This window comes from Dendrobates tinctorius, unplaced genomic scaffold (assembly GCF_039654945.1).
Source record: "Dendrobates tinctorius isolate UK_male_01 unplaced genomic scaffold, ASM3965494v1 ptg000127l, whole genome shotgun sequence".
In the NCBI taxonomy this organism is placed as follows: Eukaryota; Metazoa; Chordata; class Amphibia; order Anura; family Dendrobatidae; genus Dendrobates; species Dendrobates tinctorius.
The window spans coordinates 16,311,725-16,370,124 of record NW_027361795.1 but is presented as its reverse complement, the minus strand read 5'-3'; the positions used below and the strand labels follow the sequence as shown (position 1 = coordinate 16,370,124).

The window sequence follows — 58,400 nt, the reverse complement described above, 5'->3', positions numbered from 1 at the left end:
TCTATTGCTTTGGGGTCTGCTCTGGGGCAGTTTAGATTTCCCCTTTCTTTCTTTAGGTTTATTTAGTTCTCCGGCTGTGAACGAGGTGTCTAGGACCACCGTAGGAACACCCCACGTCTACTGTTAGTTGTTGTGAATAGGATCAGGGGTCTGCAATCCGCTAGCTACCAACCTCTCCAGTTTTCTGGACTCAGCTTGTATTTTTGTTTCTTCCTCCTCCGGTGACTCATTCATAACAGCTCCCTCAGCAGACTGAAGCTGGCTGCTGCAACGCAGCTGTTAAATACTCTGGGCTGCCCATTGTGACACGTGATTCAATTGTTCCATTGGCCCATTGTGACACGTGATCCATTTGTTCCATTGGCCCATTGTGACACGTGATCCAATTGTTCCATTGGCCCATTGTGATGTGTCAAAGAGTTCCATGAATAGAATACATTCTATCACAGTGTTCCATGAATGGAACACATTCTATCTACTGCAGGCAGGCAGCGCATATAGCTGCTACAAGCCACTAGAATGCTCTCAGACAGGTGAATGTAGGCTGAACATTCATTTAACACGCCAGATAAATTGTTTCTTTTTTATTAAATTCATATAAATATACACAAATACATGTATATATATATATATATATATATATATATATTCAAAATTTAAAAGTAAATTTCAAGATTTTGAAGGTTGGCAGGCCCCAAGAGGGTGACAATATTTCAAAATAGCCATCATTGAGTCAGGAATGTGTTAGAAATTGAATAACTTAATTACACATGGGATACTTGAATTAAGGAGGGAAGTAATGAGGGCAAGGGGCTGCGGGCCTTGTAGCAGGTGGGTGTGCAGAAATGTATCTATCCAAAGTGAAACACATTACTGCAGCTTATCACACCTGTACCTACCAAGCAGCAAAGGCCGAGATAGATCATTATTTAAATTACAGATTGAATACAATACAATGCCTTCCATATAGAGGTGACTAATACTTGATGTAGCAGAGTTGGTCAAGTTAAATCAAGCCAAAGGAATTTGAAATGTGAAACGTGGACCAAGAAAAAACTAATGCAGAGCAACCAAAGTTGAGAAAAGCATTCAAATATTGCTTTGAAAAGACAACTTGTTTTGGTTTCAATTCAATTCAGTCTGTTTTTGGAAACCGGATTAGAGAGAGCGCACGATCACTAAAGATACTTTAACCCCTTCATGACCAAGCCTATTTTGACCTTAATGACCAGGCCATTTTTTGCAATTCTGACCAGTGTCCCTTTATGAGGTAATAACTCAGGAACGCTTCAATGGATCCTAGCGATTCTGAGATTGTTTTTTCGTGACATATTGGGCTTCATGTTAGTGGTAAATTTAGGTTGATAATTTTTGCGTTTATTTGTCAAAAAATCAGAAATTTGGTGAAAATTTAGAAAATTTTGCAATTTTCAAATTTTGAATTTTTATTCTGTTAAACCAGAGAGTTATGTGACACAAAATAGTTAATAAATAACATTTCCCATATGTCTACTTTACATCAGCACAATTTTGGAAACAAAATATTTTTTTGTTAGGAAGTTATAAGGGTTAAAAGTTGACCAGCGATTTCTCATTTTTACAATAAAATTTACAAAACCATTTTTTTAGGGACCACCTCACATTTGAAGTCACTTTGAGGGGTCTATATGGCAGAAAATACCCAAAAGTTACACCATTCTAAAAACTGCACCCCTCAAGCTACTCAAAACTACATTCAAGAAGATTATTAACCCTTCAGGTGTTTCACAGGAACTAAAGCAATGTGGAAAGAAAAAATGGACATTTTAATTTTTCCAATAAAAATTTTCTTTTAGCATCAATTTTTTCATTTTCACATGGGAAACAGGATAAAATGGATGCTAAAATTTGTTGGGCAATTTCTCCGGAGTACGATACCTCATATGTAGTCATAAACCACTGTTTGGGTGCACGGCACGGCTCAGAAGGGAAGGAGCGCCATTTGACTTTTTGAATGGAAAATATGCTGGAATATTTAGCGGTTGCCATGTCGTGTTTGGAGAGCCCCTGTGTGCATAAACATTGGAGCTCCTCCACAAGTGACCCCATTTTGGAAACTAGACCCCCCAAGGAACTTATCTAGATGCATAGTGATCACTTTGAACCCCCAGGTACTTCACAAATTGATCTGTAAAAAAAAACAAAACACTTTTTTTTCACAAAAATTTTCTTTTAGCCTCAGTTTTTTCATTTTCACATGGGCAACAGGATAAAATGGATCCTAAAATTTGTTGAGCAATTTCTCCTGAGTGCACAGATACCTCATATGAGGTCATAAACCACTGTTTGGGTGCACGGCATGGCCCGGAAGGCAAGGAGCACCATTTGACTTTTTGAATGGAAAATTAGCTCCAATCGTTATCGGACACCATGTCGCATTTGGAGAGCCCCTGTGCACCTAAACATTGGAGCTCCCCCACAAGTGACCCCATTTTGGAAACTAGACCCCCTAAGGAACTTATCTAGATGTGTAGGGAGCACTTTGAACCCCCAAGTGCTTCACAAAAGTTTATAACACAGAGCAGTGAAAATAAAAAATAATTTTTTTTCCTCAAAAATGATTTTTAGCACACTATTTTTAATTTTCACAAGGCTAACAGGAGAAATTGGACCATAAATCTTGTTGTCCAGTTTGTCCTGAGTACGCTGGTACCCCATATGTGGGGGGGAACCACTGTTTGGGCACATGGCAGGGCTCAGAAGGGAAGGAGCGCCATTTGACTTTTTAAAATGCAAATTACTTCCAATCGTTAGCGGACACCATGTTGTGTTTGGAGAGCCACTGTGTGCCTAAACATTGGAGCTCCCCCCACAAATGACCCCATTTTGGAAACTAGACCCCCTAAGGAACTTATCTAGATGTGTAGTGAGCACCTTGAACCCTCAAGTGCTTCACAAAAGTTTATGACGCAGAGCCGTGAAAATAAAAAAAAATTTTTTTCCCTCAAAAAATTATTTTTTAGTGCGCAATTTTTTATTTTCACAAGGGTACCAGGATAAATTAGACCCCAAAATTTGTTGTCCAGTTTGTCCTGAGTACGCTGGTACCCCACATGTGGGGGGGAACCACTGTTTGGGCACACGTTGGGGCTCGGAAGGGAAGTAGTGACATTTTGAAATGCTGACTTTGATGGAATGGTCTGCGGGTGTCATGTTACATTTGCAGAGCCCCTGATGTACCTAAACTGTGGAACCCCCCCACAAGTGACCCAATTTTGGAGACTAGACCCCCCAAGGAACTTATCTAGATGTGTGGTGAGCACCTTGAACCCCCAAGCGCTTCACAGAAGTTTATAACGCAGAGCCGTGAAAATAAAAAATATTTTTTTTTCCACAAAAAAAAATGATTTTTAGCCAGCAATTTTTTTTCACAGGGGTAGCAGGATAAATTGGCCCCAAAAGTTGTTGTCCAGTTTGTTCTGAGTACGCTGATACCTCATATGTGGGTGGGGACCACTGTTTGGGTACACGTCGGGGCTCGGAAGGGAAGTAGTGACATTATGAAATGCTGACTTTGATGGAATGGTCTGCGGGCATCATGTTACATTTGCAGAACCCCTGATGTACCTAAACTGTGGAACCCCCCACAAGTGACCCCATTTTGGAAACTAGACCCCCCAAGGAACTTATCTAGATGTGTGGTGAGCACCTTGAACCCCCAAGTGCTTCACAGAAGTTTATAACGCAGAGCAGTGAAAATAAAAAATATTTTTTTTTCCTCAAAAAAAATGATTTTTAGCTAGCAATTTTTTTTTTCACAAGGGTAGCAGGATAAATTGGACCCCAAAAGTTGTTTTCCAGTTTGTCCTGAGTACGCTGATACCCCATATGTGGGGGATGACCACTGTTTGGGTACACGTCGGGGCTCGGAAGGGAAGTAGTGACATTATGAAATGCTGACTTTGATGGAATGGTCTGCGGGCATCATGTTACATTTGCAGAACCCCTGATGTACCTAAACTGTGGAACCCCCCCACAAGTGACCCCATTTTGGAAACTAGACCCCCTAAGGAACTTATCTAGATGTGTGGTAAGCACCTTGAACCCCCAAGTGCTTCACAGAAGTTTAGAACGCAGAGACGTGAAAATAAAAAATATTTTTTTTTCCTCAAAAAAAATGATTTTTAGCCAGCAATTTTTTTTTTCACAAGGGTAGCAGGATAAATTGGACCCCAAAAGTTGTTGTACAGTTTGTCCTGAGTACGCTGGTGCCCCATATATGGGGGGGAACTATTGTTTGGGCACACGTAAGGGCTCGGAATGGAAGTAGTGGCATTTTGAAATGCAGACTTTGATGGAATGGTCTGCGGTCGTCATTACGTTTGCAGAGCCCCTGATGTGCCTAAACAATAGAAACCCCCCACAAGTGACCCCATTTTGGAAACTAGACCTCCCAAGTAACTTATCTAGATGCCTGGTGAGCACTTTGGACCCCCAAGTGCTTCACAGAAGTTTATAACGCAGAGACGTGAAAATTATAAAAAAAAATTTTTCCACAAAAATATTTTTTTAGCCCCCAAATTTTTATTTTCCCAAGGGTACCAGGAGAAATTAGACCCCCAAAGTTGTTGTGCAATTTTTCCTGAGTACGCTGATACCCCATATGTTGGGGTAAACCACTGTTTGGGCACACGTCGGGGCTTGGAAGGGAGGAAGCACCGTTTAACTTTTTGAACGCAAAATTGGCTGGAATCAATGGTTGCACCATGTCGCGTTTGGTGACCCCCTGATGTGCCTAAACAGTGGAAACCCCTCAATTCTAACTCCAGCCCTAACCCCAACACACCCCTAACCACAGCCCTAACCCCAACACATCCCTAACCCTAATTCCAACCCTAACCATAACCCTAACCCCAACAGACCCCAAACACTAATCCCAACCCTAGCCATAACCCTAACCACAAGCCTAACCCTAATTCCAACCCTAACCCTAATTCCAACCCTAACCCTAATTCCAACCCTAACCCTAATTCCAACCCTAACCCTAATTCCAACCCTAACCCTCTTTCCAACCCTAACCCTCTTTCCAACCCTAACCCTTTCCAACCCTAACCCTCTTTCCAACCCTAACCCTCTTTCCAACCCTAACCCTCTTTCCAATCCTAACCCTAACCCTCTTTCCAACCCTAACCCTCTTTCCAACCCTAACCCTCTTTTCAACCCTAACCCTCTTTTCAACCCTAACCCTAACCCTCTTTTCAACCCTAACCCTAACCCTAACCCTCTTTTCAACCCTAACCCTAACCCTATTGGAAAAAAAAAAAAAAAATATTATCTTTATTTTATTAGTTCTGCCTACCTATGGGGGTGATAATCGGGGGGTTTATTTACTTTTTCTTTCATTTTGATCACTGTGAGAGTGATCAAAATGAAAGAATGGAATCTGCAGCCGGCAGATTCGGGCGGGCGCACTGCGCATGCGCCCGCCATTTTCAAAGACGGCGGCGCCCATCATCCGGACCCGAGGGACACCGGGAGGGACGGGGGGACACCGAAGGTACCGGGGGGGTGAGGGGGGGATCGGAGGCTGGCGGGGAGCAGAGGGAATGGGAGGGGGGCAGATGATGACAGCGGCGGCAGATCGCCGCTGTCATTCAGTTGCGGGGGGGCGATCGCCGGTGGGGGGGGTGGAATCGGTGTCTCCAGCCATGTCCGATGCTACAGCAGCATCGGACATGGCTGGATTGTAATATTTCATCAATTTTCATTGATGAAATATTACTATCGCTCTGATTGGCTGTTTCACTTTTAACAGCCAATCAGAGCGATCGTAGCCACGTGGGGGCGAAGGCACACCCCCTGTGGTGAATTACAAAGCCCCCTGTATCTGCGGGTCGGGTGACCTTTCAGTGACCCCGGTCACCCGACCCGCAGGGGGGCTTTAAAGTCATGACGCCACATAGGCGTCACTGGTCAGATTTGAACCAGGTTTCATGACGCCTATGTGGCGTCATTGGTCGTGAAGCCCCAAGGGTGGTTTGCACGTTAATGACCAGGCCAATTTTTACAATTCTTACCACTGTCCCTTTATGAGGTAATAACTCTGAAACGCTTCCATGGATACTGGTAATTCTGACATTGTTTTCTCAAGACATATTGTACTTCATGTTAGTGGTAAAATTTCATTCAAATAACTTGCGTTTATTTGTGAAAAAAACTGAAATTTGGCGAAAATTTTGAAAATTTCGCAATTTTCCAACTTTGAATTTTTATGCCCTTAAATCACAGAGATATAGCATGCAAAAAACTGAATAAGTAACATTTCCCACATGTTTACTTTACATCAGCACAATTTTGAAACCAAAATTTTTTTTTGTTAGGAAGTTATAAGGGTTAAAAGTTGACCAGTGATTTCTCATTTTTGCAACACCATTTAATTTTTACGGACCACATCACATTTGAAGCCACTTTGAGGGTTCTATATGATAGAAAATACCCAAAAGTGACACCATTCTAAAAACTGCACCCCTTAAGGTGCTAAAAACCACATTCAAGAAGTTTATTAACCCTTTAGGTGCGTCACAGGAATTTTTTGAATATTTAAAAAAAAATGAACATTTAACTTTTTTTCACTAAAAAAATACTTCAGGTTCAATTTTTTTTAATTTACCAAGGGTAAGAGGAGAAATTGGACTGCAAAAGTTATTGTGCAAATTGTCCTGAGTACGCCGATACCTGATATGTGGGGGGGAACCACTGTTTTGGCGCATGGCAGACCTCAGCAGGGAAAGAGCGCCATTTGACTTTTTCAATGCAAAATTGGCTGGAATTCAGATCGGACGCCATGTCGTGTTTGGAGAGCCCCTGATGTACCTAAACAGTGGAAACCCCCCCAAGTGACCCCATTTTGGAAACTAGACCCCCCAAGGAACTTATCTAGATATGTGGTGAGAACTTTGAACCCACAAGGGCTTCACAGAAGTTTATAACGTTCAGCGGTACAATTAAAAAATCATATTTTTTCCACAAAAATGATCTTTTCACCCCCAATTTTTATTTTTCCAAGGGTAATAGGTCCCTAAAAGTTATTGTGCAATTTGTCCAGAGTACACTGATACCCCATATGTTGGTGTAAATGACTATTTGGGCGCATGGCAGAGCTCGGAAGGGAAGCAGCGCCATTTGACATTTTTGGCTGGAATTGAGATCGGACACCATGTCGTGTTTGGAAAGCCCCTGATGTACCAAAACAGTAGAAACCCCCACAAATGACACCATTTTGGAAACTAGACCCCCCAAGGAACAAGTGTGTGCAGAAATTCAAAATCTCCGTTATCCTCTAGTGACATTTTTCACACCTGCGACATCGAGCCTGTGACATAGCGCTGTGATATTCAGTGGGCCTCACACAATCCAAAAGTGTCCAGTGTCCACAAGTGTGTGCAGAAATTCAAAATCTCCGTTATCCTCTAGTGACATTTTTCACACCTGCGACATCGAGCCTGTGACATAGCGCTGTGATATTCAGTGGGCCTCACACAATCCAAAAGTGTCCAGTGTCCACAAGTGTGTGCAGAAATTCAATATCTCCGTTATCCTCTAGTGACATTTTTCACACCTGCGACATCGAGCCTGTGACATAGCGCTGTGATATTCAGTGGGCCTCACACAATCCAAAAGTGTCCAGTGTCCACTAGTGTGTGCAGAAATACAAAATCTCCGTTATCCTCTAGTGACATTTTTCACACCTGCGACATCGAGCCTGTCACATAGCGCTGTGATATTCAGTGGGCCTCACACAATCCAAAAGTGTCCAGTGTCCACAAGTTTGAGCAGAAATTCAAAATCTCCATTATCCTCTAGTGACATTTTTCACACCTGCGACATCGAGCCTGTGACATAGCGCTGTGATATCCAGTGGGCCACACACAATCCAAAAGTGTCCAGTGTCCACAAGTGTGTGCAGAAATTCAAAATCTCCGTTATCCTCTAGTGACAATTTTCACACCTGCGACATCGAGCCTGTGACATAGCACTGTGATATTCAGTGGGCCTCACACAATCCAAAAGTGTCCAGTGTCCACAAGTGTGTGCAGAAATTCAAAATCTCCCCTGTCCTATAGACACCTTGTACCTTGTTTTACATTACTATATAGTTTGTTGGATTTTGTCTACATTTCTACCAAAAATGAGGAAGGCTGGTGGAAGAGGCCGTGGAATTTCACGGGGGTTGGCAGCTGGTAATGATGGTGTTGGTGGTGGATCTGATGGTAGTGGCAAAAGCAAAATAGGACCGAATGCAGGAGGTGTTGAGCCTGCGTCATCGTCTGGCTCCACAAGGCATCGAAGGCTTAGTTTTCTAGGAGTTGGCAAACCGCTTTTAAAGCCAGAGCTTCAGGAAAAAGTTTTGTCTTACATTACTGACTCAGCCTCCAGCTCTATCGCCTCCTCTTCTGAAGTTGTAAAAAATAAAAGCACTGAGTCGTCATTGGAGGCTCATGTTCATGAACCACACCTTTCCTTGTGTCCTTCACCCCAACCAAGATTGAAGGATGACGCAAGCCATACTACTGATTACTCCAAGGAGCTGTTTTCACATACCATGCCTGGATTATCAAGTGAAATGGTGAATTACCCAGGCCAAGATGAATCTGACATGGAGTGCACTGATGCACAGCCACTGATAGATGATTCTGCTGGTACATTCACTCAGAGCACTACATTGTCCTCGCAGTGTACAGAGCCAGATTCTGACCCTGATGAGACTCAGGTGCCCCTTCCCGCACACTATACCACCATATACGGTGACAAAGAGGAAGGTGCACATGACATTGAAGAGGAGGTGATGGATGACCCAGTTGTTGACCCAGATTGGCATCCATTGGGGGAAGAGGGTGCTGCTTCCAATAGCTCAGATGAGGAGGAGGAGCATCCACAGCAGACATCGACATCGCAACAGCTGTTATCTGGCAGGCCCGGAGCACTCCAAAGACAGGTTCCAAAAATCAAAAGAGTTGCTGGACAGCTTGTCCAGAGGGTCAAAATATCACAGCATGCTAGGCCGCAAAATGTCTGCCAAAGTAGGAAGAGTGCAGTGTGGCACTTTTTTGAACAAAATCCTCATGATCAGGCCAAGGTTATCTGTAAGAAGTGCGCAAAGACCTTTAGCCGAGGGAAAAATCTGAAAAATTTGAATACCAGTTGCATGCTTAGACATTTAACCACCATGCACTTGCAAGCGTGGACACAACACCAAACCTCAAGTACCACATGTGCAACTGATCACAAAGAAGGTAGCCAGCAACGCTACATTGTTTCCCCCACTGTAAGCCCACCGGTTAGCACAGCAGCAAATGTTGAGGTGTCGTTGCAAGGCCACAGCAGCAAGGGAATCCCACTGTTATATTAACGAAAGACTGAATCTAGGCCATCAGAAAGAACACCAACTCCATCACCATCATCAACCCTCTCTCAGTCCGCCCTGTCCACCGCTACTTCCACCATATGCAGGTCTCAAGTCCAGCTCACCCTCCCAGACACTATGAGTAGGTCAAGAAAGTACTCAGTCTCTCATCCGCGTACACTGGGTTTGAACGTCCACATTGCCAAACTGATCTCGTTAGAGATGATGCCCCATCGGTTGGTGGAAAGCGCAGTACCATGCTTTGACCTACCTAGTCGCCACTTCTTCTATCGCAAAGCCATCCCAGCCCTCCACCATCATGTGAAAGACCGCATTGTCCATGCACTCAAGCAGTCAGTGAGTGGAAAGGTGCACCTCACAACTGATGCATGGTCCAGTCGGCATGGCCAGGGCCGCTATGTGTCCATCACTGCGCACTGGGTTATTGTGGTGGATGCAGGGTCCACAGGGGACAGCGGTGGTGGGACAGTGCTGCCTAGCCCACGGTATAGGAAACAGTTGGCTGTAGGCATTCGACCCTCCTCCTCCTCCTCCTCCAGAAGCGAAAGCTTGTCCACAGAGCGCAGTCGTACGAGCACTCCATCTGCAGCTGCCACTGTTGCACACAAGGTGTCCCCCTATCGAGCAGCTAGTGGAAAGCGTCAGCAGGCTGTGTTGCAGATGATGTGTTTGGGCAACAGACACACCGCCGAGGTGCTGGCCGAGTACTTGAAGCGACAAACTGAGTCATGGCTGGGCAGTGTACATCTTGAGGCAGGCAAGGTAGTTAGTGATAACGGCCGTAATTTTGTGGCAGCCGTAGCCCTTTCAAAACTCAGCCACATACCTTGCTTGGCTCACACCTTGAACCTGGTGGTGCAGTGCTTCCTCAATAATTATCCAGAGTTAACAGCCCTGCTCCAGAAGGTGCGAAGACTGTACACTCCATTTGTATGCAGAAGCTGCAGCGATTGCTCCACCTTCCCAACCACCGCCTCATTATCGACATTGCAACAAGGTGGAACTCCACCCTGCACATGGTTGAGCGGCTGTGCGAGCAGATGCAGGCCATAATGCATTTGTGGAAGGATACACGGCCAGGCACTTTGAGAGCAGACATGGAGTTGACTGGTGTGCAGTGGTCGAAGCTGAAAGACCCCTGTAAAGTCCTTCAGTGTTTTGAGGAATGCACACGGCTGGTAAGTGCAGACGACGCCATCCTAAGCATGAGCATCCCACTTATGCGTCTGCTCATGCAAACTTTGATGCACCTTAAGGAGCAGGCGTCTGCAGCCAATGTTGACGAGGAGGAAGAGGTGGAGGGAATCCTTGATGACATTCAGGCATTGTCTGCTCAGGGACCTCTCCTGGACGAGGTGGAGGAAGAAGAGGAGGAGGAGGATGATGATGGGGATGATTACTTAGGGGAGGAGGATGCATCTCGTGGGGCAAGTGAAAATGTTGGCGTGGCAAGGTCTGGTACAGGGTTTGTGCGTGACTGGAGGGATGTGGATTTGCCAGAAAGTGCTCCACCACCCAGCACTCGCAGTGCATCATTGACACCGGGAACATTGGCCCACATGTCAGATTATGCCTTGCAGATCCTAAAAAGGGACCCACGCATTGCCAAAATGATGAACGATGACCACTACTGGTTGGCCAGCATCCTGGATCCACGCTATAAAGGCAAATTACAAAACATCATGCCACAGGAGAACCTTGACCTAATATTGGCTACTAAACAAGCAACTCTGGTTAACCGGTTGGTTGAGGCATTCCCAGCACACAGCAGCGGTGATGGTTCTCACACGAGCCGTACGGGCCGGGGGCAGTTGGCAGAGGTGTTCGTGGTGCACACAGCAGAAGTGGCGTTGGAGACAGGGGTTTCATGACAATGTTGTGGACTGATTTTTCACGGACCGCTCACACAACTGGTAATACTGCATCGATGGAAAGTGACAGGAGACAGCAGTTGTCAACTATGGTTAACAACTACTTTTCCTCCCATATCGATGTTCTCCCGCACAGGTCATTCCACTTTGACTATTGGGCAGCTAAACTGGACACCTGGCCTGAATTGTCACAATATGCCTTACAGGAGCTCGCTTGCCCAGCTGCAAGTGTGCTATCGGAAAGAGTCTTCAGTGCAGCTGGATCAATCCTGACAGAAAAAAGGACCCGTCTGTCAACCCAAAATGTGGATGACCTAACCTTCATTAAAATGAACCATGCATGGGTTTCCAATGATTTTGTCCCACCTTCCCTTGATGACACATAGGTTGCCAGAAAAATGGCTTGCTGTGGTCCTCCTCCTATTCCGCGAACTTGACCTATTTCGCCTTTTGCAGCAGCTGAATGACCCACATCTACATATGCCACTTTGTAAACCTCCCTAAGTGGGCGCCCCCCCCCATGGCCGGGGTCACCACCTAGCGCACAAAACCGTGCGAGTGCCGTTGCCCTGGACAGGTGGGTAGGCCGACTCTTGGGCGCGGGCACTGGCATAGGGTCCCTCATAGTGCAATCAAGTGTCTCTGACAGTGGTGGTGCACACCCGCCGTCAGACACACCGCCGTACTATGAGGGGCCCAGTGCCAGTACCGACGCCCATGAGTGTGCCCCCTTGCTTGGGCAGGGCCCCAGCATTTGCAATGTTTACCGCTTCCTGCTCCTCCGCAGTGTAGTCAGGGCTGTCAAATCCTTCACTGGGACTGCCACTACAAATTGATTGAACTGAAAGATGATGGTTAAGATGTAGCTATGCCCTGTCCTGCTGGCCGGGCTCTAGCTCCAGATGATCAGTGGCTTCCATTTCTTATGGACGTCGACTCACAATTACATGCAGTGGTGGTTTATCATCAGCTTTCACAGTTTTCCTACTCACAAACGTGTGACATTCCGGCGCACATTTCAAAATGTGCCCTCTCATGCCAATCAAATAGAATCGCCTACGGCCTGTGGCTTCTGTCTTTTGCACTCCAAAGTTACGTGACAGATCATGATAGCCAGTGATCACCATGTTTACATCGCTCCCTGTGATAAAAATTGGATTGAGATAACAGTGATGGAATCAACGGAAGTGCGATACAGCAAGACTTTATTCACAAAAAAATGTTTTCACACACAAATTAATTGAGGGTCAGCATCGCCTATGAGAATTGTGATGGAAGTTTTTCTCGTGAATACCGTAGTAATTCCTAGATTTTTGCAATCACTAGCCTTTATGTCAGTAATTGTATGCATCTCATTTCCTATTGCGGAGAGGCTGGACTGTATTACTGAGACAGAAATATATATGAAGATTTAAAAATAACACCAAAAGTATATAGTTGTGTACGCCTCAAATGCATTTCCATTTTTCCACTTTTTAGATTGCTGTGTAATCCATACTGAGAACACGGAGATTTTACATGTTTAAACTATGCGATATATACCTGCTATCCAGTGATAAAGTACCTTTCTCAACTTTGTACAATCTGGTCAAATCCATACTGGGCCTGAGAACATCTGAGTCTGCCTCCTGATCTATAGACATATATTTTTAATGTGTAAACTAGGCTACATACATACATACATGTTATCCTGTGAAACTGTACCCTTTATCAACTTTCTATAATGTTGTTGAATCCATACTGGGCCTGAAAACGGCTGCCGAGCTCTTAAGCAAGCTACAGCACCTGTGGTTTGGACACGTAATTTTTTCAGGAATGACGGTTAGGCCTAACTCCGGAATTGCGGTTGACCTGAACTTACTGGGAAATCATCGTTCGCGGGGAATAATCTGAATCCCAGATCCCCATCACTAACGGAGTTCAGCAGGTTATCTGCACCTGTAAGCGACAAAAGCTGGTCCTTTCAGTGTAGCGTGCATGCAGCCCCGGACATGTACTGGAATGCTAGACCTGTTATTGCTCGATCTCACGTGCCACAGCCTCGCGTATCCCTCTAGTAAGCTTGACGCGTACCGCGGGGCCATGACGGAGTCTCGGTCGTTAACGGAATAAAGCTGAGAAATCGCTAGCACAACTACAAACGGACATACCACACCACACACAGAATTGACAAAGCTTGCAATCTGTCCATCTTTTCTGTAGCTTGTATGGTAGTGGTTTCCCGGGTGCAGTCCAATTAAGCCACAGGCTCCACTCCTGGTGGTGCCCTTTTGGACATTCCTTTAAGGTTCAGCTTTGCAATCATACTGCCCCCGGAAACCAAAAACTTTGCCTTCAGGGACGCTGTTTGGAGGTTTGTGGGAATAACGCCGCCCGATCAGCAGTCGGCATATGGGTCGCCCTCCCAGGGCTGTGGGGTACTCGGTACCGGGCCGGTGTCAGTGGGATGTGACACAGCAGCGGTGACCCAGACGGTGGCCCTGGGCGCCCATGTAAATGGCGTGGTATAATGGTAAAGAGTTTATATAGATAGTTTGACGCCACCCGTGGTGTTCTGCAACATAGATGTTAGGCCGACGCTGCATGCAGATCCTCTGGGACTGATGGTGTTGTGCAGCAAAGATGGTGAAGCTCCCCACAGGTGGAGCTGGAGTCCCAGGGAAGTGTAGATGTAGTGATGGGGGAAAGGCACAGGCGGTGTAGGTGCTGGTACCCAGATGTAGCGGTGCTGGAATAACTGTAGGACACCAGAGCGTGCAGTTCCAAAGCTTTACTCACAGTCTGCAGGTTACACAGATGCCTGCCTCCGTGCTGTGTCCTCCGGGTCAGGACCTCTGCCAACCTCCGGGACCAGAATGGAAAGCTCCCTTCCAACACTCCGCCAACATGTACCTTTCTGAATGTCTCCTTTCTAGCGCTTGTGGGGGAAGCACTCACAGGACCGTGGTTCACTGAAATGCCTCCTGTCTAACAGATGTTCCTCAGACTTTACTTGTATGGCAGACAGCTGTAGCCTTTTCCTTCTGCCTCACACACGTCGATGCTGGGGCCTCCGAGCCTTAGTTGGGTGCAGAGCATTTATAGCTGCTACTTCCCCTGGTTTCTGCTGCAGGAACGTCAGTGTCCCTACAAACTCGGAGACCGGAATCCGGACCATGCGCTCCAGCTAGGAGTGAGCCTTAACTCTGCTCATCCTCCAGCTCCCCTTCTCACGTCCACACACTTCCCCTTCCCTGCACAGAGTGCCCTAACTTACCTCCTCCCGACCACAGAGAGCAGCTTCTCAGCAGTCAGGTTCAGAGGTCTCCCTGCTGGCCTGGAGTGGGAAATGTGTTCTGTGTTGGTTTCACTGCTAGAGAGATCCTTCGTTGCTCCCAAGCTTGACAACACACTCCCTAGGAGGAAGGCAATGCCACAGTGGCGACCATACTCTTGGGGATGCCACAAGTGCACTGAGGCCCAGCCACTGCTGGATGATGCTGCTGGTACATTGACCCAGACCACTACATTCCCCTCGCACTCTACACAGCCAGAATCTGACCCAGAGGAAACTCAGGTTCCCCTTCCCGCATACTATACCACCTTACACGGTGACAAAGAGGAAGGTGCAGATGAAAGTGCAGGTTCCTTGAGCAGGTGGGGGGGTATACTCATGGGCGATGGCACTGGCACAGGGCACCGCATAGTACGCAAAAGTGTCTCTGCCGGTGGGAGGGCCTAAACAGCCAAGTGCAGTGATATGGAAGATGGGGACGACAAGAAGTTCAGAGTAGTGCAGGGATTCCCTAGCAAGGAGACTTATGTAATTGTTTTCAATGTTGGGACAGCAATTTTTGGGGAGCACTGTACTCTGGTGAATGATATATGGGGCCCACCATACACTGGAGCATTTCAAAGGTGGACATCAGACACTGGAGCAGCATTTACAGGGCCCATTATACACTAGAGCAGTAGAAATTGGGCCCATTATATATGGAGCATTATTTGGGCCCATAAGACAGTGGAGCTTCATCCATTGGGACCAACATATACTATAGCATTATGTGGAGCTCATCATATACGGTTTGAAACATTATATAGGAATAATGATTCCGTATGGAGAAATATATGGGCCTCATTACTCTATATAGCCCACTAAGCGCTGGCCATAATACTGTATGGAGTTATATACTGTTCGTTTTTGGAGGTATTGGAGAATTTAAAATGGATATCAGTCATGAGATGTAAGAAGTGAAGTATTTTTCATTGTACTATACTGCTATTTCTCTACCGTATCGGAGCATCATGAGTTGTGGCATGTGTTAAAGGGGCGCTCTTTAGCCCTGGGCCCACGAAAACCTGGAGCCAGCCCCCCCCCACAACTGTAGCCAAATAACCCCCATTTTTCAGTGCGTAACTAGTATTATGAAGTTAATTAAAGTTGACAAGCTTCAGTAACAAGAATTTATGATTTTGGCATTCAAATGGGCACTGTTGGTGTGCTTCCTGTCCTCCTCTCACTGCCGACTTTAATTCTCCATTGACTTACATTGGGTTTCGTGTTTCGGGACGACCCCGACTTTTCACTGTAGTCGGCCGATTTTGCTCGACCCGACTTTTGGAAAAGTCGGGTTTCATGAAACGAAACTCGACCCTAAAAAAACAAAAGTCGCTCAACACTAGTCCCCAGATAGGGGACATATCAGAAATTAAAATGATAAGAATGAGTGTGGTTCCCCCCCACCCCCCCAACTGTCTGCTGAGGCACCCTCCGCAGACTGAAGCTGGCTGCTGCCGTGCAGCTGTTATATTCTCTGCGCTGCACATTGTGACACGTGATCCAATTGTTCCATTGGCCTCTTGTGACACATCAAAGTGTTCCATGAATAGAATACATTCTATGACAGTGTTCCTTGAATGGAACACATTCTATCTACTGCAGGCAGGCAGCCCACATAGCTGCTACAAGCCACTAGAATACTCTCAGACAGGTGAACGTAGGCCCAACAATCAATTAACACACCAGATAAATTGTTTCTTTTTTATTGAATTCATATAAATATACACAAATACATAAATATATATATATACAGTTGTGGCCAAAAGTATTGACACCCCTGCAATTCTGTCAGATAATGCTCAGTTTCTTCCTGAAAATGATTGCAAACACAAATTCTTTGGTATTATTATCTTCATTTAATTTGTTTTAAATGAAAAAACACAAAAGAGAATGAAGCAAAAAGCAAAACATTGATCAGTTCACACAAAACTCCAAAAATGGGCCAGGCAAAAGTATTGGCACCCTCAGCCTACTACTTGGTTGCACAACCTTTAGCCAAAATAACTGCGACCAACCGCTTCCGGTAACCATCAATGAGTTTCTTACAATGCTCTGCTGGAATTTTAGACCATTCTCCTTTGGCAAACTGCTCTAGGTCCCTGATATCTGAAGGGTTACTTCTCCAAACTGCCATTTTTAGATCTCTCCACAGGTGTTCTATGGGATTCAGGTCTGGACTCATTGCTGGCCACCTTAGAAGTCTCCAGTGCTTTCTCTCAAACCATTTTCTAGTGCTTTTTGAAGTGTGTTTTGGGTCATTGTCCTGCTGGAAGACCCATGACCTCTGAAGGAGACCCAGCTTTCTCACACTGGGCTCTACATTATGCTGCAAAATTTGTTGGTAGTCTTCAGACTTCATAATGCCATGCACACGGTCAAGCAGTCCAGTGCCAGACGCAGCAAAGCAACCCCAAAACATCAGGGAACCTCCACCATGTTTTACTGTAGGGACCGTGTTTTTTTCTTTGAATGCCTCTTTTTTCTCCTGTAAACTCTATGTTGATGCCTTTGCCCAAAAAGCTCTACATTTGTCTCATCTGACCAGAGAACATTCTTCCAAAACGTTTTAGTCCTTTTCAGGTAAGTTTTGGCAAACTCCAGCCTGGCTTTTTTATGTCTCGGGGTAAGAAGTGGGGTCTTCCTGGGTCTCCTATCATACAGTCCCTTCTCATTCAGACGCCGACGGATAGTACAGGTTGACACTGTTGCACCCTCGGACTGCAGGGCAGCTTGAACTTGTTTGGATGTTAGTCGAGGTTCTTTATCCAACATCCGCACAATCTTGCGTTGAAATCTCTTGTCAATTTTTCTTTTCCGTCCACTTCTAGGGAGGTTAGCCACAGTGCCATGGGCTTTAAAATTCTTGATGACACTGCGCACGGTAGACACAGGAACATTCAAGTCTTTGGAGATGAACTTGCAGCCTTGAGACTGCTCATGCTTCCTCACAATTTGGTTTCTCCAGTCCTCAGACAGTTCTTTGGTCTTTTTTCTTTTCTCCATGCTCAATGTGGTACACACAAGGACACAGGACAGAGGTTGAGTCAACTTTAATCCATGTCAACTGGCTGCAAGTGTGATTTACTTATTGCCAACACCTGTTAGGTGCCACAGGTAAGTTACAGGTGCTGTTAATTACACAAATTAGAGAAGCATCACATGATTTTTTGAAAAGTGCCAATACTTTTGTCCACCCTCTTTTTTATGTTTGGTGTGGAATTATATCCAATTTGGCTTTAGGACAATTATTTTTGTGTTTTTTCATTTAAGACCAATAAAATGAAGGTAATAATACCAAAGAATTTGTTTTTGCAATAATTTTCAGGAAGAAACTGAGTATTATCTGACAGAATTGCAGGAGTGTCAATACTTTTGGCCACAACTGTATATATATATATATATATATATATATATATATATATATATATATATATAAATACATTTAAAATTTAAAAAAAGTAAATTTCAAAATTTAAAAGTTGGCAGGCCACGAGAGGGTGACAATGTTTCAAAATAGCTATCATTGAGTCAGGAATGTGTTAGAAATTGAATAACTTAATTACACATGGGATACTTGAATTAAGGCGGGAAGTAATGAGGGCAAGGGGCTGCAGTCCTTGTAGCAGGTGGGTGTGCAGAAATGTATCTATCCAAAGCAAAACACATTACTGCAGCTTATCACACCTGTACCTACTAAGCAGAACAGTCCAAGATAGATCATTATTTAAATTACAGATTGAATACAATACGATGCCTTCCATATAGAGGTGAATAATACTTGATGTAGCAGAGTTGGCCAAGTTAAATCAAGCTAAAGGAATTTGAAATGTGCAATGTGGACAAAGAAAAAACTAGTGCAGAGCAACCAAAGTGGGAAAAAAGCATTCAAATATTGCTTTGAAAAGACAACTTGCTTTCGTTTCAATTCAATTCAGTCTGCTTTTGGAAACCGGATTAGAGAGAGCGCACCATCCCCGAAGAAACTGCAATGACAGGGCGATACATGAGGTGAATAGAGCAAGCTCTTTTTCCTTCTCCCTGTTCTAAAAATCCATATAATATATGGTCCCCAGATAGGGGACGTATCAGATATTAAGCTGATAAGAACGAGCGTGGTTCCCCCCCACAACCCCCCTCCCCCAACTGTCTGCTGAGGCTCCCTCAGCAAAACTGAAGCTGGCTGCTGCCGCGCAGCTGTTAAATACTCTGGGCTGCCCATTGTGACACGTGATTCAAATGTTCCATTTGCCCATTGTGACACGTGATCCAATTGTTCCATTGGCCTCTTGTGACGCCTCAAAGTGTTCCATGAATAGAATACATTCTATCACAGTGTTCCATGAATGGAACACATTCTATCTACTACAGGCAGGCAGTGCAAATAGCTGCTGCAAGCCACTAGAATGCTCTCAGACAGTTGAACGTAGGCCGAACACTGAATTAACACGCCAGATAATTTTTTTCTTTTTTATTAAATTCATATAAATATGCACAAATACATATATATATATATATATATATATATATATATATATAATTCAAAATTTAAAAGTAAATTTCAAAATTTAAAAGTTGGCAGGCCACAAAAGGGTGGCAATGTTTCAAAATAGCCATCATTGAGTCAGGAATGTCTTTGAAATTGAATAACTTAACTACACATGGGATACTTGAATTAAGGCGGGAAGTAGTGAGGGCAAGGGGCTGTAGGCCTTGTAGCAGGTGGGTGTACAATTCAATTCAGTCTGTTTTTGGAAACCGGTTTAGAGAGACCGCACCATCCCCAAAGGTACTGCAATGACGGGCGATTCATGGAGTGAATAGAGCAAGCTCTTTTTCCTTCTTCCTATTTTAAAAATCCATTTAATATATGGTCCCCAGATAGGGGACGTCTCAGATATTAAACTGATAAGAACGAGCGTGGTTCCCCCCCACAACCCCCCTCCCCCCCAACTGTCTGCTGAGGCTCCCTCAGCAGACCAAAGCTGGCTGCTGCCACGCAGCTGTTAAATACTCTGGGCTGCCCATTGTGACATGTGATCCAATTGTTCTATTGGCCCATTGTGACGCGTCAAAGTGTTCCATGAATAGAATACATTCTATCACAGTGTTCCATGAATGGAACACATTCTATCTACTACAGGCAGGCAGCGCAAATAGCTGCTACAAGCCACTAGAATGCTCTCAGACAGGTGAACGTAGGCCGAACACTGAATTAACACGCCAGATAAATTGTTTCTTTTTTATTGAATTCTTATAAATATACACAAATATATATATATATATATATATATATATATATATATATATACATTCAAAATTTAAAAGAAATTTCAAAATTTAAAAGTTGGCATGCTACAAGAGGGTGACATTGTTTCAAAATAGCCATCATTGAGTCAGAAATGTGTTAGAAATTGAATAACTTAACTACACATGGGATACTTGAATTAAGGTGGGAAATAATGAAGGCAAGGGGCTGCAGGCCTTTCTGCAGGTGGGTATGCAGAAATGTATCTATTCAAAGCAAAACACATTACTGCAGCTTATCACACCTATTCCTATCCAGCAGCAAAGGCCGAGATAGATCATTATTTAAATTACAGATTGAATACAATACAATGCCTTCCATACAGAGGTGAATACTTGATGTAGCAGAGTTGGTCAAGTTAAATTAAGCCAAAGGAATTGAAATGTGCACCGTGGACCAAGAAAAAACTAATGCAGAGCAACCAAAGTTGAGAAAAGTGTCATGGTTAGGACATGGTAAATGTCCTGTTCTCACAGGGGTAACTTTTGCCGGCCTCTCTTTGGATCTGGGAGGGGTATTTATACTCTCTCCAGACTAAGATTCCCTGTCAGCTATACTGTTATTCTGGCTTTGTGTCTGACTCCCCTGGTGTGCGTATATACTGCATTGCTTGTTTTATTCCCGTGTATTACCCGGTCTGTCCGCTCACTCAGTTCTCTGTCTCACATTTTGGTATTATTGTCTTCTCCGGTTCTGACCTCCTGGCTTGGCTATTGTTACTCCGTTACAGTTTGTCCCTATTGTACCATCCATTGCCCGCTCTGGTTTTCTGATCTATTGCTAAGTTCTGACTATTCGCTCTGTCTAACCCTTTGGTACTGTCCTGCTTTCTCGTGCTTTGACCCAGCTTGATCTGGTTTATGTCCCTGTCTACGCCCCTTGGTAACTTGTCCTGTAGTTACCTTTCTTGGAGTTTCCCTGCAGCTCCTAGCTCTGTGGAGCTTAGGTCAGCTCCCAGCAGTCATGTGCTTCAGGTCCTGATAGTCTGAAGCACGCATCGTCAGCACTGCTGCCTCGCTCCACAGGTATCTTTGAGCACTGTTTTTGTACTCAGGACAAGCGCACTGGCTCAGTGAGCTAGTGCAGTGTGGTGTTCCTGACAAAAAGCATTCAAATATTGCTTTGAAAAGACAACTTGCTTTGGTTTCAATTCAATTCAGTCTGTTTTTGGAAACCGGTTTAGAGAGAGCGCACCATCCCCAAAGATACTGCAATGACGGGGCAATATATGGAGTGAATAGAGCAAGCTTTCCATCTCCCTGTTCTAAAAATCCATTTAATATATGGTCCCCAGATAGGGGACGTATCAGATATTAAACTGATAAGAACGAGCGTGGTCCCCCCACCACCCCCCACCACCCCAACTGTCTGCTGAGGCTCCCTCATCAAACTGAAGCTGGATGCTGCTGCGCAGCTGTTAAATTCTCTGGGCTGCCCATTGTGACACGTGATCCAATTGTTCCATTGGCCCATTGTGACACGTGATACAATTGTTCCATTGGCCCATTGTGACACGTGTTCCAATTGATCCATTGGCCCATTGTGACACGTCAAAGTGTTCCATGAATAGAATACATTCTATCACAGTGATCCATGGATGGAACACATTCTATCTACTGCAGGCAGGCAGCATGCATAGCTGCTACAAGCTACTAGAATACTCTCAGACAGGTGAATGTAGGCCGAACATTCAATTAACACGCCAGATAAATTGTTTATGTTTTATTGAATTCATATAAATATACACAAATACATATATATATATATATATATATATATATAAAATTTAATAGTAAATTTCAAAATTTAAAAGTTGGTAGGCCACGAGAGGGTGACAATGTTTCAAAATAGCCATCATTGATTCAGGAATGTGTTAGAAATTCAATAACTTAACTACACATGGGATGCTTGAATTAAGGCTGGAAGTAATGAGGGCAAGGGGCTGCAGGCCTTGTAGCAGGTGGGTTTGCAGAAATGTATCTATCCAAAGCGAAACACATTACTGCAGCTTATCACACCTATTCCTATCCAGCAGCAAAGGCCGAGATAGATCATTATTTAAATTACAGATTGAATACAATACAATGCCTTCCATACAGAGGTGAATACTTGATGTAGCAGAGTTGGTCAAGTTAAATCAAGCCAAAGGAATATGAAATGTGCAGCGCGGACCCAGAAAAAACTAATGCAGAGCAACCAAAGATGAAAAAAGCATTCAGATTTTGCTTTGAAAAGACAACTTGCTTTGGTTTCAATTCAATTCAGTCTGTTTTTGGAAACCGGTTTAGAGAGAGCGCACCATCCCCAAAGATACTGCCATAACGGGGCAATACATGGAGTAAATAGAATAAGCTCTTTTTCCATCTCCCTGTTCTAAAAATCCATTTAATATATGGTCCCCAAATAGGGGACGTATCAGATATTAAACTGATAAGGATGAGCGTAGTTCCCCCCACACCACCCCACACCCCCCAACTGTCTGCAGAGGCTTTCCTCAGCAGACTGAAGCTGGCTGCTGATGCGCAGCTGTTAAATACTCAGGGCTGCCCATTGTAACACGTGATCCAATTGTTCCATTGGCCCATTGTGACACTTGATCCAATTGTTCTATTGGCTCATTATGACACGTGATCCAATTGTTCCATTGGCCCATTGTGAAGCGTCAAAGTGTTCCATGAATAGAATACATTCTATCACAGTGTTCCATGAATGGAACACATTCTATCTACTGCAGGCAGGCAGAGCACATAGCTGCTACAAGCCACTAGAATACTCTCAGACAGGTGATGGTAGGCCGAACATTCAATTAACACTCCAGATAAATTGTTTCTTTTTTATTGAATTCATATAAATATACACAAATACACACACATATATATATATATATATATATATATATATATATTCAAAATTTAAAAGTAAATTTCAAAATTTCGAAAGTTGGCAGGCCACAAGACAGTGACAATATTTCAATATAGCTCTCATCGAGTTAGGAATGTGTTAGAAATTGAATAAATTAAATACACATGGGATATTTGAATTAAGGCGGGAAGTAATGAAGGCAAGGGGGTGCAGGCCTTGTAGCAGGTGGGTGTGCAGAAATGTATCTATCCAAAGCGAAGCACATTACTGTAGCTTATAACACCTGTACCTACCAAGCAGCAGAGGCCGAGATAAATCATTATTTAAATTACAGATTGAATACAATACAATGCCTTCCATATAGAGGTGAATAATACTTGATGTAGCAGAGTTGGTCAAGTTAAATCAAGCCAAAGGAATTTGAAATGTTAAACGCGGACCAAGAAAAAACTAATTTAGAGCAACCAAAGTTGAAAAAAGCATTCAAATATTGCTTTGAAAAGACAACTTGCTTTGGTTTCCTTTCAAATCAGTTTTCTTTTGAAAACGGGTTTAGAAAGAGCGCACCATCCCCGAAGTTACTGCAATGACGGGGCGATACATTGAGTGAATAGAGCAAGTTCTTTTTCCATCTCCCTGTTCAAAAAATCCATTTAATATATGGTTCCCAGATAGGGGACGTATCAGATATTAAACTGATAAGAACGAGCTTGTTTCCCCCCCATCACCCCTCACCACCCCTCCTGTCTGCTGAGGCTTCCTCAGCAGACTGAAGTTGGCTGCTGCCGCGCACCTGTTAAATACTCTGGACTGCTTATTGTGACACGTGATCCAATTGTTCCATTGGCCCATTGTGACATGTGATCCAATTGATCCATTGGTTCATTGTGACACGTGATCCAATTGTTCCATTGGCCCATTGTGACGCGTCAAAGTGTTCCATGAATAGAATACATTCTATCACAGTGTTCCATGAATGGAACACATGGTATCTACTGCAGGCAGGCAGCACACATAGCTGCTACAAGCCACTAGAATACTCTCAGACAGGTGAACGTAGGCCGAACATTCAATTAACATGCCAGATAAATTGTTTCTTTTTTATTGAATTCATATAAATATACACAAATACATATATATATATATTCAAAATGTAACCCCTTTCTGTCATGTGATGTACTATCCCGTCCATGTGCCCTGGGACTTAATTCCCAGGGACGGGATAGTACGTCACAGCGATCAGCGGCGCCCACGTGGTGAGCGCCGCTGATCGCGGCCGGGTGTCAGCTGATTATCACAGCTGACACCCGGCACAATCTGTCAGGGGCAGTCACGGACCACCCCCGACACGTTAACCCCTTGCACACCGCGATCAAACATGATCGCGGTGTACCGGGGTTTAAAGGGAAGCATCGGCAGGGAGGGGGCTCCCTCCGTGCTTCCCTGAGCCCCCCACAGCAGCGCAATGTGCAGCGCTGCTGCGGGGGGCTCCATCCCTGCAGGTCCCCGAATCCAAGATGGCGACGGGGATCTTCGGGGTCCTGCAGGGGGCTGGCTTCCTCATGTCTGCAAAGCGCAGGCAAGGAGGAAGCCATGTGCAGTGCCTGTGACAGATCGCTGATCTGTCACAGTGATCTGTGACATGACATATCAGCGATCTGTCACAGGACAGTGATGTGCCACCTGGGACAATGTAATAAAGTTAAAAAAAATTGTAAAAATAATTTTTAAAAAATCGCTAAATAAATTAAAAAAGTAAAATATTCCCTAATAAATTCATTTTTTGGAAATAAAAAAATAAATAAATTAAAAATACACATATTTGGTATCGCCGTGTCCATAACGACCCACCCTATAAAACTGTCCCATTAGTTAACCCCTTTAGGGAACCCCTTAAAAAATAAAAATAAAAAACGAAGCAAAAAATAATGATTTATTATCATACCGCCGAACAAAAAGTGCAATAATGTGCGATCAAAAAGACGCATATAAATATGCAAGGTACCGCTGAAAACGTCATCTTGTCCCACAAAAAACAAGCTGCCATACAGCATCATGAGTGAAAAAATAAAAAAGTTATAGCTCGCAGAATAAAGCGATGCAAAAATAATTATTTTTTATGTAAAATAGTTTTCATTGCATAAAAGTGCCAAAACATAAAAAAAACCTAAATGAGGTATCGCTGTAACCGTACTGACCCGAGGAATAAAATGGCTTTATCAATTTTACCGCACGCGGAACGGTGTAAACGCACCCCCCAAAAGAAATTCATGAAACGCTGGTTTTTGTTCATTCTGCGTCCCAAAAATCGGAATAAAAAGTGATCAAAAGATGTCACATGCCTGAACATGATACCAATAAAAGCGTCAACTCGTCCTGCAAAAAATAAGACCTCACATGACTCAGTGGGTCAAAATATGGAAAAATTATAGCTCTCAATATGTGGTGATGCAAAAACTATTTTTACAATAAAAAGCGTCTTTTAGCGTGTGACAGCTGCCAAATATAAAAACTGCCATAAATAGTAAATCAAACCCCCCGTTATCACCCCCTTAGTTAGGGAAAAATAATAAAATAAAAGAAATGTATTTATTTCCATTTTTCCATTAGGGTTAGGGTTAGGGCTAGGGTTAGGGTTGGGGCTAGGGTTAGGGTTAGGGCTAGGGTTAGGGTTAGGGCTAGGGTTAGGGCTGACATTAGGGTTAGGGGTGTGTTGGGGTTAGGGTTGCAGTTAAAATTGAGGAGTTTCCACTGTTTGGGCACATCAGGTGCTCTGCAAATGCAACATGGCGTCTGATCTCAATTCCAGCCAATTCTGCGCTGAAAAAGTCAAATGGTGCTCCTTCCCTTCCAAGCTCTGCCATGTGCCCAAACAGTGTTTTACCACCACATATAGGGTATCACCGTACTCAGGACAAATTGCAAAACAACTTTTGGGGTCCAATTTCTCCTGTTACCCTTAGGAAAATAAAAAATTGGGGGCAAAAATATCATTTTTGTGGAAAAAATGATTTTATTTTCACGCCCGGGCTTTATAAACTTCTGTGAAGCACTTGGGGGTTCAAGGTGCTCACCACACATCTAGATAAGTTCTGTGGGGGGTCTATTTTCCAAAATGGGGTCACTTGTTGGGAGTTTCAATAGTTTAGGTACATCAGAGGCTCTCCAAATGCACATGACACCCGCAGAACATTCCATCAAAGTCTGCATTCCAAAACGTCACTACTTCCTTTCCGAGCCCTGACGTGTGCCCATACAGTAGTTTTCTCCCACATTTGGGCTATCAGCATACTCAGGACAAATTGGGCAACAACTTTTGGGGTCCAATTTCTCCTGGTACCCTTGGGAAAATAAAAAAAATGGGGACTAAAAGATCATGTTTGTTGAAAAAATACGATTTTTTTATTTTCACGCCCGGTCGTTATAAACTTCTGTGAAGCACTGGGGGGTTCAAAGTGCTCACCACACATCTAGATAAGTTCCTTGGGGGTCTAGTTTCCAAAATGGTGTAATTTGTGGGGGGTTTCTACTGTTTTGGTACATCAGGGGCTTTCCAAACGCGACATGGTGTCCGATCTCAATTCCAGCCAAAAACGTCAAATGGCGCTGCTTCCCTTCCGAGCTCTGCCATGCGCCCAAATAGTGGTTTACCCCCACATGTGGGGTATCAGCATACTCAGGACAAATTGCACAATAAATTTTAGGTTCCTGTTACCATTGGAAAAATAAGAATTGAGGGTGAAAAGATCATTTTTTTGGAAAAAATATGATTTTTTAATTGTACGGCTGTACATTATAAACTTCCGTGAAGCCCTTGGGGGTTCAAAGTTCTCACCACACATCTATATAAGTTCCTTGGGGGGTCTAGTTTCCAAAATGGTGTCTTTTGTGGGGGCTTCCACTGTTTTGGTACATCAGGGGTTTTCCAATCTCGGCATGGTGTCCGATCTCAATTCCAACCAAAAAAGGCAAATGGCGCTGCTTCCCTTCTGAGCTCTGCCATGCGCCCAAATAGTAGTTTACACCCACATATGGGGTATCAGCGTACTCAGGACAAATTGCACAATAACTTTTAGGGTCCTGTTACCCTTGGGAAATTAAAAATTGCGGGTGAAAAGATCATTTTTGTGGAAAAATATGATTTTTTAATTGTACCACTGTACGTTATAAACTTCTGTGAAGCCCTTGTTGGTTCAAAGTTCTCACCACATATCTAGAAAAGTTCCTTGGGGGGTCTAGTTTCCATAATGGGGTCACTTGTGGGGGGTTTCCACTGTTTAGGTACATCAGGGGCTCTCCAAACGTGACATGGCGTCCGATCTGAATTGTAGCCAATTTTGCATTGAAAAAGTCAAACAGCGCTCCTTCCCTTCAGAGCTCTGCCATGCGCCGAAACAGTGGTTCCCCCCACATATCAGGTATCAGCGTACTCAGGAAAAACTGCACAATAACTTTTGCAGTCCAACTTCTCCTGTTACCCTTGGTAAAATAAAAAAAATAGAACATGAAGAATTTTTTGTGAAAAAAAGTTAAATGTTCATTTTTTTAAATATTCAAAAAATTCCTGTGACGCACCTGAAGGGTTAATAAGCTTCTTGAATGTGGTTTTGAGCACCTTAAGGGGTGCAGTTTTTAGAATGGTGTCACTTTTGGGTATTTTCTATCATATAGACCCCTCAAAGTGGCTTCAAATGTGATGTGGTCCGTAAAAATAAAATGGTGTTGCATGAATGAAAAATCGCTGGTCAACTTTTAACCCTTATAACGTCCTAAGAAAAAAAAATTGGGTTCCAAAATTCTGCTGATGTAAAGTAAACATGTGGGAAATGTTACTTATTAAGTTTCTTGTGTGCCGTATCTCTGTGATTTAAGGGCATAAAAATTCAAAGTTAGAAAATTGCGAAATTTTCGCCACATTTCCGTTTTTTTCACAAATAAACGCAAGTTATATGAATGAAATTTTACCACTAGCATGAAGTACAATATGTCTCGAGAAAACATTGTCAGAATCACCAGGATCCATGGAAGCCTTCCAGAGTTATTACCTCAAAAAAGCAAAGTGGTCAGAAATGTAAAAATTGGCCCGGTTATGAACATGCAAACCACCCTTGGGGGTTAAGGGGTTAAAAGTACATTTCAAAATGTAAGAGTTGGCAGGCCACAAGAGGGTGACAATGTTTCAAAATAGCCATCATTGAGTCAGTAATGTGTTAGAAATTGAATAAATTAACTACACATGGCTGCAGGCCTTGTAGCAGGTGGGTGTGCAGAAATGTATCTATCCAAAGCGAAACACATTACTGCAGCTTATCACACCTGTACCTGCCAAGCAGCAAAGGCCGAGATAGATCATTATTTAAATTACAGATTGAATACAATACAATGCCTTCCATATAGAGGTGAATAATACTTGATGTAGCAGAGTTGGTCAAGTTAAATCAAGACAAAGGAATTTGAAATGTGAAACGTGGACCAAGAAAAAACTAATGCAGAGCAACCAAAGTTGAGAAAAGTGTCATGGTTAGGACATGGTAAATGTCCTGTTCTCACAGGGTTAACTTTTGCCGGCCTCTCTTTGGATCTGGGAGGGGTATTTATACTCTCTCCAGACTAAGATTCCCTGTCAGCTATACTGTTATTCAAAGTTGAAAAAAGCATTCAAATATTGCTACGAAAAGACAACTTGCTTTGGTTTCAATTCAATTCATTCTATTTTTGGAATCCAGTTTAGAGAGAGCGCACCATCCCCGAAGATAATGCAATGACGGGGCGATACATGGAGTGAATAGATCTAGCTCTTTTTCCATCTCCCTGTTCTAAAAATCCATTTAATATATGGTCCCCAGATAGGGGACGTATCAGTTATTAAACTGATAACAACAAGGGTGGTCCCACCACCCCCCCAACTGTCTGCTGTGGCTCCCTCAGCAGACTGAAGCTGGCTGCTGCCACGCAGCTGTTAAAAACTCTAGGCTGCCCATTGTGACACGTGATCCAATTGTTCCATTGGCCCATTGTGACACGTGATCCAATTGTTCCATTGGCCCATTGTGACGAGTCAAAGTGTTCCATGAATAGAATACATTCTATCTACTGCAGGCAGGCAGCGCACATAGCTGCCATAAGCCACTAGAATACTCTTAGACTGGTGAACGTAGGCCGAACATTCAGTTAACACAACAGATAAATTGTTTCTTTTTTATTGAATTCATATAAATATACACAAATACATATATATATGTATATATATATATATATATATATACATATATAAATTCAAAATGTAAAAGCAAATTTCAAAATTTAAAAGTTGGCAGGCCACAAGAGGGTGACAATGTTTCAAAATAGCCATAATTGAGTCAGGAATGTGTTAGAAATTGAATAACTTAACTACACATTGGATACTTGAATTAAGGCGGGAAGTAATGAGGGCAATGGGCTGTAGGCCTTGTAGCAGGTGGGTGTGCAGAAATGTATCTATCCAAAGCGTAACACAATACTGCAGCTTATCACACCTGTACCTACCAAGCAGTAGAGGCCGAGATAGATCATTATTTAACCCCTTAATGTCCATTGACGTGCACAGTCTGTCATGGGCAGTTGTAAGTTACCGCACCAGGATGGACTGTGCACGTCATGGCTTTGAACTGTCACTGCCAGGGGTGAACCTAGCCTCTTTGCTGCCTGAGGCGAACAGCAGAATGACACCCCCACCCGCACACAAAGTAAATTTTTATATCTAGATTGTAAAACTGAGTACAATAGTGGACATTTTGATTTAGATAAATAGAAAGAAAGAGGTGTCCAAACACAAGGATGGCAGTGCTATCGCATGCACATACAAGAACAACACAGAAGTATGCAGAACAAGGATCATTAATGGCAATGGTAGGCGTGGCACAGGGCCGGACTGGGAAAGAAATGCAGCCCTGCCACACAAATCCCACCAGCCCACAAACTATAACACTCATCAGCCCCAATCAGTGAATTTTTGCTATACTTTGTCGTCCCCTCATCACTCTCTTAAAGGAGTTATTTGAAGAGCCACATGTGAATGGCACCACAGTGCGTATGATTGACCACAGCTCCATTTACAGGGTGCTCTTCAAAGCTACGTTTCCCAGGATCATGGGGGTCCCAGCAGTCAGATCCACAACAAACAGAAAGTCAACCCCTATCACCACATAATGCTCCATACAGTATTATGGACCCCATATATTACTGCATACAGTATTATGGGCCCCATATAATGCTCCATACAGTATATTGGACCCCATATATTATTTCATACAGTATAATGGGCCCCATATATTACTTCATACAGCAAAAATGGGCCCCATATAATTCTTCTCCCCATACCCCTGCTCTGGTCTCCTCAGTGTATTCTGATCCTCCGCACTGCTTGGCACAGGGACATCATTAACTTTACGTATATAAATTGTCCACTTGGACTGATAGTAATAGTGATTTGTTTGTACCCTGTTGTCTGGGGCTGGCCCACTTTATGGGGGTGCTCAGGGCATATGATTATACACCAGTAAAAAGTATGAGAGGCTCAATGTGACCAGTTCCAGCTAGTTTCCTACCCCTCTTATTCTACCGGTACTGTGGGTACACTGACTGAGGAAAAGAAAGAAAGAACAGAGAGAGGAAAAAAGAAAACAGAGATAGAAAGAAAGAACAGAGAGAGAAAGAAAGAGAAGAAAGAAAGAAAGAACAGAGAGAGAAGGAAAGAAGAAAAAAAGAAAGAAATAGAGAAAGAACAGAGAGAGAAAGAAAGAGGGGACAGAAAAAATGAACAGAGATAGAGAAAGAAAGAAAGAGGGGACAGAAAAAAGAACAGAGAGCGAGAGAAAAAAGAAAGAGGGGAAAGAAAGAAAGAACAGAGAGGGAGAGAGAAAGAAAGAGGGGAAAGAAAGAACAGAGAGAAAGAACAGAGAGAAAAAGAACAGAGAGAGAGAAAGAGAGGAAAGAAATAAAGAACAGAGAGAGAAAAAAAAGAACACAGAAAGAAAGAATGAGGGGAAAGAAAGAGAAAAGAGAGAGAAAGAAAGAACAGAGAGAGAAAGGAAGAACAGAGAGAGAGAGAAAGGAAGAAAGAACAGAGAGAGAATGAAAAAACAGAGAGAAAAAGAAAGAAAGATTAGAGAGAGAGAGAAAGAGGGGAAAGAACAGACCGAAAGAAAGAACAGAGAGAAAGGAAGAGGGGAAAGAAAGAAAGAACAGAGAGAAAGAAAGAAGAGAGAGAAAGAGGAAAGAAAGAACAGAGAGAGAAAGAAAAAAAAGAAAGATTAGAGAAAGAAAGAACAGAGAGAGAAAGAAAGAAAGATTCTATAAAGATACTATAGCAGCCCGGCTCCCATTGTAGTGCTCACTTGAGCCTCCCGATGCAGGACATATCATGATCCGCTCTCACATGGCCAGCATCCCCGAGTCCAAGGCAATCACGCTGTCTGCGCTGTTGGAGGAGGACACGGTGATGGATCTGAAGCATTCCCTGAAGTGCCTCAATGGTTCCGTCACAATCTCCTCCTGAAATTACCCCATTTCCGGTTAGCTTCTAGCACGTCACTTCCGGTGGAACGTCATGTGCGAATTTTAAAGTGCTCCTCGGGGCTCCGCCGTGTACTCCTGTGTCCGCGGGAAAAGTAAGCTCCCGGCCGGGGCAGAGGCGGCTCCACTCCGTACACCCCATACGCACGCAGCTCCACTCCGTACACCCCGTACACATGCAGCTCCGCTCCGTACACCCCGTACACACGCGGCTCCACTCTGTACACCCCGTACACACGCGGCTCCGCTCCATACACCCCGTACACACGCGGCTCCGCTCCGTACACATGCTGCTCCGCTCCATACATCTCGTACACACGCGGCTCCACTCTGCACACCTCACGCGCACACACATGGCTACACTCAGTAAACCTCGTACACATGCGGCTCTGCTCTGTACACCTTTTACACACGTGGCTATGCTCTGTACTCCTTGTACACACACGGCTCCGCTCCGTAAACCTTGTACACACGCAGTTCCGCTCTGTCCACCTCGCACACACGCGGCTCCACTCCATAGACACGGCTCCGCTCCGTACACATGCGGCTCCACAAACCTCGTACACATGCGGCTCTGCTCCATACACCTTTTACACATGTGGCCACGCTCTGTTCACCTTGTACACACATGGCTCCACTCAGTAAACCTTGTACACATGCGGCTTTGCTCCATACACCTCGAACACGTGACTCCAATCCGTACACATACAGCTCTGTTCTGCTCCATACACACACGGCTCAGCTCCGTACACTTCGTACACACAGGGCTCCGTTTAGTATGTCCTATATACACGTGGCTCTGCTCTGTACACCTCGCACACACACGGTTCCGCTCCGTACACCTCGCACATGCACGGCTCCGCTCCATACACCTCGCACACACGCAGCTCCGTTCCATACACCTCGCACACACGAGTCTGCTCCGTACACCTCGCACACGCGCGACTCCGCTCCATGCACCTCGCACACAGATGACTCTGCTCCATACACCTCGCACACACGCGGCTCCACTCTGTACACACGGCTCCGCAAACCTCGTACACATGCGGCTCTGCTCCGTACACCTTTTACACATGTGGTCATGCTCTGTACACCTTGTACACACATGGCTCCACTCAGTAAACCTTGTACAAATGCGGCTTTGCTCCGTACACCTAGCACACACGTGACTCCTCTCCGTACACACACGGCTCTGTTATGCTCCATACACACACGGCTCAGCTCCATACACTTCGTACACACAGGGCTCCGTTTTGTACGCCCCATACACATATGGCTCCGCTCCATACACCTCGCACACGCGCGGCTCCGCTCCATACACCTCACACACGAGTCTGCTCCGTACACCTCGCACACGCGTGACTCCGTTCCATGCACCTCGCACACAGATGGCTCTGCTCCATTTACCTCGCACATGTGCACCTCCGCTCCGTACACCTCGCACACGTGCGGCTCTGCTCCGTACACCTCACACACGTGCAGCTCCACTCTGTACACCTCACACACACATGGCTCCGCTCCGTACACCTCCCACACACATGGCTCCGCTCCATACACCTCGCACACACATGGCTCTGCTCCGTACACTTTGCACACGTGCAGCTATGCTACATCCACCCTGTAAACCCCTCCGACCCCACACAAACTTCCCTCACTCAGCCCGATGACAACCAGCACAGCAGAGTCATGCATAGACCGAGGGCTGATGCACACAGGACCTGTGATGAGGTCACAGGAGGGGAGGAGTCAGGGGTCACATGATAAGGGGGACCTGACTCCTCCCTTCCTGTGACCTCATCAATTACAAGCCTCTGCATGCTACCAGCAGCACCAGCATGCAGAGGCTAAATTGTAGGTGCTGTGGGTAGCAAAGTGCATAATGCCGCCCCCTGTGCACAGCAGCTGCCTGCCGCCTGAGCCACAGGCTTAACTTGCCTCATTATAGGTGAACCCCTGGTTACTGCGTGGAAACACGCAGTGACAGTTCAGTGCCGACAGCTTTGATTGGTCAGTCAAATTGACTGACACAGCAGCGATCGGGCAGGAGAGGCTGAAATTTCAGCCTCTCCTGCCTGATCTCAGTGCAGGAGCTCAGCACTGCAGTGGCTGAGCATCCTTCACTGACAGCCAGGAGCAACGCCCCTGCCACCCCTGGCTGTTAACCCCCTGAGTGCTTCAATCAAGCATGATCGCAGCATTCAGAGGGGAGGCAGAGGGTCGGGGGCTCCCTCTGCCTCAGGTCGGCATTTCCGCAATGTAATCGCGGGGCCTGACCTGTGCCATGATGACCCGGAGGTGTCATGACAACCACCGGGTCATTCAGCTACGGAAAGCTGCTGAGACCATGCTCACAGCATGGTATCAGCAGCTTTCAGCATAGGTATAATGCATTACAATGCTCCAGCATTGTAATGTATTATACCTAAAGTGAAAGTGAAAGTCCTATAAAGGGACAAGGTAAAAAAGAAAACATTTTAAAAAAAAAATATGTAAAAAGAAATATTAAAAAATAATTTAAAAAAATCCCCTAAATATTCCCCTAAAATACACATTTTTATGTAAAAAAAAGTATATATATTGTGGTGTAATGACCACTGTGTCCGCTAGGGGGCGCTGTGCGGATGTCCTAGGAGAAAGGATGAATGGCAGAACCATGAAGGACCGTTATGTATCTCAAGGTGGGTGGCCTTGAGATGGAGACTGATGCATGTATTGACCAGCAGTGATACTGCTGAGGTGTCGTTTCTACGTGTAAGGGAGAAGTCTCCAGGTAACTAGAGAGATGGGCGGACCTGGTTACCTACAAACCCACCCAGGGGTTGTGTTTAAAGCACTGTTGTAAAGAGTGTGAAAATGCCTGAAGGATCTGTGATGAGGTCAGAGTCATGAGACCCAGTGGGCGTGGCTATGAACAATATAATGTGGCCAGGGTGAGTCACAAGGGGTGAATGCAGGGACCTGGTTGGTCCAGAGCGGAAGGTCCCATGAGGAGAGTTGTCTCCTGGCTAACAGCCTGTGTGTGGCTGGGAGTAATGGCTGCCAGCGTCTGAGAGTCCCAGAGGAGAGAGTGGGTGTCTGCAGTGTGGAGAAACAGTCCTGAGGAAACCCTGACGTGGGTGAGATAATGATGAGGCTGAAGAGCCTGTGTATGCTAACCTGTGTGACCACAGGGAGGACAGAGAGAAGCTCTGTCAAAGGACGCTATGCTGATGGGAACTGTATATTACTTGCTTTGGTTTATGCTGCACAATAAACCGCATGGACTATGCTTATGCTTTATGAAAACCTGTGCCAGATCTGGTTTTTGTGGCTGCTGAGCGAGTGATCCCCTACTTAAATGACAGCACTACCTCACAATATATATATATAAACAAAAAAATAAATGTTTCATATCGCCGCATCCGTAAAAATCCAATCTATAAAAGCGTCACTCTAGTTAACCCCTTCAGTGAACGCCGTAAAAAAAAACACAAAAAAGTAGCAAATTATACTTTTTCCAAGCGGTATGATCATACCACTTGGAAAAAGTGCAATAACACGCAATCAAAAAGACGGATACAAATAAGCATGGTACGGCTGTAAATGTCATCTTGTCCCGCAAAAAGCGAGCTGCCATACAGCTCCAATAGCGGAAAAATAAAAAAGTTATAGCTCTCAGAATAAAGTGATGTGAAAATAATTATTATTTCTATAAAGTTTTTATTGTGTAAAAACACCAAAACATAAAAAAAGATAAATGAGGTATCGCTGTAATCATAGTGACTCGAAGAATAAAGCTGCCAAACTAATTTTACCACACGTGGAACGATGAAAAAAAAAAAAAGCAATTCCTGAATTGCTAGTTTTTGTTCATTCTGCCGCCACAAAAATCAGAAGAAAAAGTGATCAAAAACCGTTATGTGCCCGAAAATGGTACCAATAAAATCGTCAGCTCGTCCCGCAAAAAACAAGCCTGCACATGACTCTGTCGACCGGAATATGGAAAAATTATAGCTCTCAAAATACGGCGATTGAAAAATTTCTTACAAAAAATACTTACAAAAAAAAGCGTCTTTTAGTGTGTGACAGACGCTAAACATGAAAAAAGGATATAAATCTGATATCGCTGTAATTGCACCGACCCGAGAAATAAAGTCGCCTAATCACTAATACTGAGCGAGGAACAAGGTAAAAAATAAAACCAATTCTTCACCTTTTGTGGATTTGGGCATTCTGCCTCCCAAGGATCGTAGTAAGGCGATCATAGTGGTTTACCCCTACATATGGGGTATCAGCATACTCAGGACAAATTGCACAACAACTTTTTGGGTCCTATTTCTCCTGTTACCCTTGTGAAAATAAAAATTGGGGGTGAAAAGATCATTTTTTTCTGGAAAAAATATGATTTTTTAATTTTACGGCTATACGTTATAAGCTTCTGTTAAGCACTTGGGGGTTCAAAGTGCTCACCAAAAATTTAGATAGGTTCCTTGGGGGGTCTAGTTTCCAAAATGGGGTCACTTATGTGGGGTTTCCACTGTTTAGGTACATCAGGGGCTCTCCAAACGTGACATGGCATCCACTCTCGATTCCAGCCAATTTGACATTCAAAATCTCAAATGATGCTCCTTCCCTTCTGAGCTCTGCCATGCACCTAAATATTGGTCTTCCTCCACACATGGTGTGTCAGTGTACTTTCTCCTGAAACCCTTGACAAAATAAAAAAAATTGTGTCCAAAGATAAATTTTGGGGAAAATAGTTAAATGTTCATTTTTTCTTTCCACATTGCTTCAATTCTTGTGAAGTACCTAAAGGCTTAATAAACTTCTTGAATGTGGTTTTGAACACCTTGAGGGGTGCAGTTTTTAGAATGGCGTCACTTTTGGGTATTTTCTGTCATATTGACCCCTCAAAGTGACTTCAAATGTGAGATGGTCCCTAAAAAAAGGGTTTTGTAAATTTTGTTGTAAAAATGAGAAATCGCTGATCAACTTTTCACCCTTATAACTTCCTAAAAAGAAAAAATTTTGTGACCAAAATTGTGCTGATGTAAAGTAGACATGTGGGAAATGTTATTTATTAACTATTTTTTGTGACATATCTCTCTGATTTAAGGGCATAAAAATTAAAAGTTAGAAAATTGTTAACTTTTAGAATTTTTTGCCATATTATCATTTTTTTCATAAATAAACGCAAGTCATATCAAAAAAAATTTCCCACTAGCGTGAAGTACAATATATCACTAAAAAACATTTTCAGAATCAGCAGGATCCGTTGAAGAGTTCCAGAGTTATAAGCACATAAATTGGCAGTGGTCTGATTTCAAAATTAAGGCCTGGTCTTTAACCTACAAATGGCTTTGTCGATAAAGGGTTAAATTACAGATTGAATACAATACAATGCCTTCCCTATATAGGTGAATAACACTTGATGTAGCAGAGTTGGTCAAGTTAAATCAAGCCAAAGGAATTTGAAATGTGAAACGCGGACCATGAAAAAACTAATGCAGAGCAACCAAAGTTGAAAAAAGCATTCAAATGTTGCTTTGAAAAGACAACTTGCTTTGGTTTCAATTCAAATCAGTCTGTTTTTGAAAACCGGTTTAGAGAGTGCGCACCATCCCCGAAGATACTGCAATGACAGGACGATACATTGAGTGAATAGAGCAAGCTCTTTTTCCATCTCCCTGTTCTAAAAATCCATTTAATATATGGTCCCCAGATAGGGGACTGTCATGAACTCATTTTCTGCTCCAACAGTTGAGAGTTCCCCCTTCCGTTTTCCCTTTGGTGGTGACAGGAGGTAGTGCTGTTGGTTTTAGTGGTATTGATCTGCCACCTGATGAGGAAGATAACGATTGGATCTCTTGAGTATCAGACTGGATATAAGACAGCTGACGTCCTATCCAGGTGCTGGTGATTCAGCCTGCTTCTCAGGTCCTGGACTTCAGCTCTCTTCCAGTCTTCTCAAGTTAAGTTTGTTTTTTGCTATTGTTCACACTTGCGCTTGTTGGTCAATTCAGTTTTTTGTGTAATCAGCCTGCCCCTGCTGGGGCTATGCTGAAATTCCACTCCTATTAATCAGTATTTGCCAATCTGCTTTTTGTCCCTTATTAGATTGGCCTCTTTTTTTGCTCTGTCTCAGAATGTTTCAGAGTGCTGATATAGGTTTAGAAGTCTAGTGACTTCTGGGTTAATTTTGCTATCAGAAGTGTTGGACAATATTTCTGTAGGTTTTTTTGGCAGATTGCAGACAATGTCTTTCCTTTTCTGTCCTTTTTAGTTAGCCGGGCCCCATCGTTTGCTCAGCCTATTTTTCTGCCTTTGTTTGTATTTTCATCTTGTTTCACCGTCAATACATGTGGGGGGCTGTCTTTCCTTTGGGGTCTGCTCTGGGGCAGTTAGTTTTCCTCTTTTCCTGCTTTACGCTTATGTAGTTCTCCAGTTGTGACGAGGCGTCTAGGACCAACGTAGAAACGCTCCACGACTGCTGCTAGTTGTTGCGGTTAAGATCAGGGATCTGCAATCTGCATAGTTACCAACTTCTCTGGTTTTCTGAGACTTAGCTTGTTGTCTTTTTTTCCTCCTCGGTTTCCCATTCATAACAGAATCACCAGCCATACCGCAGATTCTAGGGTACTCAAAAGCAGGAAAGAATTGTTAGAGAAAGAAAAAAAAAAGTGTCAGAATTTTTTTTTTTTCTAAGTATTTTTTCCTCTTTTTCTCTGGGGCCGTAGGAGGATTTTTTTCCTAATGGAGATTAAGCAACTGTCTGATCGTGTGGAGCAGCTTGCTGCTGAAGTACAGGGAATTTCCACCTACTTTATTCAGTCACATGCTGCTGAACCCAAGATTCCTACTCCTGATATGTTTTCTGGGGATCGGTCTAAATTTCTGAATTTTAAGAATAATTGTAAATTATTTCTTACTTTGAAGCCTAACTCATCGGGGAGCTCTGTGCAGCAGGTTAAAATTGTCATCTCCTTGCTGCGCGGCGATCCCCAAGATTGGGCTTTCTCTCTGACACCTGAAAATCCTATTCTGACTAATGTGGATGCATTTTTTCAGGCCTTGGGGTTGTTGTATGATGAACCTAATGCCGTTGATCAAGCTGAGAGAACCCTGTTGGCATTAAACCATGGTCAGGATCCTGCAGAGTTGTACTGTCAAAAATTCCGAAAGTGGGCAGTCCTTACTACATGAAATGATAGTGCATTGGCAGCTCTCTTTCGGAAAGGTTTGTCAGAGACCGTAAAAGATGATAAGGTGGGATTTCCTGTTCCCTATGGTCTGGATGGCTCTATGTCATTAGCCATTCAAGTTGATCAGCATTTACGTGAACCTAAAACTACACGCGAGGCGCTGCCACCTTTTGAACAAATATCTGAACCTATGCAATGTGATGGGGTTTTGTCTAGGGCGCAACGTCGGGAGTTTAGATGGCGTAATAAGCTGTGTTTTTTCTGTGGAGACGCCTCTCATACTATTTCTGTCTGCCCTAAATGAGAGAAACATTTTGCACACACATTTGCTGTGGGCAGTATACAACCTAAGTTCCTTTTGGCAATTATTCTGATCTGCTCCTTGTCCACATTTTCCACTAAGGCTTTTGTGGATTCAGGAGCAGCTCTGAATCTGATGGATTTGGACTTTGCTAAACATTGTGGTTTGACCATGACGCCTCTGCAGATGCCCATTCCTTTGAGGGGTATTAATGCCACTCCTTTGGCGGAGAATAAACCTCAGTTTTGGACCCAGGTGATAATGCGAGTTGCCCCAGACCACCAAGAAAATTGTAAATTTTTGGTGCTGCATAATTTGCATGATACTATTGTCCTGGGGTTCCCCTGGTTGCAAACTCATAACCCAGTTTTGGATTGGAAATCTGTGCCTGTGGTGAGTTGGGGTTGTCAGTGTGTTCTTAGGGACGCTCCTGTTTTCTCCACCTCTCCTCAGTCTCATGATATTCCTGATTAGCTGGCTGATTTCTCTGATGTTTTTAGTGAGAGTAAGTCTGCATCTTTGCCTCCTCATAGGAGTTATGACTGTGCAATTGAGTTGATGCCTGGGTGTAAATTTCCCAAGGGTCGGCTTTTCAACTTATCTGTACCCGAACATGATGCTACGCGATCCTATATTAAGGAGTCGTTGGAGAAGGGTCATATTAGACCATCCTCGTCACCATTAGGTGCTGTTTTTTTTTGTGGCCAAGAAAGATGGTTCATTAAGACCGTGTATTGATTATCGTTCCCTTAACAAGATGACGGTTAAATATCAGTACCCGTTACCTCTGATGTCTGATTTATTCTCCAGAGTTAAGAGTGCCTGCTGGTTTACTAAGCTTGACCTCAGGGGGGCGTATAATCTTATTCGCATTAAGCACTGGGATGAATGGAAGACAGCGTTTAATACTCCGGAGGGACATTTTGAGTACCTGGTGATGCCATTTGGCCTCTCTAATGCCCCTTCTGTCTTCCAATCTTTTATGAATGATATTTTCCGAGACTTTGTGGATAAGTTTTTGATCATATATCTGGATGATATTTTGATCTTTTCCAGGGATTGGGATTCCCATATGGAACATGTCCGGACTGTGTTCCGGATTTTGAGGGAGAATTCCCTGTTTGTTAAGGGATCGAAGTGCCTCTTTGGTGTACAGAGGATTTCATTTTTGGGATTTATCTTGTCTCCATCGACTATTGAAATGGACCTGGCCAAGGTACAGGCCATTTATGATTGGGTTCAGCCTACTTCTTTGAAGGCTCTCCAGAAGTTTTTGGGTTTTCCTAATTTCTATCGCAGATTTATAGGTAATTTTTCTAGTATTGTCAAACCACTGACTGATCTGACCAAGAAGGGAGCTGATGTGCTGAATTGGTCTCCTGAGGCTGTCTCAGCATTTCAGGAGCTTAAGCAGAGATTTACTTCAGCTCCAGTTTTATGGCAACCTGATGTCTCACTTCCATTTCAAGTGGAGGTGGACGCTTCTGAGATTGGTGCAGGAGCTGTGTTGTCCCAAAAAGACCCTGTGACTTCTAAGATGAATCCCTGTGCCTTCTTTTCTCGAAAGTTTTCCCCATCTGAACGCAACTATGACGTGGGGAATCGGGAATTGCTGGCCATGAAATGGGCATTTGAGGAGTGGAGACATTGGTTGGAGGGAGCTAGACATCAATTTGTGGTCCTCACCGATCACAAGAATCTGATTTATCTGGAGTCGGCCAAACGCTTGAATCCTAGACAGGCTAGATGGGCCTTGTTTTTCACGCATTTTAATTTTGTGGTCTCTTTTCTTTCGGGCACTAAGAATGTTAAGGCAGACGCCCTTTCTAGGAGTTTCTTTGCCGATTCTCTTTGTGTCACCGAGCCTACTACCATCCTAGGTGAGGGGGTAGTTCTTTCTGCCATTTCGCCCGATTTGAGACGCACACTGGAGGAATTTCAGGAGGATAAACCTGAGCGTTGCCTGATGGGAAGATTGTATGTTCCTGACCAGTGGAGAAAGAGAGTGATGTCTGAAGTCCATTGCTCCGCATTGGCTGGTCATCCAGGTATTTTTGGTACCAGAGATTTGGTGAGACGGTCATTTTGGTGGCCTGCCTTATCTCGTGATTTCAGGAATTTTGTACAGTCCTGTGGGACTTGTTCTCGGTCTAAACCCTGTTCTCATTCTAGTGGGTTGCTGATGCCCCTGCCGGTGCCCAAGAGGCCATGGACCCATATCTCAATGGATTTTATTTCTGGTCTTCCTGTCTCTAAGATTCTCTCATTCTGACTGTTATCTGGGCGATTTGTGATAGATTTTCAAAGATGGTCCATCTTGTACCACTCCCAAAGTTGCCATCTTCCGCTGAGTTGGTGCCCTTGTTTTTACAACAGGTGGTTCGGTTACACGGGATTCCCTAGAACATTGTGTCCAATAGAGGGGTCCAGTTTGTTTCCAGATTCTGGAAAGCCTTTTGTTCCAATCTGGGAATTCAGATATCCTTCTCCTCCGCGTTTCATCCCCAGACCAATGTGCAGACTGAGAGAACAAACCAGACCCTGGAGTCTTATTTAAGATGTTTTATATCTGCTGATCAAGATGATTGGGTCTCATTTTTGCCCTTGGCCGAATTTGCGCTGAACAATAGAGCTTGTTCTGCCACTCTGGTCACCCTTTTTCTGTAATTTTGGGTTTCATCCTCGATTCTCTTCAGGGCAAGTGGAATCTTCATCCTGCCCAGGTGTGGACACTGTGGTTGTGAGAATGCAGCAGATATGGGACCAAGTGGTGGATAAGTTGTCACTCTCTCAGGAAAAGGCCCAACGTTTTTCCAACCGGCGTAGGACCATTGGGTGATATGGTTAGGCTGTCATCTAAGAATATTCCTATGAAGGTTGCATCTCCAAAATTTAAGCCAAGATTTATTGGACCTTATAAGATTTTGGAGATTCTTAATCCTGTTTCTTTTCGATTGGCTCTTCCAGTTACGTTCAAAATCCATAACGTATTTCACAAGTCACTGTTGAAGAGGTTTGTTGAGCCAGTAGTTCCTGTGGCGGCACCTCCTGATCCTGTATTGGTTAAAGGCAATGTGGAATGTGAGGTAGAGAAAATATTGGATTCTCGTTTGGTTAGACAGAGACTCCAGTATTTGGTCACATGGAAGGGTTATGGCCAGGAGGATAATTCTTGTGTCTCTGCCTCTGATATTCATGCCAATAAATTGGTTCGTGCTTTTCACCGGGCCCATCCTGATTGGCCTAGTGGCATGGATGAGGGTTCGGTGACCCCTCCTCAAGGGGGGGTACTGTCATGAACTCATTTTCTGCTCCACCAGGTGAGAGTTCCCCTTCCGTTCTCCCTTTGGTGTTGACAGGAGGTAGTGTTGTTGGTTTAAGTGGTAGTGATCTGCCACCTGATGAGGAAGATAACGATTGGATCTCTGGAGTATCAGACTGGATATAAGACAGCCGACACCCTATCCGGGTGCTGGTGATTCAGTCTGCTTCTCAGGTCCTGGACTTCAGCTCTCTTCCTGTCTTCTCGAGTTAAGTTTGTTTTTTGCTATTGTTCACACTTGCGCTTGTTGGTCAATTCAGTTTTTTGTGTAATCAGCCTGCCCCTGCTGGGGCTATGCTGAAATTCTACTCCTATTAATCAGTATTTGCCAATCTGCTTTTTGTCCCTTATTAGATTGGCCTCTTTTTTGCTCTGTCTCAGAGTGCTGATATAGGTTTAGAAGTCTAGTGACTTCAGGGTTAATTTTGCTATCAGAAGTTTTGGACAATATTTTTGTAGGTTTTTTTTTAACTAATTGCAGACAGTGTCTTTCCTTTTCTGTCCTTTTTAGTTAGCCGGGCCCCATCGTTTGCTTAGCCTATTTTTCTGCCTTTGTTTGTATTTTCATCTTGTTTCACCGTCAATACATGTGGGGGGCTGTCTTTCCTTTGGGGTCTGCTCTGGGACAGTTAGTTTTCCTGCTTTAGGCTTATGTAGTTCTCCGGTTATGATGAGGCGTCTAGGACCAATTTAGGAACGCTCCACGATTGCTGCTAGTTGTTGCGGTTAAAATCAGGGATCTGCAATCTGCATAGTTACCAACTTCTCTGGTTTTCTGAGACTTAGCTTGTTGTCTTTTTTTCCTCCTCGGTTTCCCATTCATAACAGGGGACATATCAAATATGAAACTGATAAGAACGAGCGTGGATCCCCCCTTCACCACCCCCTACCCCCACAACTGTCTGCTGAGGCTCCCTCAGCCGACTGAAGCTGGCTGCTGCCGGGTAGTTGTTAAATACTCTGGACTGCCCATTGTGACACGTGATCCAATTGTTCCCTTGGCCCATTTTGAAACGTGATACAATTGTTCCACTGGCCCATTGTGACGCGTCAAAGGGTTCCATGAATAGAATACATTCTATCACAGTGTTCCATGAATGGAAAACATTCTATCTACTGCAGGCAGCGCACATAGCTGCTACAAGCCACTAGAATACACTCAGACAGGTGAACGTAGGCCGAACATTCAATTAACACACCAGATAAATTGTTTCTTTTTTATTGAATTCATAAAAATATACACAAATACATATATATATATATATATATATATATATATATATATATATACAGTATATTCAAAAAGTAAAAGTAAATTTCAAAATTTAAAAGTTGGCAGGCCACAAGAGGGTGACAATGTTTCAAAATAGCCATCATTGAGTCAGGAATGTGTTAGAAATTGAATAACTTAACATACACATGGGAGACTTGAATTAAGGTGGGAAGTAATGAGGGCAAGGGGCTCTAGGCCTTGTAGCACGTGGGTGTGCAGAATTGTATCTATCCAAAGCGAAACCCATTACTGCAGCTTATCACACCTATACCTACCAAACAGCAAAGGCCGAGATAGATCATTATTTAAATTACAGATTGAATACAATACAATGCCTTTCATATAGAGGTGACTAATACTTGATGTAGCAGAGTTGGTCAAGTTAAATCAAGACAAAGGAATTTGAAATGTGCAACGTGGACCAAGAACAAACTAATGCAGAGCAACCAAAGTTGAAAAAAGCATTCAAATATTGCTTTGAAAAGACAACTTGCTTTGGTTTCAGTTCAATTCAGTCTGCTTTTGGAAACCGGTTTAGAGAGAGCAAACCATCCTCGAAGATACTGCAATGACGAGGTGATACATGGAGTGAATAGAGCAAGCTTTTTTTCCATCTCCCTGTTCTAAAAATCCATTTAATATATGGTCCCCAGATAGGGGACGTATCAGATATTAAACTGATAAGAACGAGCGTGGTTCCCCCCCACCCCCATAACTGTCTACTGAGGCTCCCTCAGCAGACTGAAGCTGACTGCTGCCAAGCAGCTGTTACATACTCTGGGCTGCCTATTGTGACACGTGATCCAATTGTTCCATTGGCCCATTGTGACGTGTCAAAGTGTTCCATGAATAGAATACATTCTATCACAGTGTTCCATGAATGGAACACATTCTATCCACTGCAGGCAGGCAGCACACATAGCTGCTGCAAGCCACTTGAATACTCTCAGACAGGTGAAAGTAGGTCAAATATTCAATTAACACGCCAGATAAATTGTTTCTTGTTTATTGAATTCAAATAAATATACACAAATACATATAAATATATATATATATATATATGCTAGCTGAAAACTGTGGTTAGTTATAGCAAATTATAATTATCCTCCATCCCATAGTCCTATGCCCATATACCCATCATACATATCCTCCATCCCATAGCCCCGTGCCCATATACCCGTCATACATATCCTCCATCCCATAGTCCAGTGCCCATGTACCCATCACACATCACACATCTTCCATCCCATAGTCCCGTGCCAATATATCCATCATACATATCCTCCATCCCATAGTCCAGTGCCCATATACCCATCACACATCCTCCAACCCATAGTCAACCATTATGACATCGCAATGAGTGGCGGGGCTTGCAACCTATGATTACATCAGCGTCGCCATTGCAACCATTATGACCTCATAATGAGGGGCGGGGCTTGATACACACACACTTTTTCCCCATTATGTAGATTGGGGCAAAATTGTTTGGTGAATTGGAACGCGCAGGTTTAAAATTTCGCCTCACAACATAGCCTAGGACGCTCTCGGGGTCCAGACGTGTGACTGTGCCAAATTTTGTGGCTGTAGCTGCGACGGTGTGGATGCCAATCCCGGATATACACACATACATACATACATACACACACTTGAGCTTTATATATTAGACTAGCTGAAGAGCCCGGCGCTGCCCAGGCATAGTAACTAACTGTGGTTAGTTATAGCAAATTATAATTATTCTCCATCCCATAGTCCTGTGCCCATATACCCATCATACATATCCACGATCCCATAGGCCCATGCCCATATACCCATCATACATATTCTCCATCCCATAGTCGAGTGCCCATATACCCATCAAACATCCTCCATCCCATAATCCCATGTCCATATACCCATCATACATATCCTCCATCCCATAGTCCCATGCCCATATACCAATCACACATATTCGCCATCCCATAGTCGAGCGCCCATATACCCATCACACATCCTTCATCTCATAGTCCCATGCCCATATACCCATCATACATATCCTCCATTCCATAGTCCCGTGCCCATATACCCATCATACATATCTGCCATCCCATAGTCCCGTGCCCAAATACCCGTCATACATATCCTCCATCCCATAGTCCAGTGCCCATGTACCCATCACACATCCTCCATCCCATAGTCCCATGCCCATATACCCATCATACATATCCTCCATCCCATAGTCCCATGGCCATATACCCATCATACATGTCCACGATCCCATAGGCCCATGCCCATTTACCCATCATACATATCCTCCATCCCATAGTCGAGTGCCCATATACCCATCAAACATCCTCCATCCCATAGTCCCATGCCCATATACCCATCACACATCCTCCATCCCATAGTCCCATGCCCATATACCCATCATACATATTTGCCATCCCATATTCGAGTGCCCATATACCCATCACACATACTTCATCTCATAGCCCCATGCCCATATACCCATCATACATATCCTCCATCCCATAGTCCCGTGCCCATATACCCATCATACATATCTGCCATCCCATAGTCCCATGCCCATATACCCGTCATGCATATCCTCCATCCCCTAGTCCAGTGCCCATATACCCATCACACATCCTCCATCCCATAGTCCCATGCCCATATACCCATCATACATATTCGCCATTCCATAGTCGAATGCCCATATACCCATCACACATCCTTCATCTCATAGTCCCATGCCCATATACCCATCATACATATCCTCCATCCCATAGTCCGGTGCCCATATACCCATCATACATATCTGCCATCCTATAGTCCCGTGCCCATATACCCATCATACATATCCTCCATCCCATAGTCCAGTGCCCATGTACCCATCACACATCCTCCAGCCCATAGTCCCATGCCCATATACCAATCATACATATCCTCCATCCCATAGTCCCATGGTCATATACCCATCATACATATCCACGATCCCATAGGCCCATGCCCATTTACCCATCATACATATCCTCCATCCCATAGTCGAGTGCCCATATACCCATCAAACATCCTCCGTCCCATAGTCCCATGCCCATATACCCATCACACATCCTCCATCCCATAGTCCCATGCCCATATACCCATCATACATATTTGCCATTCCATATTCGAGTGCCCATATACCCATCACACATCCTCCATCCCATAGTCCCGTGCCCATATACCCGTCATACATATCCTCCATCCCATAGTCCAGTGCCCATATACCCATCACACATCCTCCATCCCATAGTCCCATGCCCACATACCTATCATACATATCCGCCATCCCATAGTCCCGTGCCCATATATCCATCATACATATCCTACATCCCATAGTCCAGTGCCCATATACCCATCACACATCCTCCATCCCATAGTTCCATGCCCATGTACCCATCATACATATCCGCCATCCCATAGTCCCGTGCCCATATACCTGTCATACATATCCTCCATCCCATAGTCCAGTGCCCATATACCCATGACACATCCTCCATTCCATAGTCAACCATTATGACATCATAATGAGCGGCGTGGCTTGCAACCTATGATGAATCAGCGTCGCCATGACAACCATTATGACATCATAATGAGGGCAGCGGCTTGATACGCACACACTTTTTCCCCATTTTGTAGATAGGGGCATTATGACATCATAATGAGCAGCGGGGCTTGATACGCACACACTTTTTCCCCATTATGTAGATAGGGGCAAAATTGTTTGGTGAATTGGAACGCACAGGGTTAAAATTTCGCCTCACAACATAGCTTAGGACGCTCTCGGGGTCCAGACGTGTGACTGTGCCAAATTTTGTGGCTGTAGCTGCGACGGTGCGGATGCCAATCCCGGACATACATACATACATACATACATACATACATACATACATACACACATTGAGCTTTATATGTTAGACTAGCTGAAGAGCTCGGCGCTGCCCAGGCATAGTAACTAACTGTGGTTAGTTATAGCAAATTATAATTCTCCATCCCATAGTCCTGTGCCCATATACCCATCATACATATCCACGATCCCATAGGCCCGTGCCCATATACCCATCATACATATCCTCCGTCTCATAGTCCAGTGCCCATATACCCATTATACATATCCGCCATCCCATAGTCCCGTGCCCATATACCTGTCATACATATCCTCATCCCATAGTCCAGTGACCATATACCAGTCACACATCCTCCATCCCATAGTCAACCATTATGACATCATAATGAGCGGCGGGGCTTGCAACCTCTAATGATATCAGCGTTGCCATGGCAACTATTATGACATCATAATGAGGGGCGGGGCTTGATGCACACACATTTTTTCCCCATTATGTAGATTGGGGCAAAATTGTTTGGTGAATTGGAGCACGCGGGGTTAAAATTTCGCCTCACAACATAGCCTAGGACGCTCTCGGGGTCCAGACGTGTGACTGTGCCAAATTTTATGGCTGTAGCTGTGACGGTGCGGATGCCAATCCCGGACATACACACATACATTCATACATACACACACACACTTGAGCCTTATATATTAGACTAGCTGAAGAGCCCGGCGCTGCCCGGGCATAGTAACTAACTGTGGTTAGTTATAGCAAATTATAATTATTCTCAATCCCATAGGCCCGTGCCCATATACGCATCATACATATCCTCCATCCCATAGTCGAGTGCCCATATACCCATCACACATCCTCCATCCCATAGTCCCATGCCCATATACCCATAATACATATTCTTCATCCCTTTGTCCCATGCCCATATACCAATCATACATATTCGCCATCCCATAGTCGAGCGCCCATATGCCGATCACTCATCCTTCATCTCATAGTCCCGTGCCCATATACCCATCATACATATCCTCCATCCCATAGTCCCGTGCCCATATACCCGTCATACATATCTGCCATCCCATAGTCCAGTGCCCATATACCCGTCATACATATCCTCCATCCCATAGTCCAGTGCCCATATACCAATCACACATCCTCCATCCCATAGTCAACCATTATGACATCATAATGAGTGGCGGGGCTTGCAACCTTTGATGACATCAGCGTCGCCATGGCAATCATTATGACATCATAATGAGGGGCGGGGCTTGATACACAGACTTTTTCCCCATTATGTAGATAGGGGCAAAATTGTTTGGTGAATTGGAATGCGCGGGGTTAAAATTTCGCCTCACAACATAGCCTAGGAGACTCTCGGGGTCCAGACGTGTGACTATGCCAAATTTTGTGGCTGTAGCTGCGACGGTGCGGACATACACACATACACACATACATACATACATACACACACTTGAGCTTTATATATTAGATTAAAAATTTAAAAGTAAATTTCAAAATTTTGAATGTTGGCAGGCCACAAGATGGTGACAGTGTTTCAAAATAGCCATCATTGAGTCAGGAATGTGTTAGAAATTGCATAACAACTACACATGGGATACTTGAATTAAGGCGGGAAGTAATGAGGGCAAGGGGCTGCAGGACTTGTAGCAGGTGGGTGTGCAGAAATGTATCTATCCAAAGCGAAACACATTACTGCAGCTTATCACACCTGTACCTACCAAGCAGCAAAGGCCAATATAGATCATTATTTAAATTAGAGATTGAATACAGTGCAATGCCTTCCATATAGAGGTGAATAATACTTGATGTAGCAGAGTTGGTCAAGTTAAATCAAGCCAAAGGAATTTGAAATGTGAAACGCGGACCAAGAAAAAACTAATGCAGAGCAACCAAAGTTGAGAAAAGCATTCAAATATTGCTTTGAAAAGACAACTTGCTTTGGTTTCAGTTCAATTCAGTCTGCTTTTGGAAACCGGTTTAGAGAGAGCAAACCATCCTCGAAGATACTGCAATGACGAGGTGATACATGGAGTGAATAGAGCAAGCTTTTTTTCCATCTCCCTGTTCTAAAAATCCATTTAATATATGGTCCCCATATAGGGGACGTAGGGCTGCCACTAGGAATTTTGGTGCCCCATACTGGTAAAATTTTCAGGGCCCCCTTGAGACTCCGCCCAGGCTCCACCCCAGCCCCGCCTTCACCCCTCGAACTGTCCAAAGTCCTACCGCTCTCTCTTGGAAAAATTCCACTTATCAGGAATCACACATTAACAGTTCCCATCACCAGATTACACATATAGCCGGCAGCTTTTGTTTTTGCCAAAAGAATTTTTAAGCCGCCACCATAACACAGTAGACTCTTTTGGCCGTGCCCTAATCTACTGTAACCTATTAAATATTTGTTAAAATATGTGATACAATTTAGGTATATTTTTATTTTTCAATTTTTAAAATGACCAATAATATCACATACAAGGGAAAAATACCACCGCACCATGTCCAGACCACATAGTGACCTATAATATCACACAGAAAGCACAAATACTGCCAGACCATGATCAGACCACATATTACCACCACAGTGACCCAATAGTATCACATACAAGGAACAAATACCACCACACCATGACCAGACCACATATTACCACCACAGTGACTGAATACTACAATACTGATCAGCAATAAAAAAAAAATCACGATACTATCACCATAAGTGCCATTATACACAGGAGATCTGTACTGAGTATGCAGTGTCTGTGTATAGGTAATACAGTGGTCAATGACATTATGCACAGGGCCTCTATACAGTGTATAGTGTCAGTGTATAGGTAACACACTAAGTCACCAGTGATGTCTCTAGGTGAAGTCCTTCTTTTTTGTTTTTCATCTTTCGTCCAGCACAGATCGCCATCACGTCTTCCAGCCAGGGTTCGTCTCTGCAGGAAATAACACAGTAACCTAGAGCTCCGCTTGCAGAACACATTATTTTTCCCAACTTCTACATTACATCACATGAAGAAAAAAAGGGGACATAGTGTCGCTCTACACAGTAACAGTACCGCCCCCCATTTAAAACAGTATACTCAAAAAATAAAATAAATACATCACTACAGTAATAATATCCCTTAATTAGACCCTGTGGTAATAATATGCCCCATCCTGGCCCCCGTGTGTTTCATTCCTGGCTTCAGCCATACGTTCTCCCATCCCACCCTCATGAGTATCCATTCTGCCCCATATGATCTCCCCATCCTGCCCCATCTGTCTCCATCGTATCCATCCTGCCCCATGATCCTGCATGATCTGTCTCCAACCCTGCCCCATCTGTCTCCAATCATGCCCCCAGTGTCTCCATTCATGCCCCCATGTCTTTGATCCTACCCCCTGTGTCTCCAATCATCCCCATATCTCCATTCTGCCCCATGTCTCCAATCATGCCCCGCATCTCATTCTGCCCCTTCCTGTGTCTCACTGTCGCATTCTGCCCCCATCGTGTCCAGATTTCTGCCCCATCGTGTCCAGCTTTCTGCCCCATCGTGTCCAGCAATCTTCCCCATCGTGCCCAGCATTCTTCCCCCACTGTGCCCAGCATCCTGCCCCCATCATGACCAGCAATCTGCCCCTCCGTGTCCAACAATCTGCCCCATCGTGCCCAGTATTCTGCCCCATTGCGTCCAGCATTCTGCCCCATCGTGTTCAGCATTCTGCCTGGATCCCCCACCATCAGCCGGGCCCCTGGGTCCCCCACCATACCCTGGCCTCTGGGTCCCCCACCAACAGCCGGGCCCCTGGCCTGGGTCCCCCACCAACAGCTGGGCCCCTGGTTCCCCCACCAACACCCTGGCCTCTGGGTCTCCCACCAACAGCCGGGCCCCTGGCCTGGGTCCCCCACCAACAGCCAGGCCCCTGGCCTGGGTCCCCCACCAACAGCTGAGCCCCTGGCCTGGGTCCCCCACCAACAGCCGGGCCCCTGGCCTGGGTCCCCCACCAACAGCCGCACCACTGGCTTGGGTCCCCCACCAACAGCCGGGCCCCGCCGGGCCCTGGGTCTCCACAGGACACCCTGGCTCCCCCAAGGACCCCCATCAACAACCGGCCCCGGGCCCCCACACTCCCAAAGATCAGAGTCAGACAACAACCGAACCGGCCCTAGATGGGCCCCCAGACAGCCAGACTAGTCCCTATGAATGATGATCAGCCAGGCCCCGGCCCCCAACAGACAGCCATAAAAAGAATATTCACTTAACTGCTTGCTCGCCGTCCACCGTCACCCAGGGACCGACCAACGTCTCCTGCTCTGCTGCAGCCACTCCCAGTCCCATGCCGATGCCACGTGCACACCGCTCTTCTGCTTGCTCAGGAATGAGGAAGTGAAGAGCAGTGTGTGACATGAGCCGGGGGCGGTGCTGGAGTGGACCATGGTGCACTGGGGGGAGAGAGAGAGGAGGAGGAGCCTGGCGCTGAGCAGGACCTTGCCTGCCATGATCCATGCCATGTCACAGTGTCAGGAGAAAACGCCAGGGCAGGCTGAGGGGGGGCCGGGGGGGGCCAGCCCGGGACCCGAGCGGCAAGCGTGGACCGGGCTGCCAGCGTGCTTGGGTGCCGCTGGGCCCAGGTGGGCCCCCCAATCACCGGAGCCCCATACAGCAGTAATGCCTGTCATGCCCTGATGGCGGCCCTGAGGGGACGTATCAGATATTAAACTGATAAGAACGAGCGTAGTTCCCCCCAACTCCCTCCACCACCCAACTGTCTGCTGAGGCTCCCTCAGCAGACTGAAGCTGGCTGTTGCTGCACAGCTGTTAACTACTCTGGGCTGCCCATTGTGACACGTTATCCAATTGTTCCATTTGCCCATTGTGACACGTGATCCAATTGTTCCATTGGCCCATTGTGACACATGATCCAATTGTTAGATTGGCCCATTGTGACGCATCAAAGTGTTCCATGAATAGAATACATTCTATCACAGTGTTCCATGAATGGAACACATTCTATCTACTGCAGGCAGGCAGAGCACATAGCTGCTACAAGCCACTAGAATTCTCTCAGACACGTGAACGTAGGCCAAACACTCAATTAACACGCCAGATAAATTGTTCATTTTTTATTGAATTCATATAAATATATACAAATACATATATACACTCACTGGCCACTTTATTAGGTACACCATGTTAGTAAGGGGTTGGACCCCCTTTTGCCTTCAGAACTGCCTCAATTCTTCGTGGCAGAGATTCAACAAGGTGCTGGAAGCATTCCTCAGAGATTTTGGACCATATTGACATGATGGCATCACACAGTTGGCGCAGATTTGTCGGCTGCACATCCCTGATGCGAATCTCCCGTTCCACCACATCCCAAAGATGCTCTATTGGATTGAGATCTGGTGACTGAGGAGGCCATTTGAGTACAGTAAACTCATTGTCATGTTCAAGAAACCAATCTGAGATGATTCGAGCTTTATGACATGGCGCATTATCCTGCTGAAAGTAGCCATCAGATGTTGGGTACATTGTGGTCATAAAGGGATGGACATGGTCAGCAACAATACTCAGGTAGGCTGTGGCGTTGCAACGATGCTCAATTGGTACCAAGGGGCCCAAAGAGTGCCCAGAAAAAATTCCCCACACCATGACACCACCACCACCAGCCTGAACCGTTGATACAAGGCAGGATGGATCCATGCTTTCATGTTGTTTACGCCAAATTCTGACCCTACCATCCGAATGTCGCAGCAGAAATCGAGACTCATCAGACCAGGCAACGTTTTTCCAATCTTCTACTGTCCAATTTCGATGAGCTTGTGCAAATTGTAGCCTCAGTTTCCTGTTCTTAGCTGAGAGGAGTGGTACCCAGTGTGGTCTTCTGCTGCTGTAGCCCATCTGCCTCAAAGTTCGACGCACTGTGCGTTCAGAGATGCTCTTCTGCCTACCTTGGTTGTAACGGGTGGCAATTTGAGTCACTGTTGCCTTTCTATCAGCTCGAACCAGTCTGCCCATTCTCCTCTGACCTCTGGCATCAACATGGCATTTCCGGCCACAGAACTGTCGCTCACTGGATTTTTTTTCTTTTTCGGACCATTCTCTGTAAACCCTAGAGATGGTTGTGCGTGAAAATCCCAGTAGATCAGCAGTTTCTGAAATTCTCAGACCAGCCCTTCTGGCACCAACAATCATGCCACGTTCAAAGGCACTCAAATCACCTTTCTTCCCCATACTGATGCTCGGTTTGAACTGCAGGAGATTGTCTTGACCATGTCTACATGCCTAAATGCACTGAGTTGCCGCCATGTGATTGGCTGATTAGAAATTAAGTCTTAACACACAGTTGGACAGGTGTACCTAATAAAGTGGCCAGTGAGTGTATATATTCAAAATTTAAAAGTAAATTTCAAAATTTAAAAGTTGACAGGCAGGCCACAAGATGGTGACAATATTTCAAAATAGCCATCATTGAGTCAGGAATGTGTTAGAAATTGAATAACTTAACTACACATGGGATACTTGAATTAAGGCAGGAAGTAATGAGGGCAAGGGGCTGCAGGCCTTGTAGCAGGTGGGTGTGCAGAAATATATCTATCCAAAGCGATACACATTACTGTAGCTTATCACACCTGTAGCTACCAAGCAGCAAAGGCCGAGATAGATCATTATTTAAATTACAGAGTAAATACAATACAATGCCTTCCATATAGAGGTGAATAATACTTGATGTAGCAGAGTTGGTCAAGTTAAATCAAGCCAAAGGAATTTGAAATGTGCAACGTGGACCAAGAAAAAACTAATGCAGAGCAACCAAAGTTGAAAAAAGCATTCAAATATTGCTTTGAAAAGACAACTTGCTTTGGTTTAATTTCAATTCAGTCTGTTTTTGGAAATCGGTTTAGTGAGAGCGCACCATCCCAGGTGATACAGCAATGACGGGGCAATACATGGAGTGAATAGAGCAAGCTCTTTTTCCATCTCCCTGTTCTAAAAATCCATTTAATATATGGTCCCCAGATAGGGGACATATCAGATATTAAACTAATAAGAACGAGTGTGGTTTCCCCCCACCACCACCCCCCACTAGTGTGGAGCCACCCCCTTAGAGTTCGGTTCGGTTCGTCGAACAGGAGGCAAGTTCCTCGAATGTTCGTCGAACGTTCGACGAGCACCGTCGAACCCCATTGAAAACAATGGCAAGCAAACACAAACACATACAAAACACATACACAACAACTTCAAAGGTGTCCCAAAGCAGACAAACTGCTCAGAAGACACAAATAACACATGGAAACGGGACAGCTACATATAGAAAAGAGGTGGAAGAGTAAAAGGAAGAGGAGGAGACACAGATATAGGCAAGCCATGCCCTTATAAAATCAAGAAAGGCTGGAATAAAAATCTAAAATAAAAAAAAATTCTAAAATCGAAGACGATCATATACCGTCGGACTTCCCACCACAAATTATGCCAACTGCCGATTGGGTGGCGTTATTCCCTCGACCCTCCGATCAGCGTCCATGAAGGCACAGTCTTTGGTTTCCGGGGGGAGTATGGTTGCAATGCTGAACCTTAAAGGAATGTCCGGAATGGCACCACCAGGATTGGAGCCTGCAGCTTAATTGGATTCAACACGGGAAACCTCACCCTGGCCGGCCACGGAAAGCATTGACAGATTGCAAGCTTTCTCAATTCTGTGGGTGGTGGTGCATGGCCGTTTTTAGTTGTGCTAGCGATTTGTCAGCTTAATTCCGTTAACAAACGAGGCTTCGGCATGCCCCCGTCGTCCGCGTCCAGCTTATTAGAGGGATACGCAAGGCTCTGCCACGCGTGATCGAGCAATAACAGGTCTGTCATGCCCATACATGTCCAGGGCTGCACGCGCGCTACAGTGAACGGACCAGCGTGTGTCTTCTCTTCGTTGACAGGTGCGGGTAACCTGCTGAACCCCATTAGTGATGGGGATCTGGGATTCCAATTCTTCACCGCGAACGACGATTTCCCAGTAAGTGCAGGTCAACCAGAATTCCGGAATTAGGCCTAACAGGCATTCCTGAAAGAATGAGAAAATTAAGTTTCCAAAGCACAGGTGCTGTAGCTTGCTTAACAGCTGGGCTCCTCTGCTGAGTAGCAGACAGTGCTTACATAAACAGGCAGCATAGCTTGGTTCACGGGCGGGCTCCTCTGCTGAGTAGCAGACACAGGTACTAGGCCCAAAGTATTCACTGGGCTAAATGGAGTTACAAACTAGTTCTTACATAAACAGGCGGCATAGCTTGGTTCACTGGTGGGCTCCTCTGCTGAGTAGCAGACAGAGCTAAAGGCCCAAAAAGATTGAATGGGCTAGGTTGCTTGGTTGACGGGTGGGCTCCTCAGTTGAGTAGCAGACACAGGTACTAGGCCCAAAGTATTCACTGGACTAAATGCAGTTAAAAACTAGTTATTACATTAACAGGTGGCATTTCTTGGTTCACGAGTGGGCTTCTCTGCTGAGTAGCAGACACAGGTACTAGGCCCACAGTATTCACTGGGCTAAATGGAGTTAAAAACTATTTATTACATAAACAGGCATTGCAGCTTGCTTCACGGGTGGGCTACTCCACTGACTAGCAGACAATGAAGCTTTGGAGCAGACCTCTGAATCACAGGCCATAGTATGACTAAAGAGATCTGCAGACTCACCCATCTGTGTAACCCCAAGCCATAGTCTATGTAGTTTCTTAAGGTTAAAAGGGGGGGGTGACCCCACCCACCTTGATTTGCCGATGCCAACGCCATGTAAAACACAGCAAGGGGACTCCAAAAAGAGTCTCCATTTTGTCCAAAAATTGGGGTACAGAGACCACTTATGTGGCTTCACTTGTCCCATTGTTGCTTAAAATGCTTGCTGACTCTGCTGAGGAGAGTTTCATAAATCATTACGCTTTTAGTCTCCCCAGGATGACTCAGAGGTTGAAAATTCCTTGCGGATCCACGATTTGTTCATCTTTATGAACATAAGTCTGTCTACATTGTCAGTGGAGAGCCGCGTGCATTTGTCTGTCAGCACACCACCAGCAGCGCTGAACACATGTTCAGCGAGAACGCTGGCTTCGGGGCATGACAAGATCTCCAAGGTGGGAGTGGTGAGCTCAGGCCATTTTTGCATATTGGAAGCCCAAAAAGAGCAAGGGTCCAGTTCCACAGTCATGGCATCGATGTTAACTTGGAGATACTCCTGTACCATGCTCTTTAGGCGCTAACTATGTGTCAGACTTTGCGTTTCCGGTGGCCTTGCAAAGGATGGCCAAAAAAATTGGTGAAACGACTGCAAAAAATTGCTGTTACCACCAGATACGATGTTAGTGGTATGGTTAAAGCGATGCCTCAACAGTCCCACGGTTGCCAAGTGAGAACTCTGAGATTCACTACGTGCACCACTGGTGTTTTGTGGAAATGCAGATGTAAGATTCTGTAACAGCCTCTGCTGATACTCCTGCATGCGTGAATCCCTGTCTATGGTAGGAATTAGTTCGCCAAATTTACTCTTGTGCCTTGGATCTAAGAGTGTGGCAACCCAGTAGTCGGCAATACTTCGGATTCTGACAATCCGAGGGTCATGTTGCAGGTAGTGCAGCAAGAAGGCACTCATATGTCTTGCGCAACCAGGAGGACCAAGTCCTTGTTGTCTTGGTGGTGGCGAGTCAAGAGTCATGCTTCGTTCCTCTGCCCTCTCCCCCCAACCTCACACGACAGAAAAATCATCAAGCTCTCCCTCATCTGATGAGTCCTCCATGCCCATCGCCATTTCATCCTCCAACTCTTCCTCGGCTCCTGCGCCTTCCTCAACAGTTTGGCTGCTACCATGCGCCCTCGTTTTTCCCTCTACCAGACCCTCCAATGCCAGCCGCCTTGGTACTGCTGACCGTCTGGACCTTGGAGATATTGTCCCTTCCGCATACGACTCCTTATGTTCCTCCTCCTCCTCCTCTTGTCCCACCACTTGACTCCGAATACTGTTTAACATGTGCTCTAGCATGTAAATGATGGGAATAGTCATGCTGATAATGGCATCTTCAGCACTAAACATTTTTGTCGCCATTTCAAAACTCTGCAGAAAGGTGCATAGGTCCCTGATCTGAGACCACTCCTGCAGCATGATTCGCCCCACCTCTTGATCCCGGTGGCCCAGGCTATACGTCATAACGTTTTGCACTAGGGCTCGTCGTTGCTGCCACAGTCGCTGCAACATGTGCAGAGTTGAATTCCACCGTGTCGGCACGTCGCATTTTAGCCGGTGAACTGCCAGGCCCAACGACTTCTGGAGAGATATGAGTCGTTGAGCTGCAGGATGCGAACGGCGGAAGTGAGCACACAGCGACCGTGCTCTCTGCAGAAGGCCATCTAGTCCGTGATAGCGGGCTACAAATTGCTGGACAACCAGGTTCAAAACGTGAGCCATACAAGGCATGTGTGTGACATTGCCCCGGCGAAGGGCAGCGCCCAGATTTGCAGCATTGTCGCACACGGCCTTCCCTGGCTGCAGGTTTAGTGGGGTCAGCCATTGATGGAACTCGGTCTCCAGAGCTGACGACAACTCCTCAGCTGTGTGACTCACATTTCCCAGACATTTTAACGTAAACACCGCCTGATGCTGTTGAGCCCTGGTGCCAGCATAGTAAGGAGGTGTGCAGGATTCCTTCTGCACAGTTAAAACGCGGGTGGCAATGTGGGGAGGAGGACTCCCAGACAGTGACCATGCCAGTACCCAGGGGGCCGCCATCAAGGTTCCTGAGGGAACAATACTGGGACAACAGTAAAGGGAGAGACATGACCAAAGGGGACGGGTCGAGGATAAAAGGAGCAGGGGGCACGCTCAGTTGGCAGTTGGGAGAAAGTGTGACAGGAGGCAGGAAGCCGGGTGACTGGAGGGAACACCGACAGGAGCCTGTGAGGAGGATACTGCGCACTAAATGACAAGTGAGACGTGAGAGACTTTTACCGGAGGCTGCTTCTCGTTCACTTTCTCAGAGAGCCACGCCCGCCGTCCCCCGCCCTTGTGGGACAGATCCTTTACCGCGAGGCTGCGACTACACATAAAATGGCCACAGAGGCCTGGACACTGCCCCCCGGCCTTCTCCCACCGCGGCGACCCCGTCATCA

At 44.9% G+C, this 58,400-nt stretch overlaps 4 non-coding genes and 4 pseudogenes across 4 annotated transcripts; all 8 read right to left on the bottom strand.

The window, feature by feature from the left end:
• Positions 1–18,551: 18,551 nt before the first annotated feature.
• LOC141047507 (U2 spliceosomal RNA) lies at positions 18,552–18,740 on the bottom strand. Its single transcript, XR_012219827.1, has one exon. It is a non-coding gene; the product is annotated as a U2 spliceosomal RNA (small nuclear RNA).
• Positions 18,741–19,357: 617 nt separating this feature from the next.
• Positions 19,358–19,547, bottom strand: LOC141047500 (U2 spliceosomal RNA). Its single transcript, XR_012219824.1, has one exon. It is a non-coding gene; the product is annotated as a U2 spliceosomal RNA (small nuclear RNA).
• A 1,534-nt stretch (positions 19,548–21,081) lies between these two features.
• Positions 21,082–21,266, bottom strand: LOC141047496 (U2 spliceosomal RNA). Its single transcript, XR_012219820.1, has one exon. It is a non-coding gene; the product is annotated as a U2 spliceosomal RNA (small nuclear RNA).
• Positions 21,267–22,186: 920 nt separating this feature from the next.
• Positions 22,187–22,377, bottom strand: LOC141047498 (U2 spliceosomal RNA). The gene has a single exon (XR_012219823.1). It is a non-coding gene; the product is annotated as a U2 spliceosomal RNA (small nuclear RNA).
• A 939-nt stretch (positions 22,378–23,316) lies between these two features.
• Positions 23,317–23,485, bottom strand: LOC141047499 (U2 spliceosomal RNA; annotated as a pseudogene).
• Positions 23,486–28,491: 5,006 nt separating this feature from the next.
• LOC141047509 (U2 spliceosomal RNA) lies at positions 28,492–28,670 on the bottom strand (annotated as a pseudogene).
• A 15,258-nt stretch (positions 28,671–43,928) lies between these two features.
• Positions 43,929–44,109, bottom strand: LOC141047495 (U2 spliceosomal RNA; annotated as a pseudogene).
• Positions 44,110–54,160: 10,051 nt separating this feature from the next.
• LOC141047508 (U2 spliceosomal RNA) lies at positions 54,161–54,319 on the bottom strand (annotated as a pseudogene).
• Positions 54,320–58,400: the final 4,081 nt, after the last annotated feature.